At 34.1% G+C, this 72,089-nt stretch overlaps 2 protein-coding genes across 4 annotated transcripts in view; both read right to left on the bottom strand.

Annotated features, from left to right (window-relative positions):
• Lum (lumican) overlaps nucleotides 1-4,033 on the bottom strand; it is an 8,536-nt gene extending 4,503 nt beyond the window's left edge. Inside the window, exons 1-2 of the mRNA XM_026397156.2 lie at nucleotides 3,747-4,033; nucleotides 511-1,393 (exon numbers count right to left, since the gene is read on the bottom strand). Coding sequence (XP_026252941.2) covers nucleotides 511-1,372 — 862 coding nt within the window. The 5' untranslated portion in view covers nucleotides 1,373-1,393; nucleotides 3,747-4,033. The remainder of the gene's footprint in view (nucleotides 1-510; nucleotides 1,394-3,746) is intronic.
• Nucleotides 4,034-35,940: 31,907 nt separating this feature from the next.
• Dcn (decorin) lies at nucleotides 35,941-71,284 on the bottom strand. Of its 3 annotated transcripts, none has more exons than XM_026396880.2 (8): nucleotides 71,096-71,284; nucleotides 66,991-67,237; nucleotides 54,481-54,593; nucleotides 48,960-49,173; nucleotides 48,060-48,173; nucleotides 43,847-43,940; nucleotides 40,241-40,379; nucleotides 35,941-36,667 (listed from the first exon to the last, which is right to left on the bottom strand). In XM_026396880.2, the coding sequence occupies exons 2-8, from the start codon at nucleotides 67,202-67,204 to the stop codon at nucleotides 36,473-36,475; spliced, it is 1,083 nt and encodes a 360-aa protein (XP_026252665.2). In that variant the 5' UTR covers nucleotides 67,205-67,237; nucleotides 71,096-71,284; the 3' UTR covers nucleotides 35,941-36,472. The 3 variants fall into 3 exon arrangements, with proteins under 3 accessions (XP_026252665.2, XP_026252681.2, XP_026252674.2); XM_026396896.2 differs by having other exon boundaries at nucleotides 71,015-71,102; XM_026396889.2 differs by lacking the exon at nucleotides 71,096-71,284 and adding an exon at nucleotides 67,986-68,185.
• Between the last annotated feature and the right edge of the window lie 805 nt (nucleotides 71,285-72,089).

Genomic DNA, 72,089 nt, shown 5'->3' with positions numbered 1-72,089 from the left:
GTTAACAGAGTAACATGCTGAGTCTCAAGTAAAGGTGCCAAGGAAGACCATGAAAGCACATGACCTGTGGTGCAGGTCATGGGAGAGAGGGTTAAAAGTCTCCGCTAACTAGATCTCTTCTGAACTTATATGTTCCTCCCTGAGCTGGATCTTGCCAGAAAATAAGTATAGGAAACAGATTTAAGTCATAAAGGAATTAAATGACAACAGATAAATATTGAGAGATAATATAGCAAGATAATTAACATAGAATATTAAATTTGATAAAATTTCATGTTAAATTCTTTTGTCTTAACTATTCTTCATATGCACATTCCAAAGCAAGTCTAGAAAGAATTGGATACTCAACTGAGCTAGAGATCTTATATTTTTTTAATTAGAGGGATCTTTTGTTGATATTTTAATTCATTTCTATTAAGTATAGTCAGAAGCAATTTTTTTTGCCCAGCTTAGGCTTTGAAAAACTTCAGATTATACAAAAATCAAACATTGGCACAACTTTCTACTTACTTTCAAGTTCATTGACCTCCAGGTAATAGTTTTCAAGATTTTCATTAACTGTGGGTATGCTCTTAAGTTTATTATAAGAGAGATCCAGCTCCACCAGAGATGATATATTAAAAGAATTTCCAGGTACCCCACTATCAGCCAGCTCATTGTGAGATAAACGTAGATACTGCAGCCCATTAAAACGCTTGAAATACTCATCGGGGATGTTGTTGATCTTGTTGTTGTCTAGGTAGAGGGTTAGAAGAGATCCTGGGAGACCAGAAGGCAGTTTGGTCATCTGATTGAAGCTCAAGTCGAGGTACTCAAGTGACTTGAGACCTTTTAAGGCTGCTGAGATGGCATCCTCTTTGAGCTGATTGTGTTGGAGGTGGATGAAGGTCAAGTTTACCAGTCCCTCAAAGGAGCCAAGTTTAGAGATCTTGTTATGAGTAAGCTGCAGATCCTCGAGTGATTTGGGGAGTGGGCCCACAGACTCTGTCAGATTGTTGTAGTTGATATGCAGCTTCTTCAGCTGTTTCAGTTTAGAGAACACTTTTCCTTTTATCTTGGAGTTTTCCAGAAGGTTGTGATCTAGAATAAGCCACTGCAGATCAGTTACGTTTTCAAAGGCCTTTTCATCGATATGGTCAATCTGGTTATTCCTAAGGTAAAGATACTTGATTCCAGGGGGCACCATGGGCACACTTTTCAGTTTCAGCTCATCGCAGTACATGGCGGTTGGGTAGCTTTCAGGGCAGTTACACTCTGGTGCACAATTTGGTGATGATTGCCCATAAATGGATAGAGGGAAATCATAATCATAGTACTGGCCACTGGCACCACTAATTAATGCCAAGACGAGAGTAAATGCACCTAGGTTCATTTTCAGCAAATGCCTTGAATCCTAAATAAGAGTGGAAACATAAATCATTATAATAATGCTATGCTTTCAAGAAAAGCAAATTCAATTTGCAATGTGCATTTTGTTGTATTAGTTGTCCAGTGCATCTAAAAATAGCGTCTTTACATTTTTTAATTTAAGTATATGATTAGAGGTGTACAGTTCCAACTTTGGGGCAAAGAACAGGTTTCAGATTAGATGGCATACACAGGCGCCCCCTTCTGGGCAACCCACACATAACTTTTCTAGTTTTTCTCTTTTGGTCCTCCCTTAATTAAATGACTTTCTTCAAGAGGTTGCTGGGTGATGCTCATTGACCACAATGTCAGAACACTGCTTCAGAACATTTCTCAAAACAAGAAGAAATGAAAATTAGAAGACAATTGTAAACTTCATACTGTACCCTATCATTCAACGTCATTAAAATGTCTCATTAAGAAGATCTTTACTGGGAACATGGACAATCTGTGGTTTTCCCTGGAGACAGCAATTCTTATTACATTTGAGACAGCAATTCTTATTACATTTGAGGTGGAAGGGGAAGGGGGTACATTCCTTTAAAAGTGTCTGGTTATTGTTGGTTCTGAAAGAGGGAAATAGAATTCTTGGTCTGGGTGTTTATTTACATTATTTCAAGTTTTGTTTAACATTCCATATTTTCAAATACATTTCAAAACTATTCTAAAACTAATATTTATAAAACAAATGTTTATTAGAGAAATGTTAAATATTCTAAGAATTCTTAAATCTAAAAAAACTTCCAACTGGTAGAAAAAAAAATTTTCCAACTTTTGAAATATAGTTCTTTTTCCCAATAACTCATAAGTTGTCTATCTTTATTCATGACAAAATTTAAGGTGGCATGATTTGATTATCTGGATTGTAGTAGCCTCACAGAGTAGAAATGAGAAAGAGGTGAGGATGAAGGAAAGTTTGTTTTTTTAATGCTGGCATCAGGGACCATGCAGGAAAGGATTAAATTAAAAATAAAAAAAAATTAAAATAATTTACAACTGTTATCTTCTCATATGAACATATTTCTAGGATGAGGCTCAGTAACAAGGAGGTCAACTGTGCAGAAAAGTGCAGGTTTAGCACTTTAGGAAAAGGAAAACTAGAATATAAGAGTTGGACTTCTATAGACTAAGGAAAACTGGTAGCTCTGGAGAGAAATCACTAATGTGAATAGAATCCACATTTCAATAGTACGGAATATCATATTTTCCCATGAGACGTATGAGACAAGATTTTGGATTAAGGTAGTTTGGAACAAGCAGGATTTGGAGGATGAAGAACTCTAAACATGTTTTCTTTAACTTGGAATCATAAGGAACTTATGTTAGCTGATAAAACATTTTTTAAAAAAGCTATTAGAAGCACTTAGGTCACTAATATCAGACGTAATCAGATTCTTGGTAAATTATTCCCTAAGATTATGATGGAGTCACTTAATTCAGTGGACAGGACTTGGCCATGATGATCACATAAGTAAAAAGAACATGCTGACATGTTCCTGGGCTTTGTAAGTTGCAGTAAGTTAATGCTACAAAGATAAGTCTAGTTTCATTAATAAGTTTCTACCTCATTTTTTGAGTATCCACCAGCACAGTCATGGTAAGTATAATGTGAGTTTGGAGTAGTAACTAAAAATGCTTCCAATTTTTTTTTGTCAGAGTAAAAACCAGGGCTCTGAATTCAAAGAGAGTTTGTAACCCATATAATGCCTCCACTATGAGAAAAATCACACTGTATTTTTTCCCACTTTTTTTCCAAAATACCTGTGGCTAGAGAGGAATTTTTTTTTTCAAAAAATAAATCATTTCCCAGAAATTCTTTAAAACATGTTCCTTAAAGCATACATTCAACATTATCCAAATCTTTAAAATTCACAAAATAGGAAAAAAAGCAATCTGTAAATCCTTTAGCTCACATTTTATAACACAAACTATTGATGGTGATTTGTAACAAATTATAACTATGTCTGTATCACAAAACATTTTGAATGATGATTGAAGTGACCTTTCTATCCTCCAATATTAGGTTCCCACAATACTAACATACACAACTCATTAGCCTGAAGAGCAAACACTTAATTTCCATTCTTTCACAGTGTCTAGTTTAGCTCTTCTCTCATTCTAACCTTGAAACATTTTGTCATTCCCCTTGCCAATCAATACAACCTAAACATTTAGAAAACACAATAAACAAAAGGAGAAAGTAAATGGTCAGAATGGTGGGTTTGCATTTGAATAGCCATTGGCAAATCTGTTCTGAATTTTTTTTTCCTGTTTCTGTTACAATAAACACTGTCCCAAACAGTAAGCATCCCCTGGGCTATAGTTAAAACAGCACTTACCTCGATTTCTTGACACTGCTTCCTTTAATTCTTAAAGCAGATGCACTGGGACAAGAATCCACCAATATATGCTGTAAACTCTGTCGGGAAGGAACTGGCTGCCAGATTCTTAGTGATACCAGAGCTGAGGAGGGTGGGGGGGGGGACCAGCAGAGTCACTGCAGTCTCTGAATGGAGTTATGTCATTGTGGGGCTCTTGTGGTGTGGCATGTTAACACTCTGCTCTCTAACGAAGTGCAGGTGGACATGCTGAGCAACCACAGCCCAGCTCATTCCCTATGGAATGAGGGAGAGATACTTGCTTAACTAGCTCAAATACCATTGCTTTTAACCAGGACTTGAGTCCTGCTCCAGATGAGGCAACTCAGTGAGAAAGTGTCTCTTAGAATCTTTATTTCTGTGGCTGTGGCAACAATTAAGTGTGATTTGTTTGGCCAACTATTATGTTCATCTGAAGTTCTCATATATCATAAACAGAGCAAATAATTTTGAGAAAATGCAAATCAGCATCAGATAAACTAATATCTTCTTGTTCATCACTCTGGGAATCTATATTGATTTACTTGGACTAAATTAAACTTTTGTTAAGATGATAACACATTAATTTCTAATGTTTGCAAAAAATGCTTCATAACCACTCTAATACAAATGACAAATAACAACATTTTCATTTAACTTCTTATGCAAAGGGAATTCTTTTTATGTTATTCAGATCTGGAACTAATCAACAATGTCTTGCCTGTTTCTTATTTTGTGGATTTCCTTTAGGAATTCACCCAAAACCTTACTTGCAGAGAATATTCTGCTGCTTAATGCCAAAAAAGAATTTAAAGAACAGGGGAAAAAGTATAATAAAATATCAAAAGGCAAGAATCTTTCATTCTGTCACTATATGCTAGCGATGTTTTCCTGAAATCAAAAAGTTATTTAAAGATGTAATTTCCCAAGTCCTGGTTTGATAGGTCTTTCATTGTCAGTTCCTGATGCATGCTTTCAGTAAAGAAGAGGTCTTCTGAAGTTCTTATCTAGTTCATTTTTTATTATATCAATTGTATTTATAGGATTTTCCCTTCAAAATATTCACTTTCTCATGTTCATAACAGAACTTACAACAAGGTATGTTAATATTGGTTTCCACATTGTAAGTTTCTTTTTTTCATTTTAAAATAACAAGAACATTTTTTAAGCTATAAGACCTATGAAAAGTTAAACTCGGTGACCACTATTGCATTTATCCCAAAAAAGAAAAAAGAAAGAAAGAAAATCCGAATAAATGCCTTATATTTGTAAGAGAGCACTTGAAAAACAAAATAATCTTTTTAGTAACTCATGGAATTGTAACATGATTTACAAGCACAAAATTGAACTTATTTTAAGGAAATTATTGAAGATATAAGTTTTATAATAAAGGAAATAAATTTAAAAGGAATTAGGTGGGGAAAGATACTCTAATCATACAACTAAGTGGTCTTGCTATAAGAGGCTTGATAGAACAACTACAAACATTAACTTTGAATGTATTGAATTCTATAATCTTAATAAATTCCAGCTCCTTATGCTTTAGGAGTTTTCTTTATAAAACAGTAAATATTTTGTGATGTATGTAATATATTTTTAATGCATTAAACTCGATTTAGACCACTGTGAAACTGATACTTTAATTATGTACTTTGTAAATAATTCAGTACTATGAAGCTGATAAATTGATTAATTTAGCACATTTTAAAGCATATTTCCTAGGTTTATCAGAAAGAAATAAAATTAATTTCATGGCATATTTATTATGTTCTATCCTTTTTCCTAGTTTTTTTCACATATGTCATATTTAAATTTCATACTTTAAAATTTCTTATAATACATTTTATTTTATATTTTCAGAAGTAGAAACATTCAGAGAGCCTAAGCAATTTGCTGAAAGTCACCTAACAAGTGAGTAGAGGAATTTGGAAGACCAAAACCATTGAGAAAAGGGTGACCAAAATGGAGCAGAGCCAAGGTAGTTAATTGTATAATTTAAAATATTTTATAGGTATTCTTTATGTTGAAAAATGCATAAATATTAAATTAAATGGGCAATAAATTTTAAGAAAAGCCAAATGTTAGGATGAGAGAGGAGGGGAGGAGTAAGGAGGATAGGAAGGGCAGCAGAACAGAATTGACAATATGATTTATGTATGTACATTCCATGTATGTATTATATGTCAAAATTCATTCTGCTGTCATGTATGACTAAAAATAAAGAAAGAAAGAAAGATTTAAAAAAAAAATTCAGAAGAAGAAAAAAAAAAAGAAAAGAAAAGCCAAATGTTAGCTAAGTGGTAACTTCCCTGTGCATCCCACACACAGGCCAGGGAACAACCACATCCACACTTCCCAAATTTTGGGTGATGTGTGAATTTTCCATCCTGGCAAATAGAAATTCACTTTTTTTTTTTTTTTTTTTTTTCCGAGAGCAGGTGTTAGAGGTGAATATGTTTCATGGGAACACAGAATAAAGTGATTGGGCTGTCGCCCCAGTCTGGCTACCAGATTCCTTGTTACTTCAGACCATCAAGGACACTGAGGAACATCATAACTATTTAACCCACCTCATTCTAACCCAATCCTGCACTTTCAGAGCCCTCATACCACTTCTGCTCAGGTTTTCCCTTTGCCACTGCCATTCTGCTGGAGATGGGCTTGTCCCAGGCTGGTTGGTAAATGGAAAAGGTGGTCCTAAAACAGGAAAGTAGTAAAGAACCCAGGCTGTGTGGAACAATATACCAAGTTCTAAATGTTCTCAAGCAACTAATGAATGGTTAAAAAAATGTATAATCTTGACACTTGGAGTCTACATCTTTACAGTTTTTATGATGACATGTACATAAATGCTTCTGGTATCAAAGTACCCCTTATTTATTGGGCCTTCGCTATAGTGTTTAGCAAGACATAAGTGACCAATACTTCTATATATATTCTGTATGAAATGAACCTCAGAGATCATCCATTGGTGAGTACTATTAAACAAATTCCCCAAAGTTCTGTTGCCATTATGTGTTTTCCATATGTAAAGAGTTAATATGCTTGCAGTGCTCCATCTGAACAAACTGAGATGTTCTTTCTCTTTTTGATGGATGGATGGCATTGCTTCCCTTACAATGTGTATATAGAGATGCGTGAGTGTATATACAGACATCACTTATCTGAGAGCATGGAGTATTATGAAATACCATGATAAGTCCTTGTTAGAGAAAAAAGTGCTATTTTATTATTTTCTACATTGGGGTTTTAAACTGAAACTTTTCCTTATTACAGATTTCATAAAAGCATTTGTTTTAGTGTGTTTGGTAAATACAGGGTAAAAAATATAAAAATTTTGAGTATATTTGGAAATTTCTTTTGGGGGGAAAAGAAGAAGTTAATGTTCTAGCACAGAGGTCACTGTGTGTGTGAGAGATACTTTTGAGTGTGTGTGTGAGATATATTTTTGTTTTTACATCTATTAATATACAATGCTTATGGTTTTACACCCATTTTTTATATAATAGGAAGTTGTGGATGCTTTTCTATTTCATTAAATATTCATCTTTAATGTTATTGTTGTTATGTGCTACATGAAATTATGCTACATAGGTAGTACCATAATGTAGTTGTTAGTTTTCAATATTGAACACTGTTTTATAATTTGTAAAGCATTAACAAGATCATGGAATTTTATTCTTTAAATTAGTTGTGTATGTTCTATCTACACCACTTATTTCAGTAGATTTATTTTAAATGAAAATACCCTAAGTGGTTTATTTTCAAATTAGATAATAAAAGAATTAATTTTGATTTGTTCTTTCCTCAAATTAATATGACTGTTCTTAACTTGAGCATTTTATCAACCATGAAAGTGTCTTTCATCTGCATAGTGTTTATCCTCATATACCTATGTGGATTTAAACTCATTCTATGATTACCTCCATTTGTCTTGATATTGGACAAGGATAGCTTTAGAATTTTTATTAATAAAGTGTCTTTTGTTTTTACTAATACATTTGTGTTATAATGGTAAGGTGATATAAATACAATATACTACAACATTAAACAGCACCCCCTGATATAAGTTAAATGTGCAATGATCCCTCACCCACCTGGCTATTTAATTCCATTTTCTAGAAGGTATTTCTGTTCAGACTTCATTACTTAAGAAACTTTAGACATATGACATATACACCACAGAATTTGATTTCCTTGAATTTTCAGCATATAAGGTAGCATGGACAACACAGCCTTCAGATACCTTCATGGAGGTAGATGCATGATCACTAGTCTGTTTTGGGGAGAAATAATCTCTCCTTGAATTCTCTTCCTCACTTCTGCATCTTGAATTTTTCACATACAATTCATATATTACATATTTCGCTATTTCAATACATATAACTCTACATCATATTTTACATATTTACAGAGTATGTGACCATGTGGGTATCTCATAACCAATCTATGCTCTCATTCAATGGTAACTGTTACAGTGGTTTCAAGGACTTGGAGTTTTCAAAATTATTTCATTTCTATGGCATATAGTACTATAATGAACACATTGTGTACAGCAATGCAATATAGCTTTAAGGGAATCCTAAAGGTGAGAAGACTTTCTGGAGAATGATGTATACTTATTTTAATATTTTGTAATGATTCCTTACTCATTTATAGAATGTTCTGATTATTACCGATCAGTGGTACATGAGACACAGTGTACCATTTGATACTATAGAACATTCATTCAAGAAAATTGAACATGGCTATGTTTAGAATTTTTGAGATCCGATTTTATTTCCTAAATAATTTCTGGTAAAATAAACAATTCATTTTATTTTTGCTTAACATATAAAAATTATAGGAGTTCAGTTTGATATTTCAACATTTGCCTACAGAAAGAAACGATCAAATCAATAATTAACATTTCCCTCTTCCCATCATTTCTTTATGTTTGGAGGCTTTCAGTCACTCTTCTCTGGAGTTTATATAATAAGTAATAGATTATTATAAAGTGTGGTCATCCCACTGTGCTGTAGAATTCTTATTCTTTTTATCTGACTGTGTTTTGGTACTCATTTTCCAACATCCCTCCATAGTCACAGTGGAATATTATTAACTATGAAGAATGAAATCATACCACTTACAGAAAAATGGATGGAACTGGAAGACATGTTTTCTGTGAAACAGTTCAGGTAGAATGACAAGTTCTGCATGTTCTCTCTCAGACATGAAAGCCAACCTCCCTTCGTCACTAGAGAACTTTAGGTTTATCAGACTTTGTAGGATCTGAGAGTGTATAGTGTGTGAGCTCCTTGTTACCATTTTCTTCCTCCTTTTCCTTACACTTCAATGTTCTGCCCCACCCTGTGGCCAGACTGTTGCTACTTCAGGGCAGTTACCATCTGTCTTCTCTGACTGAACGGCTCATTCCACATTCTTGTACTACTCAAATCTTTATATATATAATTTTAATATTCATTAAAAATTATTCCTATTTTGAGAACTCTGAGGATATATTTTGGGGTTTATCTTTCATTAGTCACTATACTCAATATTAAAAGAAATGTTGCATTTAAATAATTGCTTAAGATAACAATAATAAATACATTTCATGTTAGCATAAATGATATTTTTGTGAAAATATCTAAACTTTAAAAAAAAAGCCTAGTGAAGAGTGGAATATATCAGAATTTTCTAATATATTTGCAGATCTACTGTATGTATGGATCAATAGAAGTGAGTCAGATTCTTATATCTACTTTCTTATTCAATTCGTTGTGATGTTACATTGTCTGATGCAAATGAAGAAAATCTCACCCTATAAAAATATTTAATTGGGAAAACAAATATATGAATAATTTTTTAGGCAATTAAAATACTCTTCTTCAATCAGGCATCTAAACTCAAAATGAGGTAGTTTTTTAAAGGTTATTTAAAATATGGAATCTAAATCATACTGATGATCAAACCAAATCAAGTCACATCCACTCTGATTTCTAAAATCCTAATTTTTGCTTGAAAGCTCAGATTTTGTCAAATATGGTCTGCTATTTTCTTTGAAGTCAAAGATGCACTTTGATTTCTGAGAATATATTTATCAAATACCTTAATCTGATAAATTGTAGGTTGTATGCCAGTCACATTTTTAATTTAAAAATTATGTCTCATAAAAAATATTGCTTGTTCTTGCAGAGTTACCATAGATATTTTCAAGTAAGGAGAATTTTTTGCAGATGTGTCATTAGCTGTCTACATATTTTGGATATACCTTTACTTTGATGAATTCACTTTGATGAATATCATTGGTAAGTGGCTGACTGATTTCTTGTTTTGACTTTGCATCCAGTAGTGCAACCATAGTCTCTTCCGTTTTCGTAAATACTTCTCAATGGCTTTTTTATTTCTAGTTTGAACTTTTTTTTTTTCCAGAACATTGTTTCTTACTCTAAACATCTCTAATTTTCAGATAAATGTTTATAGACATTTGTTTCATAATGAAAAAGTGTAATTGGATTTGAATGTGATCACACTGATTTTGGAGAAGCTGACATCTTTATAATATTAGGTTTCAATACCCAAAGAGAGATTGCCTTAGTATTTCTGTATGTGTGTTTGTATATGTGTGTGTGTGTGTGTGTGTTTATCTGAATCTGAATAATAAATTTACATTCGAAAATTCCACATTATGAGAGAATCATGGGAGAGTATAGATCCTTCGAGTATCAGAGAATTTAAAATCTCTTCAATCTTTTCTTCAGATGCAGTTTATTCCAGATTACCTTGGTTTCAATCAATTAATGGAGGAAATCTAGAAAACATAATTCTATGAGCAATGCCAACAGAGTTTTCAATTTCCTTGTATAAGATAAGCAAGAAAGAATAAAACTTCCTTTTATTCTAAAAGAAAGCAGGTAAATCACAAGACATACACTCATGACATTTATCATTTTTTTCCTCGAGTTAAAAGTTCAAGCCTAGAAATTTCTCTAAGATGGATCTACAGCTCTAGTAACAGATAAACTCCACTCTGAAGCACATCCTCCAGATGGCATGGTTTATATAAGCCTATTATTATATATATAATGATTGCACATAGCCCACGATATAATTTAAGTGAAACAGGAAGAGATGCACTGTATCATTTCAAATATGAAAATTAAAAAACAAAACACATAAAGTGGATACTACATTTACTAAAAATAGAAAGTAATAACATCTCTTCTTCTGTGTATTCCCTTCTTCTGTGCCCCAATAATCAGTGTGTGTAAGTGTCTTTAGTGAATACATTGTAGCAGTTGAAAGCATGCCATGATTTATGTACTCTTTGATCTTGGGCAATTTATTTAGCTTCAATGTGTTCATCTATAAAATGGGTATGATCATAGTGTCATAGTAATGAAATCATGATCATAGTAATAAAAAATTAACTTTGTAAGCTTAAAGGAGTCAATGCAGGTAAATTATTAGAAAAATTCTTGCACAGCGGGAGCATTCAGCATCAGCTGCTATTATTGTCACAGAGGTCCTCCACTTTCAGCATGATCGAGGAGGGACAGGGAAGGCAGTGCATAGCACACAAACAGCAAGCTCTCTGAGATGTGATCTTTGTTTCTTTCTCTTCTGTTGTCTGCTATGCAACTCTCTCTTTCTATATATATAAAATACTTCTCATTTTCCATATTTGCAAACTAAGGTTAATTACCTCTCTCATGGAAATGTTTAACAGCAAAATGAGGTGATACTTCAAAGTACTTAAGAAATTGATGGTGTCTAGTAATTTATTTTTGTAAGACAAAACATAAAATAGGTTAATATTCCTAAATTCACATTTACTAATTATATTAAGATATCTTAAAAGGTGCAAAACCAAATAAAATGATAAATTTATTAGAAGCGTTAAAAAATAAAATAAGAAAGAAACAATGAAAAGAGACTACTGACAGTTTCTAACCTCCAGTATTTTGACTCACAATTTTTTTTTTCATATTCCGATGATGTGAATGTGATATGCATCCAGGGAACCATAATTCTCAGTAAGTCACACAGTGAAGGGTACATAATTAATTCTGTGTTGCTAGACTATCACGTTTCAGTGTCTTCATTTGTTTTCTGTTGTCATAATGAAATATCTGATGCTTATTACTTTATAAAGAAAAGACGTTTATTGAGCTCACAGTGTTGGAGGTTGAAAATCCAAGATTTGTCAGCCCTATATTTAGGGTCTGATTAAGGCCCTCTTGGCTAGGTCACACCATGTGGAAAAGTAGACATGTGAGTAAGAGGCCAAGAACATGGGGAGGCTTTCCTCCACACTAAAGTACTTTCTTGAAAACAGGGTCCTATGTATTCGTGTATCCTTTCTCAGGACAGAGACCCCAGTGATCTAATAACCTTCTCTAGGGTTTCATCTCTCTCAACATTGTCACCACAGGGGCCAAGCTTTGTGCATTAATGCTTTATACGTTAAGTGTATCAGATACTTTCCCCCCACAGTAGAGCTGGGGATTGAAACCAGGGCCTCATATATCCTAGCCCAGTGCTATGCCACTGAATAGCACTCCAACTCCCTACCTGCATTTTAGATATTTATGATATTTTGATATTCTCAAAATTTATATTTTCAATTTATGGTGGATTTATTGGGATATATCCCATCATATGTTGCTTAGCATCTGCACAAGTTTGGCAAAGCTGAAAAGGCCTATTTCTTGGCAAACTTGTATTTAAACTAAATAGGAAAAAATGAGGTCGTAGGGGAAAGAGGGATTGAGGAAGAGGCTTCAGGATTTTGGAAGAAGGCTCTGATGGTAAAACCTCTTTGGTTGAATGACAAGAGCATCTGGCAGTACATGGAATGATGACCAGTTCATGTAGGTCACATTGGAACACTATTCACTTTGAACATTTATTTAAGTGTTTTGAAATGACAGTGACTTCTTATATCATGACAAAAAGAGGCAGGAAGTCCAGTTGGTGCACAACAGCATTAGTACAGGTAAGAATTGACAACAGTGGCTTGAATCAGAGAAGTGACATTGGAGATGGACCATATGCAATGGCAGTATAATCAAGGAAAATGAATTAACTGCATAAAATTATCCCTTTCACCTCTGTATTTAGGGTCAAGTAAAGAACTTAAAAGATGCTTTGCTCAGAAAAAAAATATATATAATAAAAAATTAATAGTGCTATTCCCCCAATTGCAATTTGGATTATAATCAATTCAAAGCAATGAAATAAATTAAAGATACTCTTTAAAATGCTCAGTTGCCTCTTGGATTAACTCCATCATGTATTTATCAGTCCATATATGAATATAAAAACACTTGGCCAACATTTTGTACTAGAATACAACCCTTGACCTCGAGAATTACAAAGTCTAGGTGAAAAAGACACAAATAAATCTTCAGCTGTGGTCCTAGGTGGCAACTTCTTCCACAGGAAGAAGAATATGATATGCTGAGACTGGAGAGAAGCAGTATCAACCTCACCCAGGGGTTTTGGAAAAGGGTACCCAAGAAGGGAAGATCAAGAAAAGCTTCAAAGTGAAGGATGAGGGGGAGTTAGCCAAGTGAGAAGTCCAGCCAATTCCAGGAAGAGGAAAAGCTTAACACCCACAGGAATGAGGGAGCTTGACTGATTACCTTACTTTGGGGGCTTGACTGATTACCTTAACTGGATTCATGAATAGAAGTTCTGTAGCAATACTCAAAGTTAGAAATAAATACTTTTTTTTCACCAGATTAACTATGATGACTCAGAATACATCATTTTCCGAGGAGCTAAATTAGTTTAAATCTGTGGATAAATAATGTATACATTTAAAAATATTTTTAACCCTCTATTTATAAATGAACACTTTCTTAGGAGTTTAATAGGATATCCTGATAAAATGTAAAGTTTTGAAGATTTAAATAATTCAAGCATTTTTTTTTAGTACCAAAGTCATGTAGGATATTTGGAAAATGACATAATATTGACTCATGATAAAATACTTTCCACTAAAAACAATTCAACTTGTAAGAGCAAATGGCAAAAGTACTCATTATTTTAGTGTTAAAAGTTTTGGTCTTGAAATTTAAAACATATCTGCCATTCCAAATATCCTTCCTCTATTATATTTGCAAGGAAATTATTGAGCTTGAAGATTAGTTAGTTAATATACTTTTAGATGAAACACATTTTCAGTGTTATATGGTTTACTCTAAGTTTCAGAAGGGAGTTTCAGAAAATAGCTCTGGGGTTTTGAAATACAAGTCTTAGTTAACTTATTCTGAAACCACAAAGATGTTTAAATGTCAATTATTTCAATATGGGAAACCATAGAATGTTTCTAAATTTCCCTTCTGCAAAATATATATTTTTGTATACTCATCCAACCCAGGCAAAATTTCTTCCTTTGCACACAATGGAATTACCTTGATGTCAATAAAAGTTTTTCCAAAGTTTCCAAGGAGAAAATTGGGTGAATACATTATGCTAATCTTGGCAATGATTTGTTTATTTAAATATTTCCTTATTTTTTAAAAAAGAGTCATGTTGTTTTGCTTTCTCTAGTTAGGGTTGGCAGTATGTCAAATTTTGAAATAGGGAGTCTTTTTTTAAAGTTGGCTGTTGATTGAAATCCTCCAAGTAACTTTAGAAAATATAGATTCCCAAGAGATTTCCTCTGAAGATCCTGATTGAGTATGCATGGCTGAGGAATCTACATTTTTAACAAGCTTTCAAAGTAAATAGGACAATCAGGGGAGTAGGGTAAGTTATACTTTACCCATGCCTCTATTTTTTCATCTCTGAGAAGTAGTAGAACTCACCATCCTAAGTCTGAAAGTGTTAAGTTAGCAAGTCATTTAATAGCTCCCTAGTTTCCACTATTGAAATAATCTCTTAGGGACCTTATATTTTAGATCCCTGATTTCTTTTAGTCTCCTACACTAATCAAGGTTCTTTTATAAATTCTGTGACTTTTCTGTTCTTTTCTAGAAATATTGTCTCTACTTAATATATTTGTATAAAATATTTTAAATACACTGAGGAAATTCAAATTTAAAAAAACTGAAGCTATGCACAGGGGTTACAAAGATAAGTTCAGCACAGCCTGTGTCATTTTACCTGATTGCTCACAAAAAATGCAAATTTAAAGAATGATATTAAAAGACCTAGTGCGTCTTTAATATTATTTGTACAACTCGGGAAAGATGAAGGTAGTCAAGTTATTTGTTTGATGTTGACTGAAAATTAGCATACCATATTCAGATGTATGAAAAATTGGCATTTTTCCACTTTTTATATTTTCTTCCTTTCATCAACACTGGATGGTAGGAAGTTTGAAATTAGTAACTGGCATTTTGTTTATTTCTATTTAAACGGATACGGATACTTTCAATTTGTAAAATGACTTTAACCTTCTCAAGTTTAATAATCCCACCATTGTCTTCTTTAGATGGAATTTAGATGAGAGGAAGCTAGTGAATCCTCCCACCGGAAGTGAAATGGGCAAAGGAGTGGCCTTAGGGAGCTGCATTATAGTTTTCTTTTGATCCTCTGGATGTCTTCACTGAGTGATTTATGCAACTAGAACTTGTGGCTCATGAACTTGTAGTCAGTCATGGGTCTTAGGTCATTGATGTACCTGTCAATGACCCCTGATCAAATTTTTGCTAGGTCACTGATTCTGCAATTACAGAACCAAGGATAGAGTACCTGGAGTATAGTAAGGGAAGGGGACAAGAAACCCAGGCAGATTCCTAGTTTAGTTTCTTATTACTCCTATAATAAAAATTACCATAAATTTATAGACTTACAAAACAACAAATATATTTAAAAATACATTATGTTTTAACCCTGGAACCCTATATTTTAAAGTTAGTTACAGGGAGTTAAAATCAAGGTGTCAGCAGGATTGCACGCCTTCATAGGTCCTGAGATAGAACCCATTTATCTGTTCAGGTCTGGAGACAGCCCACCTTCCTTAGCACTTACAACCACCATCTTCAAAGACAGCCATGGTAATATGGTTTAGATATGTGTCCCCCAATAGCTGTTATGTAAGACAATGCAAGAACATTTAGAGGTGAAATGAATGGGTTATGAGAACCTTACAATCAGTGAATGATCCCCTGTGAGAGAGATTAACTTATTGGTAATTATAGGCAGGTAGGGTGTGGCTACAGGTAGCTGGGGGCATGGCTTTGGGGTGTATATATTTTTTCCTTCTGAGCAAAGCTATCTTTCTCTGCTTCCTGGTGCCATGTTTCCAGTTGCTTTCCTTAGCCGCACTCTTCTGCCATGATGTTCAGCCTCACCTCCAGCCCCAAGGAATGGAGCCAGTTGTTCATGGATTGAGACCACTAAAACTCTGAGTCCAAAAATAAACTTTTCCTCCTCTAAGTTTGTTCTTGTCAGTTGTTTTGTTCACAGCAGTGAAAAAGCTGACATGGGCTTCCCTTCCATCCTGTCACTCTGGCACTGACTCGACTTCTTCCATTTTTTAAAGACCCTGTGATTCCAATGGACCCACCCAGATAACACAGGATAAACTCCCTCTCTTAAGGAAGTGACTGCCAAGTTCAATTCCATCAGCTGCCTTAATTCTTCATTACCATATGAGGTAACATGCTCACAAGTTTTGGGAATTAAAATGTGGACGTCTCAGGGCTGGGGATGTATCTCAGCACCACATACAAACAAAGATGTTGTGTCCACTGAAAACTAAAAAAATAAATAAATAAATAAAAAATTCTCTCTCTCTCTCACTCTCTCTTAAAAAAAAATGTGGATATCTCTGAAAATCCATTATTCTGCCTATGCTAGTTTCCAAAACATTTTTGTGCAATCCTAGATCCACCAAAATAAATTCTACAAAGATGTTTAATTAGAAGAAACTCTGCTTCTAGGACCTTGACTTCTCATATGTTTGATAACTTTAAAAAAAATCATTTGTAGCCATATCAGATAGTATCTTCTACCTCACACTCCAATATTAGAAAATGTGGATTTTTGTTTTTATGCTGATATTTTATTTTTAAAATCCTGTTTTAAAAAAGGTGAATTAAGATGTGATCTTTAGTAGAATAATTCAACTGTTAACATCTCCACATTGTTAATTTAATATGTATTCCTTTGTAAGCCAGGGAAAATAAAATTGTAATGGATTTATTCAGGGTCTGGTTCATGTCCTTTCCGGGAAAAGACTTTGGAATAACCTAAGAAGTACACTGGGAAATTTCTTGTGGGTCTGTGGATTGCTGTTCCCAGAAGTGATGCTGCACAGTAGACACAGCATCCAAAGAGGGAGGCAAAAGTGCCCATTAGTCTGGATTTATTTGTGATCGCCTTGATCATGACTCAGGGTGAAATCTTGAAATGAATCATCATCTCATGTTGTCACCTTGGAAAAAAAGAAAAAAGAAAAGTATCTAAGCAGAAAAACACACTGTAGTTGCAGTAGAAATGGATCATAGCCATTGAACACTTCTCAAAATGCCCAATTGCTGCGCCCCTCCCCTGACTCAGGCAATGGCAAGGCCCTACTGAGGTGGATGGCACAAGGCGTCCATCCTCTGGAGGAGCGCAGTATGTTTCTGGGAATGGGCTGATTTGTTTTTGTATTCCTTTAATAAGTATAGTTGCGATTTCTCATATGACCATTAAGTATGAAGGAAAAATCATGACTTTCCCAATTAATGCAACTACTTCTAAAGCATAGATCTGTTTGCTCTAAATGCAATGATTCAGCTGTGGAGTGTAAATTGTTAATGTCTAAATAAAAACTCCCTGTATTCCTGTCAAGGAAGTTTTTGAGAAATTAAATTAAAATCTAGAGAAGAAAAATTAATGTTAAGAAGACAGATTAGTGCTTAGTACTGGGCAACTTGTTCTTGTTCCTGTGCACAATGGTTTGTGCTCTTACTTTTGTTTGATTAAAAGTAATAGCAAGTCAACCCCTTGCCATAACCATGGCACCGGTTCCAGTCAGTAAGTCAAGAAAGAAAGTCAAGGTATAGGCCAATAGTTTGGGATATTTCTAACTATTATTAAAAGTTAACTAAGCAGAAACAGCTCAAAGCAAAACTCGAACTGAAAGTACAAATACTTGCTTATGCATAAGCCAAGATACACTCTTCTATTCTAATTGTAGCTACTTCATATTTTGTTTCTTTGAATAATGATTCCTATTTTGTAACCACAAAGTGCTGTAAGCCTGCCAAAATGAAAAGTATATATGATCAACTTCACAAGTAAAATTGGGATCAACACCTTCACTTTGGTGTCTGTGTTGTTTCTCCACCCCTCTTTCGCGGACTCCTCACCATCCGTTAGACTCCTGAGACCCCCTGTTGGAGCTGGTCTCCGACAACCAATGTTAGTTTGGCTATGAACATAAAAGGGATCCATGTTAATCTCAATCCTTCTTCCCTTTCTTGCCTTTTTCTCAAACATATTTCTCTTGAGTACAGTGGTCCCCTGCACCAGTGGGGGATGAAGAGGACAAGAAAGTACAAAAGCAGGCCATGTCTTATTTAATTCACTACCTCAACATTATTGGCCTTTACATATGATTCCTGGTTACATCCACTATGGTCTGAAGAATGCTGCTAGAACATACAATTTTGGAAGTCCTTAGGAACCATTTTTTTAAAAGGCAATTTAAATACTCCTCACATATAGTTAATATATGGCTTATTTTGAACCCCATTCCTCCCTTCCTTAATTATATTTGTCATTTTCTTCCTGTGAATATTTTTTTTAAAAAATGGAAAGGAAAGAGTATACAGGAAAGGAGAGGGGTCACACATTAATGAAATCCCAAGGTCTCATTTTCCTACCAACACATGCATCTTTCTGAACTAGTTGAATAAACAATATTGAGAACATTACTTTGTATTTGTAGACTGTGACACTAAAAGCTCTGGATTTAATCTGGGCTATCCTAAACACACTTCCTCCTCTAAGCAGAGTTCCATAAATACCTTATTTTAATCCTTTATTCCTTAAAAGAGTCTTTCATGTTAGTGAAAGAGAGCCAGAGAACTTCACCAACTTACTGTTTTCACCAAAGATAATAATAATCATTAACATTTTCTCAGTGATTTATAATATAGAGAGACCTTTCACATGCATTATTTCACTGGATTCTTATGAAAACCTCACAAAATAAAACGGAAAGATGTAGCAAATCAAACCTCAGAAACAGGACTGCTGCCTCCAAATTCCATGATTTTTTGGTTCTATCATGCTTAAGTTGATGGTTTTTCCTCTTATGTGTCCCCTTGCCTTTGAGTACTGGTCATCTTGGGTACTTTCTCCACCACACCCAACTCCATTCAGATTCTTCTACCATACTTAGTACGTACAAGCCCTTGAGTGTCTCAGCATGCTGGCTACCTATCTCAGTTACTCTGCTGTTTCTGAGATAGTATCAATCACTGATTCTCTTGTTATTTAGCTTTCTGCCTACTTTTATTGTACATGTATGTGTGCACTTGTGTCTGTTATCAGAATGCACCATACCTACCTGCTTCAATGTAATTGTGTGCAGGGTGAGACCTCCAACATCAGTCATAATATTCTTTCCCAGGGTAGAAGTTCAAATACTCCTTGAGTGAACAAACACATACATGAAGACCATGGATGAATGTAGTCATGGATCAAAATATTCTATGCACCAAAAGGCTCTGAAATTTATTAGGAATCCCTTAAAATCATTTTAAGAATTAAACCATAGCGGAGGCATTTAGTAATGATGCAGGGTCTTTGAAGAATTTGGGAGTAAGAATTCCCCCACACTTCTCAAGCTGTATCATATAAATATTTATATTGTAGCCCTTTGCATCACAGTATCCTTAAAACTTATACTTCGTCACCAATTTGTATTTAAAAAACAGTCATGCTCTAATTCTCAAAGATTTAAGAATTTCTCTTTGCCAATGTAACATATATCATTAAAAGGAAAGTTACGTGTAAATGGTAAGAATACAGGACTAGAATACAGGTGGCAATGTTAGTTTTTCACTAATTTTCTGTTTGGTTTTGATTTTTCCAGGGTGGTCATTTAACTTCTTTGATTTTTGTGATCTTTATAATTTTAATGAAGTAAATAAAATTTAAACAGGTAAAGCACAATAGCAAAAATAGTTGCAAGGGTAGAAAATGCCTGTTGAAATATGGTAGTGTTTTGGACCTATGGAAATAAAAAATTGAATATATGTATTTTATTTTATAATGATGTACATTTAAGAAAGATTTTTATTACCATTATGTAACAAAATATTAATTTATTTCATCTGATAATTTCAATATCTAGATATCAAAATATTAAACAGCTTATCATTAGGGCCATATTTAATACTGCATAGTAGCAACATTAAACAATTCTAAATGAGTAATAAGAGCCCAGATAAGTAACTAAATAGATTATTTACGTAATGAAATATGAGTTGTTCCTGTATTATGTAATGAAGTAGAAACATTTCTATTCAAGGAATATAAATCATTAAATATGCGATATAAAATTTTAATAATTTATATTTGCATTTTATAACAACGTGCTTAGATAGGACTACTCACCTAACAATGGAGCAAAATGAAAGTAACATTTTTGAAATAAACATTTTCTTGAACTTCAAGTTTAGCATCATAATTTTATACAAACTTGATGCCAATCTAATAGGTATATCAACAAGATATTTTTAAAGGCAGATGCAAGATAAACTTCATGACCCCTTTTCGTGATAATGATTTCATTATCTCATTTTATTTCTACATTCCTATGCCAATAAGAAATAAAGTGAAAAATTCACCCATGAAACTAATTGGGACAATCTGGATGAATTTTCAAAAGCCTTATTTAGTTTTCATCCTTTGACAGCTATGATAGTTTTATGAAATAAAATTACATGTTCTGATACCAATTTGGGAAAATATAAAGTAAAAAATATAAATTGTATACTCTATAAATGCCACCACATTTTCTATTGTGTGATAAATATTATGATGTAAGCCATCAACCACTTTTCCCCTTGTTTTTATACCTATGTCTATGTTTTAAAGGCAATAATCTAGTTACTCAGAACTCATTACCTCATCTTGAAAAAATACTATTTTTAAATAGACCTATAGTCCAAGGACCAAAGAAAGCTTTTCAGACAGGAAGTCGAGGGTAAACACAAGCAAACCTCAGACAAGACCTGGTCTAGTTTGCAAAAAGGAATCGTTGAGGTGGCTGTTTTTAAACGTCATTAACTCTCATTTTCCATCTGACCAGAAATGCCACAGTTCCTGAGGGCTATTCCCTGTGGTATCTGCCTAAGTCACCAACCCTCACACAACTTGGGAGTTGCCAGAGTGGCTTTCCTTCATGTTGCTGGCTGAACACAATGTGGTACTTGACCACAAGTGCAGTTTTCTACAGAACCAAACCCGAGAATTTCATTTCATTTTCTAATTTGGTCCATCTGTTGAAATGGAGGGGTGCATGGATGGACGGATAGATGGATTCTCTTTCTCTCCCCCTTCCTTCCTTTTCCCAGTCTTTCCTTATCTTTCCCTCCTCCCTCCCTCTATCCCTCCCTCCCCTCTATTTCCCTCTTTCCTTTCACCACTCTTTGGACTCCGGTAGCAACATGGAATTAATCTTGATGAAAGGACAAATTTTCATTAGCAAAAGTGCTAACCAAGTGCTAACCGCACACGGACTCCATGGTGCAAGTATGTGTGGATATTTACAGGAAGTCAAGACCACGCTAAATGTACTGGTACTGTAACCTTGAACTTGTTCCCCCTCAAGTATCCAGATCCCTCCCTCCATTTCCTCTCTTGGAACCCAAGTGATAAAATGTTCCTTTAACCCTACTTTAGCCCCCATCACTCCAAAATAAGGGTAAGGAGCTAAATAAAAGCAGATGGTTTGCACGGTTTTTAATAATTCCAAATCTTCTGAATAATTATGACGGTGAGTATGGTGATTTATCAAATAGTTTCCTTTGTTCAATCATTCATTTACTTTATCATTCATTCATTTAATAAAGTAACAAATTTGGAATGCCCAGGGGTGTGTCTAGAATCACTCTATGTTGTGGGAATGCAACTAACAAGACAGAAAGTGTCTCTGCTTTTAAGGAGCTTATGCATTTGGGAGAAGAAAGTTAATAAATCAGTAAGTTGGCAATATGATCTCCGAAACTAATAATTGCTATGAGAAATAAAATATAATAGGATAAAACATTGGAAAGTGACAAGTATCTATGTTGTTTTATAAATGGCTGCCAAGGAAATGACAGGTGTCTCTGACAGAGAAAGCAGTAAGTACAAATGTCCTGAGGTATGTCAAGCTTGGCATGGTGGTAGGATGACTTAAGTGCAAACTTTTGGACACAGAAATGATCCCCTACAGCCACAGCATTTACATTGTCTAAATATCATGGGAAGCCCTTGAGTGTTGGTTCATAGCATGGAGTGATATGATCCATTTTTATAAAAGAACTGAGGCTGCTGGGTGAATAAGTGGGGTTGTAAGAGGGGTGTGGAAAAAAATTGCTTATTTCAGAGCCCAGGTGAGAGATCATGGTGTTGGATCGGGTGGTAGAGGCTGAGATGTATCATAAAGACACACAATGAGGATATGTTCTGGGTGTTATGTCAATAGCATTAACTGAGGGATTATCAAAAATGCTTCCTAGATTTTGGATGAATGAATAAATGGTGTGCATTATATAGATAAGTGGGAACTTATGCTCATTTCTACAACTCCAAAACAATTAAAATCTTACTATAATCTCTTATGCAAACAAAGCTAATAATGTTAACAGTGATTAGAAGAAAATAGAGTTTAAAACCAGGAATATTCATTAGTTTTTAAAAATGCATAAGAAAAGATAAATTCATTCCTTCTGTTTAACATTCAGGAGGCTTATTAGCAATATTATTATTCTATTCCTTGTCAATGTCAAAAGATGTGTTCCCCTCATATTGATATTTTCCCCTTCTTTCAGTTAGTTAACAAATATTTAATGATTGTCTACTATAATCCAGGTCCTGGGAAAAATAGAATAAAGAAGCACATAGATATTGTCAAAAGTTTTTTTCTATTAAATATCATCTATTTTTTCCATGTTCTTTTGAACTTTATTGCTGTGAAGAAGATGAAACAGTTGTAATTATTTTTCTTTCATACAAAGTCTCCTAGTGTTATTTTTTCCACATGATACTTGTGTGGAAAAAGTATTATTTTTAAATAATAAATGTTACTTATTATGGGGAGGGGGGATAGTAGAGGATAGGAAAGGCAGCAGAACACATCAGACACTAGTTTGGCAATATATAAAACAGTGGATGGGTACCCGATGTGATTCTGCAATCTGTATAAGGGGTAAAAATGGGAGTTCATAACCCACTTGAATCAAATGTATGAAATATGATATGTCAAGAGCTATGCAATGTTTTGAACAACCAATAATAAAAATTAAAAAAATGTTACTTATTATTAATTTAATAATAAAAATTATTAAACAATATGAAATAGTTTAAAAAGCATAATTCATTATTTTAATAATTATTATCATAAAAAAATATTTTTTTAAAAAAATTACTTTCATGTTTGACCTTCAAGTACTTTACCAGGTTTTATTATTATTATTATTATTTTTTTGCTTTTTCTTTGGCTTGTGTTCAGGTTGCAGATTCAAAATTTCAACTCAAAGAATGTTTCCGCCATTTTGCCTTTGATTGATGTATTCTGCACTTTTTGGAATACTTCGTTTCTAAAGAACACCAATTAGCCATAGCATGGATTCCTCTTCACTTTCATTTGTCATCTTATTGAATTAATCATCTCTTTCTTTTTTACTTTTGGTTGCCTTAGAAGTTAACCAAAAACAACAACAACAAAAAAAATCGATGTTTTGAAATTCTCTTCTCATATTCATTTTCATTTAAACAACCTCGTTTCCCTCTTTCTCACTATTTCATACAATACATATTCACTACTAATTTAAAACAGAAGGTAAGACTTTCAAAATTTATGCACCCTGAAAAATGCTTTTTAACACAATGCTTTCTTTTCACAATTTCAGTCTTTATTTTCTGTTACAGAATTTTTTTTTTTTTCTGTACAAAGTTTAATGCTGTTTTTGAAATGTTATCTCATCTCTACATGAGTTCTGTGCAGGTTGGCATTTTGCCCATTAACAAAATTTTGACATTCTTTTTGGCTTTCTTTCAGCTTTTAAAGAACAATTGTTTTAGATATTAAGGAGGAGAACAAAGTAGTGTGCAATGTTTGGGTTTTTTTTTTTTTTTGTATTATTTTCCTGAATATGTATGTGCTGACTAATGAGGAAGTTTTTGTCTTGGCCAACACAGTAAAAGGGATGTTTAAGAAATAGCTCCATTATACACAATTTTTTTGTCTTCTAGGAAATATAAAAAAAAGAAGTTTATAGAAGTTGTTCTAGGATGAATTGCCTTCCTATATCAAGTTTGACATCATTACATATGGAATACTATCTTTTATCCAATTTTCTATGTACTGTTGGAAACTCTGATCCTAAAGTTAGTACCAAAAATGTTAACTGGAAACACAGGAGGAAATTTTAAAATTTTGCTATCCCACAAGTTGATTTTAGCTAAATTAGTTATTTTTAGCCACATTAATTTAATTTAATTAACTTAGTTTTGGTTTCCTCACTCTAACAAAAGAATTATATTTTAGTAGTAAGATAATTCAGTGGGAAGTATGGATGAAAGACTGTTACATTCTTTCCATGTCTCTTCCCAATTGCAAGAAAATTTGGTTCCATGGCCTCTCCAGCCCTTTTCTGTATCTGAGATGTTTAGGGGAATATGCTGGGGACAATGGCAGGGCATTAATCAATAATTAACTTACTATCTTGCTGAAAACAGGTCGATTCTGGGAAGGATCCTCCCTCAAATTCATACTACCTCTTTCATATTGTATATATAGCTGCACTTCATCTAGGACTTTGCCTTCTCATTAGGGATTTCTTTTTGTAGCCTTCCTCTGGCAAAAGTAGATGTCCTGATTAAAACTCATCAATATAATGTGAGGCAAAGTGAGGAATGTCTTTCAGAGGCTTAGGAGTATATGAGATAGGGGTTTTATTATTTTGTAACTCTCATCTGCCAGCTGAATTCAAAGAAAGTCAAGACTCTCAGGAAAGTAGAGCCAAAAGTTAGAAAACTTCTGGGTCCCTGTCTTATTACAAGAAGGAACTTGTGTATCAACCAGGAATATCTATATTGAAATGTTGTATGACCAGGGAATTTGCTTTTATTATGTTCAGTTAAAGCAAGAAATCTTCCTCCCCCCCCCCAAAGCAGCCATTATCATCTTAACTAAAACTTGTATATGTTTGGTGTCTCATTTAGAAGGTGGAGAAGGTCAAATCTAATGTTACCAACTTTACAGTGGCTCTCAAAAATATCTCAGAACAGGATGCAATGAGAAGTTCACTGCCCTTCAATTGTCCAACCATTTTGAGTTGCCATTTCTTTAATGAACACACACACACACACACACACACACACACACACACACAATGGATTGAATGCCTCATCCTACATGAGTGCTAGAATTTTATGAAATCCCCTCACTGTGTGTATCTAAGAATACATATGAAAGGGAATTTTAAGGACTACTTCCATTTGTGTTGTTTCTTTCAACATGAACTTCTTCACAAGCTCTCTTTGGTCTTTTGGTAAAAATTATTCAATACTAGTTGAAGAATTAAGTCTACCTTATACACGAGATGGATTCTTTTCTTAAGTCTGCAAAGTACAGAGAATGCTTAGATTTAGTACAAAAGATATCATAACATGTGTGTTAGAGTCCATTATCATAAGAACTATCTTAGATAAGTCAACATAAGAAGAGGAAAGGTTTACTTTCACTCACAGATTTGGAGATTTTGGCTAATGGGTTTGGAAGCCCATTGCTTTGAGTCTGTATTAGCACAGTAAATTCTGGTTTGAGTACACAGTGGCAGAGGAAACTAATTCAACTCATGGCTGGGTGTATAAAGGGAATAAAAGGAAGAAGCAGGGAACCATGTCCTTCAAGGTCATGCATGCAATGACTGGAAAATCTTCCTGTTACAGTGCAGGCCTTCATGCATGGTTCCCCCGATATACTTAGACCACCATCACATTCTCCCTCAGCTGTTAAACATGACCAGCATAAGCCATAGTATCTCATGGCACTATTGACATTTCTAGCAAAATCCCTTTAAAATACTTATTTATTGTCTTTTTCTTAGCCTAATTACAATGGTATTCATGAAGTAGCAATGAGATTCCACATGTGAATACATTAATAAACCCTGTAGCATACAGGGTAGCAATGGTAGTAGTACTGTTATTATTGATGCTGAAAAACCAAGAGAACAGATATTTTCAAAAGCCAAAACCAGACCAGCTCCATCCATATTGTCTCAAAGGACAGGATTTCATTCTTTTTATGGCTGAATAGTATTCCATGGCTTATATGTAAACAAATAGAATTTGAGATCATAAATAGTATAAGCCAGGCATAGAAAGGCAAGTACCATATGATTTCACTCAAATGTGGGTTATAAAATGGTTACTGACACAGAAATTGGAAGAATGGTGGTTATCAGAGGCTGGGGCTAGCAGATGGAAGAATGATGGCAAGAGGCTGATGGATGAGCATGAAGTTATAGGTAGACCAGAGAAAAAGTTCTGGTGTGCTATCGCACAACAAGTGTCTATAGATAACAATGATGTACTAAATATTTGAAAAAGCTGAAAGAAATAATTTTGGATGTTTTTTACCATAAGGAAGCACTATTTGAGGAAACAGACATGCTTTACCTGATAAACTTTGCAAAATGGATTCATGTACCAAACTGCACATTAGTCCATTAATATGTACAGTTTTCATGTTTCTGTGTATTAGCTAAAAATATATATTAAAATGGACCAAATGTTAAGAGATATTTGCAGCCTACCAAAATACTGTTTTCTGCATTTGTACCTGATTTCCAGCTTTTTCCAAATAAGGTCAAAGGCACACTTTATGCAAAGGGATTTAGAAGAAGAAACTAGCATCTGGAGAAATGGGAGAAACTGTAGATTCTGTAAGGGTGACAATAGCTTTTAAGCTTGGATTAAATCAGACAGCCTACTCAAACAGAGTTTTCGGCATTAACTTTCCTTCCAGAAAGCGATTAACTCTTTTTAACATTCTTTGGAAAATATAACTCTTGTGTATTTATTAATGGGAGTCAGTGAAGCTAGAAAGGAATGTCTTTAAAAAATCCACCTAGCAATCTGGATAGTGTGAGAAGAGTCTTGGGCAAAATAACAGCATCCAGAAACATCTGGCCCCCTAAGCTTTGTTTATCATTTCCTGGACCTCAGTAAAAGCTTTGTCCTGTGATTTGTAGGTGGCCTGGTGTTTGTTAAAGTGCTCCAGATGTTTTTTCCTAAGTCAGGACAGCAGCAGGAAATTTGTTTGGCATTATGATTTTTAATCATGAACCTGTACTTCATACTTTCGTCTTTCATTTCCTCTCAGAGCCTTCTTAGATATTGTCGTTTATTTGTTGTAAAACTTATGAAATAAAATCTCACTTTCACATTCCAAAGTTATCTACTAGGAGGAATAAAATATACATATTTCATTTTTAGTTTCCCCAGACCTAACATAATTCTTGTCATATTCTAAGTTCTCAACAAATATATATGAATGAATAAAATAAATAAGTGGTCAATCAATGAAGATTTTATTTTCTGTCATATAAGCTTGCTACGATTGTAACAGCTTAACCCCATCTTCCACTACAATGCATACGTGCCTGGTTTTGTGAAAAGAAGAGAAAAAGTAAATAATTTTACTCACTTTTTTTTTTTTTTTTACATTTTTCTCAAATCAGTGTCAGCTTCAGTGGTCATGTGGGCTCTTCATGAACTAATGATTAATGGAGGTTATTAAAGAATTTTCTGGAGTTGTTCTGTGTTAGGAATTCATGGAGAACGGCCTTCGCTGTAGAATTACTATGTGTGTCCAAGGTTCTTTAGTTGGTACAGTGCCTGAGGTCTACTGGGACCACATGCAGTTTCAGGACTATACTTTCTTTATTGTTCAGGACTGTTTATTTATAACTGTCAAACCACTAGCATGTTATCAAGCCACAGTCAAGGCAGGCACCAATGTGAACTTTTGAGTGAAGTAGAAATTACAGTATTTTTATACAAGTTTAAACTCGTAAGAGAAAACAAAGGAATGTTTGAAAAAGCAATAAAATCCTCTCTCAAGAGGTTTTTCTTTCTTGGTGTCGTCCAAGCGAGATCTGTTTTGGAAATGCTGACAGAATCACAGCAAAGGCATCCAGAGGAAAATATATACTGCGTTTATTTATCTTAGAAACCACGAGAACATTGCAAAAGACCAGAATTGGCCCTGTAAAATGTGTTACTAACATGTACAGTATGACTGCTTAGTTTGGATAAGGTTGAGTCCGTTCTTTGCTGATAAAGACGGACCACAACCTCTATTCTGGCATCTTCAGAATTTGTGTCTGTAGCAACATCCCAAATCTAAGTTGACCCTGAGAGCTCCACAGGGAAATTGCATGTGTATCTCAAAAGAAAACACATTTGGAACCAAATTTTCAATTTCCCGTCTTTTCAACTCAACCCCCTCAGTCTTCCATCTTATTACGCTGATTTCATCCTTCCAGAGGCTCAGGCCAAAATTCTCGGAGTCATCTCTGCCTCTATTCTTTCTCTGTCATACCCATTATGATAACTCAGCCATCCCTCTCCTATCTTTAAAACAGATCTGTGTTCTGATCCCTTCTCAACACTCTGTACTGCTCACCCAGGTCAAAGCTACCATATCTCCCTGCTTGTGTATTTCAGTAGCAACATGAACATTGTTTTTTGGCCTATTCCTGTCCCTCTGCAGTTTAGCAGGCAGAGCTTCCTTTCAAAGACAATCCATTCAAGTCATTCCTCTGTTGAATCTTCTTCCAAAGCTTTCCATCTTGCTCAATGTGAAAGCCCATCTTTACAACTGGCTGAGAAGTCCTACAGGATTCAGTTCCCTTAACTTCTCTGACGTGGGGTCATATCTTTCTTTATTCACTGTGCTTTGCTCACATTTTCCTCTGTTTTTATTAGAACAGGACATGCATTGTCTTAACTTAGACTCCCTTTTCTTAACTTGCTTCCATCTGACCATCATATCTCTGCTGAAATGTCATTGTGATTACAAGACTCTTTTCCTTATATTATATAAAAGTGACATGCTTTACCCTCTTGCTTTTATGATTCCTCAGTCCTCCTTTACTTCTTTCCACTTTCGTTGCTATGCCTAACAAGTCCTCCTCCCGTTATGATGTGCTCTGCAAGAGGGTAAGACGTCATCCATTGCTGCGACTCAGGCTAGTGCAGTGTCAGATACACAGAAGATCATGAATAAATATCATTGAATACATAAAGTAATAAGTGCTGTCAGACATATCAAACCAGGACAGATGAGATGTATTATTTTAATATTTTTATAGTATTTTCAATTGATTTCTGTTATGATGCTTGCACCTGATGATCTGGAAACATTAACTTGGCCTTCACTATTCCTAGTAGAATAACTGACCTAGAGAGAAAGTCCTCTGACCACCAAAGTCTAACACCTGATTTGAGTGTCATTTACTTAGGAGGCATCTCAACCTGTTTTTTTTTTTTTTTTCTGTTTTTCTGTTGATCCTGGGGAACACATGGTCTTTCTTCTTTTTCTAGATTATTTAACCCAGGGATGTAGTGCACACTTGTAATCACAGGAGCTCAGGAGGCTGAGGCAGGAAGATCACAAATTCAAAGCCAGTGTCAGCAACTTAATGAGACCCTGTCTCTAAACAAAATATTAAAAAGGCCTGGTAATGTAGCTCAGGGTTTAAGTATCTCTGAGTTAAATCACCTGTAGCCTATACCTAATGTGTGTGTGTGTGTGTGTGTGTGTGTGTGTGTGTGTGTGTGTAATTTAACCTCATCAAAGCTTGTTTTACTTTACAGGATATTTATAGCTGTATGTGATTTTAATGAGTGTTTTCCCTCTCATGATTTCACTTTGTTTTCCATTTGTGGACTGCCATGGACCTGTGACTTGAAGTATTTGTGACAGATGGTGTGATTTAAGACATACCCAGAGCCAATAAAATAAATTCTATACAGAAAATTAAATTTTAAAAGGGTGGGAAGTAAAATGTGGGCAGCAAAGAGAGAAATCATTGTGACATTAACTCAGCGAACTATAATCCCTGTGGTGCAGATCAGCATCTGAAGGACAAGGAGGTCTTGTAAAGAGCTCTGTGTATGTGGAAGCAGTCTTGCACCAGACCTGGGTAGAAAGGGAAATGACTGCATAAGACAATTACACTTACTTGAGGGATTAGGCGTTTCTTCTTTGCTTTAAGATAAGATGATGATATCGTACATCTGCCTCAGCAATAAAACCATGGAATAAAGGAGTTCTCTGGCACAATATTATGAAGAAGGGAGAAGGAAAAATTTTGAAAAAAAGGATAATTGTGATGAGTCAGTAAAACAAAGGGACTAGAAAGAAAGCAGAGACCCAGGAAATGCCTGATTTATGTGATAAAGAATGAGACAGAGTAACATACATTGCCAGATCAAGGTCACTGATGAAGAATGCATTAAAAGAACATAAATACGGTGTTCCGGAATATTTGGGTCACTTGAATATTCTAAGATGACAGCACCTAAGAAAGTGGTAAAGTCTGGGTGTACCATACATGTATCAAGGACCAAAAAGAGTCAAAGGTAAATTCAGTTTCTAACCTTTGATGTAAATCACACAGTCACATTAAAGATTTAATTCAAATAAAAAAGAAGTAAATAATAAATTTATAAAGAATAAAGAAAGTGGGTGTTATTGTTACTTTGTGTCTCTCCCTAAAAGATGTTCAAAGTCTAACCCCCAGTGAATGTGAATTTATTAGAAATTGTGTCTTTGCAGATATAATCAAGGTAGGATGATCTCATACTGAATTAGAGTGAGCCCTTGTCCACGTTGTTGCTTAGGAAAGGAGAAGAGACACAGAAATATAAGAAAAGAAGGTCACAGGAAGATAGAACCAGAGGTTGGAGTTCTTCTGCCATAAGCCCAGGAAACCACCCAGACCTAAAAGAGACCTCCAGAATGTAAAGAAAACATATCTATTCTTTGAAGCAATCCCTTGGTAGTATTTTTTGACAGCAGCCCTGGGTATCTCATATAGCAGGGGTTTCTCACAATGGCCAATGAACAGGAGATGAGAAAGACATAGTGCAACAAGAAAAGACTGTGGCCTTGTTCCTCAAGACATGCAGCAAGAAGGAACAACATTTCTGAGCTTATTTGAAATGCAGAATCTCAGACCTGAGTCTGCACCTGAGGCATAGAATTGCCCTTGAGATGACTGACCCCCAAACTACTTGCCTGGGCAATACCAACAGCAATAGAAGCAAATGTATTTTAACCCTTTCCATGTGCAGGAGTCTGACCTAAGAGTTGTACATTATGTTAACTCACTTAATTCATGTTTCAACCTATAAGAGGTGCACTGTTATTATTATTACTATTTTATAGACAGGAAAATAAGGCAGAGAAAGGCTAAATATAGAATGAGGTGTGTTTATCTTTATTTTCAAAGGAAAGATACATAAGAAACAGGAAATTGTGTTGCTATGGAAAAGAGGGTCACTGAAGAATCAGGCTTCTATGTCTTCTCGGAGTGGCATAAAAAGAGAAATAGCTTTACTAATGGAAAAGACGTATTTAGTGATCTGCCCTACAGATAGATGACAATCCAACATGATCTTTCCCTTCTTCTGTTTCTACCCATCTTTCCCCTAGTTGCCTAGTTGTTCTTAACCTTTTAAATCCCAGGATTTTATTTCCACCTAGGACAATAGGACATGATTTAAACAGCAGAGTCACTGAAGGTTTTCCCCCTTAGAACTCCTACAAGAGATGGGCTGTGTCATGGAGAGCACGTCATTCATTGCTACAACAGATAGAAAGGCTTGTCACACAAGGTTCTGCTCTAATAATGAAAGAAAAAGAAATATAAATATATGTATATATGCACACACATGCAACACATACATATGAATATATATATATGAAACAGGAAATTGTGTTGCTATGTAAAAGAGGGTCACTGAAGAATCAGGCCTCTATGTCTTCTTGGTGTGGTTTAAAAATAGAAATAGCTTTACTAATGGAAAAGCTGTAATGAATGATCTGCCCTGCAGATGACAATCCAACATGATCTTTCCCTTCTTCTGTTTCTACCCTTCTTTTATATTCCAATGATGATCATGGCTCTCAAATGCCTTCTTATGGAGGACACTTTTTTAACTGTAGACGTGAATATAGAATATTTCAGGAGAGAGAAGAGAGAACATAAGAGATATTTCCTTCTCCCTCTTCAAATTCAGAGAAAGAAAGAAAATGGTGACTTCCTCTGATGTTCTCTTTAGCTGTGTATTTATCAAATGGAAATGTAAACTACAGTCTGTACTTGAGAAGAAGGTAAAGAAACTGAGAAAATCCTGTGAAGATGTCCAGGCATTCCCCTGCGTCTTTCAAGTCTCCTCCTTTCCACCATATCTCCCTGTTGAATTCTCATGGCACCTACATAAACACCCCTAAACTGTTGGCTTCATCTCTGAAGTATTCCCTGTCCCTATCACTCATTCTACCACCCTTCGCAAAAGCCATCACCCCTCTCCTGAGCCATTGCGGTAAATTGAACATATTTCTAAGATATAATTACCCTGCTCTGTTTTAATTATCATTTTTTTCTGTTAAATAATTATTATCTTAAATCAAGATGGAATCTTATTCATTTTATATCCCCAGGGTCTATCACAGTCCTGGTAAATATTTTTGCTTGGACGAAAGTACATTCTATACCGTGCAAGTAATATTTAAATTCAATTGATAGTGAATAGAATTGCCCTTTCAATATGATATCAATTAGTTTCATGTGGTTATTTAAATTCAAATTCATTAAAATTAAACTAATTTAAAATAAGTTTCTCAACTTCTTTAACTCATTTCTAGTTCTCAACAGCCATGAGTGCTTTAGTTTATACCATACTGTATACTGTTGATAAGGAACTTTTCCAACATCAAATAATATTCTAAAATATTTTGAATCTTTTTGTGAGCAAATTCATCATTTTTCAAATGTAACGGTGCTCATTCAGGCTGGTGGGTTACTCATTATTACAAAGAAGATGGACAATACTATAGATATTCTGTAATATATAACTGTCAGACAGGAATGCATTCTTTTATCAAGTACCAACACAGTGAACTGATGAAAAGTTTGCTTTTCTTGCTTGTATTATGGGCCATAGGCAAATTATTTGAGCTGAGACCCAATTTTCTCATCTGAAAAAAAAGGATATTAAACATCCCCATATAGCCCATAGGGTTACTGTAAATACTAATAAAATTTTGTATGTCAACAGTTAATACATAGTATCTGCCGCAGTTGCAGTCTGACTGGGCGAAATAACCCGGGGGGCGAGTGACAAGGAACTTGTGAAGGTTGATACAGCGGGAGCCTCTTTATTATGGGACAGAGAGGTATATATACCCAACTAATTACACACAGCTTAACTTAATTAACATGAACTAGATACAGCAGTCAACCAATAAGGAATCCTCATCATCTTAATGATTACACACAGCTTAACTTAATTGACATAATCTAGACACAGCAGTCAGTCATTAAGGAATCTCTATCATCTTAATGGCTCACTGGCGTTACTTCTCAAACCACTCCTCTTGGCAAAGTGCCAGGCGCCATCTTGACTTGTCTGTGGCTCTCAACAAGTATCAACAGTATAAATGTTATTATTTATATGGCACCTGCATTTCAAAACTCTTCTTTAGTCATAGTCATTTTAAAAACAGCCCAATGTTTCATAAAGAAAAACAAGATTCAGCTAAACATTTGACAACTTTTTATCAAATTAAAAAAAAAAACCTGATTTGTACCTCAGATCACTGCAGAAAAGTCTGTAAGAGCCTATAATGGGAGTTCATTAATAACCCCATGCCCCCTCCCTTCCTCTCCAACCCTCCATGTAATGATGCAAGTGTAGTCTTATCTGTGGCTTGAAGAACTCATTGGGCCATCTTAGTTACTGGTTCTTCTCCATATGTCTGACCAGATCCATTTTTCTCCTTTTTCTCCCTCATCTTACCCCCCTAATTTCTTTTCTCTCTCTCTTTTTTTTGAGAGAGAGAGAGAGAGAGAGAGAGAGAGAGAATTTTTTAAAATATTTATTTGTCAGTTTTCGGTGGACACACATCTTTATTTTATATTATGCGGTGCGTAGGATAGAACCCAGCGCCCTGAGCATGACAGGAGAGCACGTTACCACTTGAGCCACATCCCCAGCCCTAACCCCCTGATTTCTCGATGTTCATCTCTTTATTGGATTTGATTAGTGGAAGCACCAAGCAGGTGGTCTGTAGTGAAACAAAGTACTAAGGTACCCTGCCTTAGTATTACACAAGTGGCAGATGTTGCATGCTGTGCAGAATCAAGGCTGTCTGGACTTAGAGATCTTCCATCTTCACTTGGTTCCAGGTCGTCTCCTTTGATATCCGTTCTGCTATATGGATGGGAACAGCTTCCCATCATAGCCAATCTCTGGATACCTCACCATCCCTTGTTTGTATAGTAAACTCTGTCTACACTCTAGAATATTTCCTTCATTAAATTTTCTTAATTGTAACCCTCCAAATTTAATTATGTTTTCCAACACATTCCAACTTGTGCAAGATTATAGCACTAGAGCCAGCTCCAGGTATTTGTGGAAAAGTTATTCAGTTTCTCACCTCAGTTTACCTCTTTGCAAAATAGCATTTGTAATATTTGCTCTATGAAGTTGTGGTGATGGTATATAATAATTAGGAAAAAAACTCAGGGATACTCCTATAAATCTTCAGATAGTATGATTTTTCTTTTCAGAGTGGGGAAATAAGAGATGGGATTCATGTTATAGAACCATGAGAAAAACCAGTCAGACAATGAAAAGAAGGACAAAGTTTGAAGGAATGGCAGAAAAATTTGGCTAGAGTTCTGATCTATACTATACTTGAAGGCTCATCTGAAGGCACGACTATTTTGCATTCCCATTTATATTTTAAATCAGTTTGGGTTTCTTTATGGGATCTGCAATGACAAAAAATCTAGCTTTGTATAAGAATCTGTGTTCACAAATTTGCTTGTTAGATGTTGGTAATATAGATGTATTTCTTGATAATTACTCCTAGTAAATCAATCCATCCTCTGGACTTATTTAATGGGCTGCTTTGATAGATGTTTCCAGATCCTACTGAAAAGAGTTTCTAAATTCAGTGGTTAACTGAAGGCAATGAATATTTCTACCATATCTAGTAACTGTAGAAATGTTCAGGCAAACAGCATGATTATACACTTGAGAGTTTAAAAGTTGAGTTAGTTAATTAATAACTGGAAATATTACTTCTATAGGCTAGTCAGAAAAATTCTGCTCTATATTTTATAGGCTCAATACTGAGTATAGATAATATAAGGTACTGTTATGGTTTAGATGTGAGGTGGCTCCCAAAAACTCTTGTGTGAGACAATGCAAGAAGGTTTGGAGGAGAAATGATTGGGTTATTGGTTAGTCTAATTGGTGAGTTAATCCCTGATGAGATTAAATAAAGTGGTAGGGTGTGGCTGAAGGAGGTGGAAATTGAGGCATGGCTTTGGTGTATATATTTCTATCTGGTAAACAGAGTCTTTCTCTCTCTCTGCATCAGCATCTTGATCACCATGATGTGAACTGCTTCCCACTCCCACACACTCCGCCATGATTTTCAGCCTTAACATGGGCCCCAAGAAATGGAGTCAGCCTTCTATGGACTAAGATGTCTGAAATTATGATTTCCTCAAATAAACTCTTCCTCCTCTATATAATTCTGGTTGGGTCCGTTAGTCACAACAGTGAAAAAGCTGACTTGTAAACAGGTGCCATATCCAAATATCAAAAATGGATAGAAGAAGTGACCAAGAACTTAAAAATCTGTGCTGTTGTTGGTAACTCTATTCAGAAAATTGAGTCTAGGAGATGTTTACAATTAAGCTTTTATACAATATCAATTTTTGAATGCATTTTAAATTTATTTTCTTTAAAATAATGACATTAGCAAAACTTTGACACAGCCTGTATTGAATTTCCATATTCAAATTAGGCTTTACCATTAATAACTCAGATTAATACAGAATTAGCATTTGGCTTTTGACTTTAGGTCAACAGAGCCAACTGCCCTATGAATTACAGAAGACTGGTACTCTGATTCCTTCTAAAAATTAAAAGAACACATTTTATTAAATTCTTGACATATATAGTTACTCCAAATTTTATACTTGGCGAAATAAAAATACCTATAGTAGCTTAGTTAACATCAACAGAAAACTTCAAAAAATGATTCTGAAAATGTCAGGCAAATTATTTTTATTGTAGGCAATTATTTAAACTGCATATTTGGCTTTATGCATAATAAGTCATGTGGGAAAACATCCACAATACAGTTAAGTTTCCAATATCTAGCTTTCTTTCTTTTTTCTTTTTAGCAATGGCATGAACAGAATCTTGCCAGGTTATGAAAATTAGGGTTTTCTTGGGAGTTACTTGAAATTTCCGAGCTGAATGGCAGAGCGCACATAGACACACCGGAAGGTGGATGGCTGTATCTCCCAGTACTGGACTGGGTTGCTGAAAAGACTCACTCCCGAATAAGAAGCCTTCTTGGTATTGTATCCTGGTGGACAGAAGTCATTTGCTCCAACTGCAGAGATGTTGTTATTATGAAGGTAGACAACCTGCAACATGAAACAGGAGAGAATGATTGCTTTCTTCTAAATATTTTGAGGCCCTTCATGTAAATATTCATTTTTTAATTTGTTCTGATTAGTTATACATGACAATACAATGCACTTTGATCCATCATACATAGATGGAGTATAATTTCTCATTCTTCTGATTGTACATGATCTGGCGTCCCACCTGTTATATAATTATATACGTACATAGGGTAATAATGTCTGATTCATTTCACTATCATTCCTACCCCCAAACCTCCTCCCCTCTCTTCACTTCCCTCTACCTAATGTAACTCTATTTTTCCCTAGGCCCTACCCTGATTTATTGTGAATTAGTATTCACATATCAGAGAAAACATTTGGCCTTTGGTTTTTTGGGATTGGCTTATTTCACTTAACATGATATTCTGCAGCTCCATCCATTTACTGGCAGATACCATAACTTCAAGAGCAAGTCTAAAGGAAGAGAGAAAATCTTTACCACATGCACCTTACTTAGAGCATTAAACTCCAGGATATGTAAAAAACTCAAATACCTTAACACCAAAAATCAAATAACCCAATAAATGAATGGGTTAATGAACTGAACAGACACTTCACAGAATAAGTATATGAAAAATTTTCAACATCTTTAGCAATTAAAGAAATGTAATGAAAACTTCTCTTTAAGATTTCATCCCAGTTGAAATGGCAATTATCAATAATACAAACAACAACACAAGCTGGCAAGAATGTGGGGAAAAAGTTACACTCATACATTGCTGGTGGGACTGCAAATCAGTGCAATCATTATGGAAAACATTATGGAGATTTCTCAAAAAACGTGGAATGGAACAACCATTTGACCCAGTTATCCCGCTCCTTGGTTTATACCCAAAGGACTTAAAATCAATGTATTACAGTAATGCAGCCACATCAATGTTTATAGCAGCTCAACTCACAATACTAAACTATGAAACCAGACTAGGTGCCCTTCAACAAGTGAATGGATAAAGAAAATGTGGTATACATATATATGGAATATTACTAAGCCTTAAAGAAGAATATTCATTTTTAATATTCTCATCCTTCAGTTTGAATAACTTAGCAGTGCACAAATCAAACTTCTCCTTTCTCCCTTCATTTTCAAACTGCCTTTGCCTTCTTCATCTTCTGCTTCTCAGTAAATAACATGCCAACCTTCCAGATGCTCAGTTTGTAATCCTTGTCATTATGCATGAGCCTCCCTTTCTCTTATCCTTTCTACCCTCATGACAATCCTGCTAGCTCAGCCTCCAAAATGTACACACCAGCCAGATCTCCCATGTCTACTCCCACAACATTCTCTGAACTGCCATTGTCTATTTCTGGACTATTAAAGTTGTCATAGTCATTCTTTCTCTTTATCTTCTAAATTTTATGGTTTAATTTACCTCCCAGATAAATTATTTTAAAAACTTTATTACACATTATTTAATCTTCGTTGCCTCCACACTCCAGTGGTTTCCCTTCCCATGTTAAAAAATCCAAAGTTCTCACAATAGCCTACAAATACTACATGATCTGACTTCATCTCCCTTCACTGATCAACCAATCATAATTGTCAACTTGCTGTTCTACTACCAGGAACTATGGTTCCTCTGTAGGTTATCACACACAGGCTTCCTCCACTTGGAATAAGCTACAAGACATCTGTAGGCACTTAGCTCATGTGATCAATCTTTTCTTATCAGAGAGAGCTTCACTCTATTCCATTCATGATTTTTCTCTATGATTCACAATAAATAATAGATGCATCATGTTTGGAAGTTTAGCACATATGCATCTGTGCATATGAAAAAAAATATGATACAGTGATCAGCTGTTTTCTAGTCTACTGCATTCCTTAAATGTTCCTAATGAACTTAAAACTTAGGAAGTTCATAATGTGTCCTGCCTGACACTTGAAAAATAGGAATCAAGAATGTGAAAATGATCATGCAAGGATATAAAAATATGAGCAAGCAAAAACTCAACAGCAACAAAGAAATAATAGAAACAATATCTAGTCTTATTAAGTCTTTGAAGCATTTTTTTTTTACTTAATACTGCCTATTTCTTGTTCCAGCATCACCAAAGACCCTGTTGGGAAAAAAATCAACCATCAAGAAATATTTTAGGTGCTGGTGCTATAGCTCAGTTGGTAGAGTGCTTGCCTAGCATGCACAAGGCCCTGGGTTTGATCCCCAGTACCAAAAAAAAAAAAAAAAAAAAAAAGAGAAATAATTTATTTTAAGTCTCATCTTCCTATGTATAAGACATGTTATATAAATTGAGTCAGTATAAATTGGTCTATGTCAATTTAAGTTGGAGTTTTGTCACAAATCAATAATAAGTGACTTGTAATTTATTTAAATTGTTTATATTTGAATAAAAGATTAATCTTGAACCCCAAGCAAAATTTAGATATTAGGTTTTGAAAAGGACAACTGTATAAAATGACTTGACAATAAAAAAGTGTCAAGATAGTGTTTCTGATTCACCATGACAGACCTAAGTACCTATGTAAACTTCTGAAAGAAACTCAATTTAAAAAGCTGAAAAATTAGATAAAACAAGGATATATATAAATTTTACAAGCAATATTGAATTTTTAATTGAATGTTTGAATACCTTATTTTTTTCAAAGTAATGATGAAAGTTATATATGTATAAAATTATTATCACTACTTAAACTGATAAGCTTTACTTTAATTTGTAGATTTGCAGAATGGAAAACACTATCATTAAAGTGGACCACTGACCCTTATCTTTTTATTCTTATTAAGCACTATAATTTGGTAATTTCTATATAGTTAATTCAGCTATACTACTAGCTAAACATTTTTTGTTGAGCTATATCATATCTGCTGAAGATAAAAGCTAAAACTACTATTTTTAGTTCATGTCAACGTATCAGTGATTATATCATCCTGTGCAACAATGTGTATTTGTTACACTGATCAGTGCCTGGAAATGACGCTGCTTCATAATAAGCTGTATCTTCACAGCGAGCATTGTAGTGTGTTTAAAAGAATAGCACTAATTTAAAAATAGTAATTTCGATGTTTTTTTTCTTTGACAAAATGAAAATGAATATTTATGTGGAAATATTAAATATGTGTTTCTTAGAAACAGGTTGAATTTTGTATCTCCTCCCAAATTCATATGTTGGAAATCTAATCCTAGATGGTGGTATTAGGAGGTAAGGCCTTAGGAAGGTCATTGGGACATGGGGGAGGAGCCTTCATGAATAGTATTAGTGCCCTTATAAGAAGAGGCCATAGAGCTGGCTAGTTGTCTTTCTGTCACTTGAGGACAGAATGCTATGTTGGCATTCTCCAACCTGGAACAGGGCCCTCACTAGCACCCTGATCTCAGACTTCCAGCCTCTAGAACAGTGAGAAATGAGTGTTTGCTGTTTAAGCCACCCAGTTTATGGTGACTTGGTACAGCAGCTTAGCTGACTGTAACATTGTAGAAACCATGTCTAACCAGATCCTCCTGCCTCCCAGCATCCAGGAGGGAGGGTCTGCTCTCTGCATCCCTCACAGTGAGTATTTGCTTAGGCATCACCTGGATGTATTTGTGCTCCGCAAGCCCACCAGGGACCCTGAGAAGCTTGTTGTTGTTCAGGTGAAGCTCCCTGAGGTGAGGAGTGTTGGCCAGAGAGCCATTTTCCACAGAAGAGATGCTGTTGAAACTCAGTCCCAACCTGCAAAGCAAAGCAGAAATGAACACATACCCCAACACAGGTGTCTTTTGTACAGGCATTGTAGGATTAGGCAAGTAAATAGAAAAGGGAATTTTTTGGTTTTGTTGTTGTATTATTCCCATTGTTTACAATGCTTTATCTGATCTCTCTGAACTTACACAAAGCCCATTATTCTTAATAGCTCAATGTTACCTTTTTTGAGACTCCTCTAATGGAACAGGATTAGACAGGCACCTCTCTTGAATGCTCTGTAGCATCCTGTGGTCAACTGCTTGTATTACATAACAGACTGTGTTCTGTGTTCTAAAGGCCTGTGGACGTGTATACCTCTCCTTTAGAATAGTAACTACCTTATGGTAATTAACGTAGTGCTTGTCATGCTCAAAAATAGCTACAAAATGGATTTCCATGTGTAATGAACACATTAAATTCATTTGAGAGAGAACCAACAGAAATGGCACAACCAATTTGTTTTTTTGAAAATGGAGCTACAGTGCATTTATCATATAAATTTATTCACCGATGATAAAGGGTGACAAATTCTAAAAAGTTGACAACCTACTTTCTAGAAAATTTCAGTTTTCTAGATCAAAAATATTCCTCATCGACCATCTAATAGTTTCAAATTCTGCTTTGCTGCCAGCATTCTTGCTTCTGACCCAGGTCTCTGACTCAGATCTCCCTCTCTTGCCCCTTTTGACATTCCTAATACAAGTTCCTTCAAATTTAATTCACTCAAAGTTTTGGTTCCTAGTTTAAAAAAAAAATTAAATGCATAATATGTGGGAGTTCTGCAATGTCCCTTCACAGATTTTCAAGGCCAGGAGAGGTTGACTTAGAGACATGAATATTTTGTCTAACACTCTGGGAATGAAAAGCAAAGTGATGTCAATCAAAGGGCAGACAGAAGATACCAGGTATGAGACAGCAAAATAAAGAAACACACACACACACACACACACACACACACACACAAGAGACACACACACACAGAGAGAGACAGACAGATAGACACTCCAAGGAGGGTGAGGGACAGTATATCAGATTCCCTAAGTGTAAAGGAAGAGATCTGGGCATTGTCCACAGATGGTTTCTCCTACGCTCCAGCTAGTTCTGATTTGAGCTCCTTCAGAATTCAGATGCTGGTTTAGTTAACAAAATTTCCCAGTTTTAATCACAGATTGATATTTGAAATAAGGGTTAAGACTGCTTTTAGGCTATTATTAATAGCAGTACTGTATTGTTTTAGCTATTGATTATTAAGCTGGCATCTTGGCTCAGAAAAGTTTGTTTTACACTCAGTCTTGAAACATTCCTGTCTTCTTTTTTGACCTTTCCTTTTCTATTCCAGAATTGTGTCTATTGTATCTTACAATACTCCAAGTCCCAATATTAAATTCGAGAATAGAGCATTCCTCATAAAGTTATTCAGGGAAGATTTTCATAACACAAATCATTACTTAACCATTTATTTATCTATTCAATCAACATTTTTTTTATAGTACTGGGAATAGAGCTCAGAACCTCACACATGCTGGATGAGTGCTCTACCATCGAGCCAGATCCCCAATCTTCAAAAAAAGTACTTTTGAGAACACAGTATATGCATGATTTTACTGTAGAAATGATGAGGTGAAATAGTTCAAAAATGATTTTTACCATCGAGGAATAGTTCATTTAGTAAAGGTGATGATGGTGTATTCATGCATGTATATAACTACCTATCTATCTATCTATATAAATAAATAAATACGTAAATAAATAAATAAATAAATAAATAAATTCATGCTTCTGATGAAGGGCATGCACTGACTTCTCCAAATTCATTCTTTACTACAAATGGTAACCTTTACCCTAAAATAATGTTCTGTGGTCAGTGTTTTTTTTTTTTTTCATTTCACCATTTTCATTTTCAACATCAAAATACTTTTCTTGTTCTAACATAAGTAAGCAATAAACAACATAATTATTTCATGGTTTAATCAAAAGATTTTGGATTTGATTCTGAAAAAAATATGTTCAATGAATTCAAAAAATTATATTTGTTTGGCCAATAAGGCAATGATTGGAATTCAAAATTCATTTGAAGAGAAATACAAATTTCTGTTGACATTTTCAATATTTATTAGCTCTTTTGTATTTTGTATTTGATACAAAGCACATGAAATCAGTGTTCAAGTGGAGAATCTTAAAATCTCCTTACCACTTTTAGTAAAAAATGAATTTATTCTTTTTTTTCTAAAAAAAGCACACTTATAATGATTAATTTACTATATATTGAACTTTAAAATATTGTTTTCCCTACTACTGTTACTGCTACTACTACTACCACCACCAACAATAATTATAAAATCCAATAATAATGATCTTGATAAATAATGAAGTTTATCTGAATATACATTTCTGTAGTTAGGAGGACCTGATCTACAAATACAGATAGGTGATGTGTAATACTACTGTGAAGAATGTTTTCTACATTAGTGAATAGCATTCAAACAGGTCTAAATGAAGCTTTTCTTTTTATTTGAGACATTGGGGTTAATATATGTTAGCTCTATTCACATGCATGTGCTTATCTTCAGCCCACTCCACTAGGTGTTATCCACAGAAATAGGAAAAGCCACCTTAAACATCTATTTGGACTTGGATATTTATCAAAGATAAAATGATGCATGTTATGTATTTTTATCTCCCATGAAATTTATATGTAAAGAGAGGAATGAGTTGATTTGGCATAAAACCATGGTGGGAATATACTCTTGAAGGACATTCAGCAATGTATGCATATCAAGAACAGAGTATTCCCAGAGCTTGCCAGCACTCTCCTCTTTTTATAATTAGCCAGAGTGAAAATGTAGAGAGACTGAAGTTAGGAAGCAGACACTAGTGATGGTTTACAAAGAAAGAAACAAAGTTAAGGAAGGCTAAAAAATACCACCCAAAATAATAAAAAATAATTTCTAGTTGGCCTACATTTAATGTGCAGATGCATTTTATTATAAACTTTGGAGAATAGGAGGTTAGAGAATTTCAGTATAAGCTCTCTAGCAGTGATATGTGGGATGTTCAACATTTCTAGATTTTGGTAATGTTCATTTTACAGAATTTTTGTATTTGGGATACTTACAATTTTGTTAACTTTCTGCTTAATACCAAGTTAGAATATATTGAGTAAACACATTTAAATAAAATCTGTTAATAAAATACCTGGTATGTAATACCTAAAACTATACAGTATTCACAAAAATGCAAGGCCAAGGTTGGTGTTTATAGTAGGTATTCTATTTCATTGATTTTTTTTCTCAAGAAATAATCCTACAGACCAAAGTTTGAATTTGTTGGAAACAACAATAAAGTGTAGCAAATATTAAATAAAAACCAATCATCGTGTTTCTATCTTCTAGAATGCAGGCACTGATTATGCCTAGTCATTGTTCTGATATGGAGTAATGAAAGAAGACTATTACTTAGCCAAGTTATTCAGTCCCTTCAGGCTAGCTGCATCCACTTTGGTGATTTTGTTGTTATCAAGATGTAATTCGGTGAGGGAAGGAGGAAGGCCTGGAATATAGAAACGTGAAATGTTAACTTAGCAAATAAACCTAAGTACAGAATGTAGAAAGACTCAATGAGAGTTTATGCTATTAAACATACAATGAGGTTTGAAGAATTAGTTCTGCTTTTCATATTTTTCCTTCATCCCATTTATAATGATGCATGCTTTTGAAAGTAGTAGAAAACCTTCCTACTTTTCTCCTAGATGGACTCAACAAAATCATAAAATGTTCTAGTCACATGATAATTGTACTAGCAATGGCAAAAGTGCAATCAAATGTTGAAACTCACTTTTTTTTCTACCTTTTTAAATGGGCTAACACTGCCACCGATAAAAGAAATACATCATAAAATAAAAAGATGAGCGTTTGAATATAACAAAGGGATGATTTATTTATTGGTTAAGTATATATGTACATTTAACTAAGCATTTCATTAATGAGAATCATTAATAACCCACAATGATAAGCTATGGTGGTCTTACACTTACCAACCTTTCCATAAAAATCACCAAATGTCTCTGAAATCTGGTTGTGTAGAAGAAGCTAAAGCTTACTTGAATGTATTAAATCAAGACTATTTCTTTATATGAGAAGAAAGCATAGGCCTATAACCAAGTCATCTGCCATATGTAGAGCACCTGGAGAAATAATTTAAGATCCAATATGCCCACTAAGTCTTGGAATAGTACTTCCGGAATGGCTATAATGTCCAAAGACTGAGTAGTATATATATATAAAAGTTCAAATATTTTATTTTCATTTCCTCATGCCATCTGAGGATATATTGTGTTTTTATACAGCTTTTTAAATAGCACATTGTTCCACTTAAAAGAATAGCAAGAACTTAAAAAAAATAGCAAATCTGTTACATGAACAAATAAAATCTGACTTGCAAAATGTCTTGCATATTTGCCTATAAAGATATCAGTTTGGAAAATCACAGGTTACATTTGATGTGAAACTTTCATTACATCCCACTGAATTATGTCAATATTTTCTATTTAATGCAATAATTTTTTTTCTGTATTTGACCAAAAAATGAATATATGAATATGCTTCTCTAAGGAAATATGTATTTTTTTGGAAAATGCTAAGGAAATAAGTGTGTCTGCTATGGCACTTGTCCTAACTCAATTTCATTATTCCCTCACTGTATAAATTATTGATAATTAATTCCTTGTCATAAGTGAGGAAACAGAGATTCAAAATTACAGATTTTGTAGGCCATCTGTATCTTAGGTAAAGAGTAGAATATGATCCTAGATAGCCAAAGGAAGTTAAAATAGCCTGTTGTCAACTAGAGGAAATGAAAAAACAATTGCATTTTTCTTATGAATAGAATCTAGGGAATTGTAGCCATTTTGACAATAAAGGATTTAAACCACTTAATTCTCCTTAGAATAATGCACTTATATTTTTACATTATCCTCTGAGAAAAGCAATTTATATATATATATATATATATATATATATATATATATATATCAAAGCAACTGAATACACATTCTTTCCTTTTTATCACCAGGAAAAGATTTCTTTAAAGTTCACTGCCTCTTAGTGTCTTCCCTTTTTAGTGTTGGTTTCCTCAAAATAAAGTTAGAACCAGGAAGAAGTTTGTCTATGGAAAAACCTTTGCAACAGGACAGAGAAAGGCAAATTTATACACACTCTTCTTACCCTTAGCCACTATAGCATGTGACTGAGAAAACATATTCTCCAGTTACTTTTATTAATTCTTTTCCTCTTCCTTGTTTTATGAGATAAAATAAATGAAGATTACTCAGGTATGGGTACTATATGTATATAAATATTACTTTAGGTAATAATCCTAGAAGGTAGGTTTTATTAATACCTTCATTTTATAGTTAGAAAAACTGATGTGTTTAGAGAAAGGAATAATCAATGCAAAATTAAAGAATTGCTAAGTGGCTGAGGTCTCTCTCACTGTGTTGTTTTAATTCAATTTAGATTTTATAATTACTACACTATCCCACCTTTACATTTCAATAAGTAGTGGGAAAAACTATAATCAGGACACGGATAATACACAGACAAGCATAAGAGGCCCAGTCTAACAGTAGATTCTTATTTTAGATAGACATAAATATGCAGAACATAAATATGGTGGATGGCAAGAGAATAAAGTAGTTAATCACACGAACTCTAATACAGCCCAGAGAATCTCACTGTGATACTTCCTCCTAACTCTATGACATCGTTCACAATTTATTTCACTTCTTTAAGACTCATTTTGTCCTCATTTACAGAACAAGAATGATACCACCATATAGGGATGTTTTTTTGATTCCATGAAAAGTGTTTGGCATGATACTAGCAGCGAGTGCTTAATACAATGTAGTTACTACAACTTCTATATTATTATAAAATAGTAAATAAAAGCAAGCCAGAAATTATAAGAAAAAGAGTAAAGCAGGAGAGAAAGAAAATTTAAGACAGTAAAAGAAAACATATCATTGATGAAAGGTGTCACTTAGGGATATTTTATAGGAGGTATCAGGAGGGATTGCAAAGTCAAAGAAAATGCTTAATAAAATTTATATAGCAACATGAAGTGATGGGGAAATTCCAGCTGCTTCATCTCCTATGAGTATGCCTTTAGGTCAGATATATTAATCTGCATCTATATATTTTTACGTGCGTGCGTGTGTGTGTGTGTGTGTGTGTGTGTGTGTATGTGTATATTTGTTTCTGTCTGGTGTGTGTACACAGTGTCCTTGAGTATCTGTAGGGGTTTAGGGGATTTTTTTCTAGACCCTACTATGAACCAAAATTTGTTGGAATTCAAGGCCTTCATATAAAATGACATAGAATTTTTATATATACTACATGAATCCTCTTGTTCTTAAATCATTTCTAGATTACTTATAAAAACAATGTAAATGATGCATAAATAGTGGCTATATTGTATTGTTTAGGGAGTAAAAAAGCACATATTTTAGATGAAAATTTTTTAAAAAAATTGTTTTGATCCATAGATGGTTGAACCTATGGATATGGAGCCACTGGTGATTTTTTTTTAAAGTCATTTGTTAGATGCAGCAAGTTACTCAGCAAGAACATGGCTTGTAAACTTTAAATTGAAATAGCTATCTGTTCATCCATCTATCCATCCCAGCAGTTACTTGTAAGGGCACCCAAAACATGCTCTGTATGAGATGACTGTAGATAGGACAAGTGGTAGTAACAAAGCTTCTATGGTGTATGTACTCTCAGAAATTAAAGTTTCTCTGAAAATGCAATAAAGTAAAATTGGTGTTTTCTGCAGATAAGTACCTATATCTTGTACCTAGATCAAGAAAAAGGCAGGATGAGCTTACTCTGACTGTGGGGTGATTGCTGTTTATTTTTTGGTTGCTAAACGTAGATAGCATCTCCTATTTACCATCCTGTCACCAATATTCTGTACATTGTCTAAGGCAAGTGGAGGTTGAAAACATTTTTTGAATAATAGGAGACAACATTAGTCCCTACTTATCTAAATGACAGATTTTTTTCTGATTATCTATTTAATTTTAAAACAACCCATTCTGGTATATATTAATATTGTTCTCACTTTATGGATGAAGTAATTAAGGGTCCTTGAGTCAATGACAACATGAACTCAAGCAAACAGATTCTGAAATCCACACTTTTTACAACCAATGCTATTAAAATAATAGTGGTGATTCCCTTCAGATATTAAGGACTGGAAAATCCTACAAGGGAAAGAATTCCTAAGGAATTGGAGACACAAATTAAAAATTGTCTCAGTTCCAGAGGTACTTCTATGTATCATTTTTTAAAAACAAAGTACCAAAGCATTCAGTTTATTTTTAAAATAGCTCCACTATCTCCTTGTTCTATCACAATTACAAATATAAATTCATTGTGTATTGTTTCATTGTAGAAGGGACATTTTAAGGAATCTCTCCATCCTTACAATGAGCCTGGATAGTCTCAGAGTCACCCAGGCTCCACAGGACCAGTTCTAGGGATAGAGGATTTAACATAAATAAGGTTGGTTACTTGAGTCACAATTTAAGTGTCCACATCCACTTTTTTAAAAAAATGTCAAATTCCTTGGACTTAGGTGTTTCGGAATGTGTGGGAGGGTTTCTGTCACCTTGTGGGATGGAGGTTATGTTGGTGTCTGCGATGCGGATGTAGGAGAGCTTCTTCATCCCCTGGAAGGCTCCATTTTCAATTCCTGAGCTCTTCAGCGGGTTGGTGCCCAGTTCTACAAGTGTGAAAAGTGCAGGATTTTAGAGAGAATTTCAGGATATTATAAGTCAGCATAGTATCTCTTTCTGTCAGGCTTCTAGAAAGAAATTTGGGTTAATAACAATGGGAAAACAAAAGGGAAATAAAAGAGCATGTTCTTCAAAAGAATAGCAAAGTGGAATAAAACATTCCATTATGAAAACAGGCAAAAATCAAATGATAAAAACCAAAGACATATGAAACAAAAAAAAGAATTGCAACCAAGTATCTAATTTTTTTTTCTTTTTTTTTTTCAGAAAATGCTGACATTAGAAAAAAGTGTTTATAGATCATACATTATGCTATTACTTTTCTAAGATATTTTAAAGTGTTGCTAAAAATATCTGAATCTATTTTTTTTGCAAAATGGTTATATAATTATATATATTTTGACCATCCTTCCAGCAAAATGTTATAACATAATATTTAAAGCAAATGATTTATGAATGTTCAGGATATGGCAAATCCCTACACAAAAATGTTTCTAATTAAGCACTACTTAAGTCCATCCTGCACATTGAGCACACAGCAAGGTAACTTCAGTCTTAGATCTCCTCTACATCCTCAGATCCTCAAAACCAAGAAAGAAAAAAATGTTGTAAAGTACAAATTCAGTCCAATTTCCCCTGGCCCTGCTACTCTACACCATGTAGGTTTCAGGCACACAGGCTCCAGCTGGTTCACCTTCCTGCAGCTAAAGAATACTTGATATCTCTAAGGACCACCTCGTGCCTTGGTCTTCAAGTTTTAAGAATATCTGTACCTATGACAATCATCTCGTTCAATCCATTGAACACCGCTTTTCTCACTTTGGTGATCTCATTCTCATGGACACGAAGCTCCTGAAGGGATTTGGGCATTTTTTCTGGCAATTCCTTCAGTTGATTCTTGGACAGATAAAGTCTTTCCAACTTCACCAAAGGTGTAAATGCTCCAGGGCTTATTTTGCTAATTTTATTGTTGACAAGGATCAATGCCTATAGACAGAAAACAGAAACATTTTCTTAAGTTCCAAACTACCTTATATATAAGTACACACACACACACACACACACACACACACACACACACACACACATATTTAACAAGTATGTAGTCTCTTCATTCCATTAAGGGTACTTGAGGAGGATATCTGGAAAATTGCAAGAAATCTGAAAAATCAGCAAATATGATCACTTTATCTGTGTCTCTGTATGTCTATATAGATATGTATGTACATATACAATCTTTAAACAATAAATACTCCCCAAGATTGTACTTCCTAGTAACAGACATTCATGTCCCAGTCAGGTCTTCATCCTAAAGGTCCATTGTCATTGACTGTATCACAGAATCTGCTGCAGAGGGTGGTGCCATTTTACACTATCATCAACAATTGAAGAGACTGAAATTTTATTGTAGCCTCACAAAATTTGATCTCTTTTTAAAAAACTTTTGCCAAATTAACATTAATTATGTTGTAGATCATTGCTTTGTTTTGTCTTTTCTTGAAAAATTAAACTTTATTTTGTTTACTTGCCAGGTATTATTTATTTTTTCCTTAGGGAAGACATTTTCAGATCACAAAAGCTTCTTAATTTTTACAAATTGTAATATATTTTAATAATTGGTTTAGAACATTAATATGTAGCCAATATAACATGAAGAAGCAATTTTTTTCTTTTTTGTCTCTCTCTCTCTCTCTCTCTCTCTCTCTTTTCTTTTTACAATTAAAAGGCTTTATAAAACAATGTATTTGGTGATTTTTGTATCTGAGTTCTCCTAATGCAAAAACTTATTTTTAATTAATTAGTGCTATATTTATAGTAATTTCTAAACATGGTTGTGGACACTTTATTCTGTCCCAATATTTGTTCTAACAGAGCCACACTGTGTTTATTGCTTTAAGTCACATTGTGTGCTCTTATTAAGGAACTTGAGATAATTTTATGAAGGTCTAGGAAACATGAATTTTCAAATGCAGTACTCATGTTTTTGCATTAATGAGAATCCAGGGGTGGGGGAAAGTAACTGAGGTAATAGAATGGTAAAATTTCAATCACAGGGCTGGATTGTAGCTCAGAGGTACATCACTTGCATAACACATGTGAAGCACTGGGTTCGATTCTCAGCATCACATAAAAATAAATAAATAAACAAAATGAAGCTATTGTGTCCATAAAACTAAAAAGTATATACATAAAAAATTTCAGTCCCAGAAATGCAAGAATCTATTCTGAAAGCAGTGGCTTTCAGAAGTATATCATCATGTTATTCACATTATTTTATGAATTAAAACTTATTATGAGTAACATAGTCTTTTAATTAATCCAAAGATACATTGGTTGATTAATACAAAATTCTAAAAGTTTCCAATGTATATTACAGAAAGTTAAAAGCATTCATGGGGGTTAAGTAATATAAAATTGAAATTAATAGGCAAATGCTATGGAATTAGTACAAGTCAAAGCAGAGGAGCCGAGTGAGCAAAACTTATATTTATCAGACACACAGAATGGCAGAAGCTCAATGAGCAATACAAAGCATGAGAAATACAAAGCACATCTTTGACTACCATCCATAGAGAAAAATTCGGAAGGTTGATACAATCAAATGTATGCAATATGGTCTTAAAATCTGGTTTCTATTATGTTAAATGTTAAAGTCTGACTTTTAATATCATCCTTGTGCAGGGCTTACACTGTACTAGATATTGTAAGGTTACTATCATATTTATTGGCAATTTTTAATGAACATGCTCAAGAGAAGAATAATCCTGGTATTCTAAACTCAAGTTCTGTTTCTTAATTGCTAAGAATAGTTACAAAGATTAAATATTTTCATATATCTATGTTATTAAGAAGAGCAGCTAGTATATAGAAACTGCTGACAAGATTTTGTTTGTTGGCAATTTTTGTTGATTTTTAATTTAAAAAACACCTTCTTAACCAGATGTATTAAATTTTAATTCAAAAGAAATACTTTGTTAGTATTGCCACACTTTATCTCCATTATTTTAAAGAAAGATGATATAGTTTTCTACTCTAAGTATAAAACTACTAATATGCAACAAGTATTACTCATATTAAGCCACAGCATTGCAAATGGATATAATTATTGGAGAATAAAGAATTTTTTTCCAGTTGAATCCTTTCTATTTTAAACCTTGCTTATTTTTCATTGCTCTCCTTCCCTCCCATTCAAGTGTACCTTTCCTAGCTGAAATTATGATGTTTGTTTGGATAATAACAAGGATGGTAAAGATCAGGAATGAAAAAGTAAGAGAAAAATAGCTGTTTGACATCCTCTGAAAGGTTAGAAGCTCTAATAAGCTCTCTGTCTCTTCCAATGTGCACTTTGAAGTAGAAAGAAGGGGATTGCCAAGGTAATGATTGCCTGAAAGCACACTTCGAAGGAGACTTAGGGAAAGAAAGAACACATTGTTACCAATACTGGATTTAAAGAAACGTCACAGAAATTTAGATATCCCTTATTGAACAGCTTTAAAAAACTATTTGGCATATATTTAAATATGAAGTTAAGATTAGAGTAAGAGAATTTTTCTTCCTTAAAAAAAAAGTAGCTTTAGGTTAACCTTAGCAAATAAAGATTTTTACATACTTTAGTTCACTGAAATTAATGATATTCATTCTTTATTATCACCTCTTTAAACGTATTCCAAATAATCACTGACAACCTTGCTAGTTTCGGCATGCCCTCACTCCCAGTGAAATCTTAAGGTGAAGGCAGAGAGCAGGTGAGCAGCTCGGGACCCACCTACTACCTGTGGAAACAGAACCCAGCAGCCCAGCGATGGAATCTCTTGTTCAGGCCTAGTCCTACACTATCTCAGAGCCCACATCCATACCTCTATTTTATCATCTACTGCTTTTTGTCTTCTGTCTTTGCTTTTCTCTTATAGAAAAAAAAATGTCCTCTTTTCTCTACCTTTCCAATTTCTGCTCATCTTCTAAATCCCCATTATCCCATATCCTCCTAATACTCTACCTGATATTCTGATATAATGATGATGACTTATTTTTCTGTTACTTTGTGCTATTAATACTCAATACTTATAACGGCTTATAGTATTGAACATAATAAATTGACCATGTCTATTTTATTATGTGCTATTTTTAAAAAAATTACATGTACAATCTTAAAAGTTTTATGGAAAAAAAAATGTACTTCCTTTAAAAATCGGGTATATGTTCTCCTGATGGGTAAATGGTACTCTTTTCCCTCCAGGGCTTTTAGAACATCCATAGCTAAATTTTATGTTAATTTCATTAAGTATATAGTTGCCATTTTTACTATTTTATATTTCATTATCCCCTGTATCTATATTTCTTATTTCTAATACATAGCAATCAAATGACGTATTGTATATTTATATTTTATTATAAGTTGACTATTTTTACTACATAGCCTTTCTATAATGACAAGAAGAAATAGATGTGAAATTAGAGTTCACCAAGTTTATGATTTTAAGCTTAAGAATGTATTTCTATAGCATTAATTATAAAAAAATGAACTCTTTGTCTCCATATACAGATATCATATAACAATTTTCCAAAAATTCTAACAATTTTCATTGCATTTCTTTTTTAAATTTTTTTTAAAAAAATTTTGGTACCAGATATTGAACCTAGGGGTGCTTAGCCACGGATTCATATCTTCAGCCCTTTTTTAAATTTTTAAATATGAGACAGGATCATACTAAGTTACTTATGAACTTTCGAAGGTACTAAGCCTGGCTTTGAACTTGTGATCCTCCTGCCTCCTCCTCCAGAGTCACTAGCATTACAGGCATGTGCTGCAGCACACAGCTTCATTGCATTTCTAATGTTGAACAAAAATCTGCTTCCCTGGAATTTCCAGTCACTAGGATAATTCTGTCATTTTGTAGTATAGCAGCAAGTAAATATAATTCCTCTTCTCCAACACAGCCTTTCAAAGTTCACTGGTGGCCCTTTTAAATTCAGTTTAGAGATCCATATCCATCAATTGTGCCCATGTGATGTCCAGTCTCCTCATTCCCATAAGACCTGCCTTCCCTGGATGCTCTTAATTGCCATTCTTTGCCAAGAAAAAAACTACTGCTCCAGGAATAGCCAAACAGTGGAACACACATAGTGAGATTTCCACAGTATATCTTTTGAACATTGATGTTTGGCTTATTTATACTAAATGTACACTGAGATGTTGAGCATACTCATTGCATAGGTAGGGAGCTGGACTAGATAACAAATTTCATAGTACTCTCTATAAAGAGACCATGGATTTACTCTTACACAAGGCTGCCTTAGAGGTGTATCCCTATTGTCCATTTACAGCATATTGTCTCCCATCTACAACTATATTCTTTGTTCTTTCCCGCCCTTCTCCGTGTCTTAGGACACTGATTTCACTATAGGGACGATACCAATCCAGTGCTCTCCACATATGGCCTCCAAATAAGTTCAGCCAATGGAGACATTGGCAGGAAATAAAAGAACAGGACTATAGCTACTCAGTTCTCTCATGGGGAACTAATACAAGTTCCTTGAAGTCTTGTGGAGCTGGGTGCTTCGCAAAGCCTTGTTGTTTCCCATACCTCTTTGCAAACCATTCTTTCTGTAAAGTCTCCTGCAGGAAGTCCTTTTGAGAATGCTGTTTTTGTTTTGTTTTGTTGTTTTTTGTTTTCTGAGGGGATCCTGAGCATTAGACTAGACATCATAATGGAATATAGATAAGTGAAAATCTTAATCAAAACACAGCTCAGGATGCAGCATGCATGATTCTGAATACAACCCTATCTATAGGTGAATGTATGTGTATATACACATATGATTATATTTACTAGAAAAAATACTAATGATTATTCCTTTTTCTGTTGGTCCAGTCTTTGAGAATTTACAAGGTTATTCTCACTTCTCTTAGAAAAATGAATGAATGAAAGGAAAAAAAGAAATAAAATACAAAAATCAATTTATATTGTATTTTGTTCTACTATTTAAGTACAGTCAAATTGAGAAAATACATATATTTACTCATGAAAACTTGTGAGGGGATTAAGATATAAAGTGATAGATCTAAATTAAATACTAAAAATGTATAAATATACAGAGGAACATTTGATGATTTTTTGTTGATTAATTAACATGATGCTCTACTCCCCCACCACTGCCAAGAAGAGAATTTAATAAACATGTGGTTGGGTGCTGATTTATTATCATAAATGGTTTTGCCCTTACATAGTTTTTGTTTGGAAAAAATACTTTGAGGCATACCACTTTATCACTAAAAAATCAAATTGCTCTTACATGAAGGTCCTTCAGGTTCTTAAAGTCGTCATTTTTGATTTCCGTTATTTTGTTGTTTTGCAGATCTAGCAGTGTCGTGTCAGGTGGAAGATCACTGGGCACTTTGTCTAGACCTAGCATAGGAATAAAAGGAGTGTGTAGTCAGTAAAAGGGGACACATAGCTACAGAATCACAAAAAAATAGATTTATACAGAAACCAATGTTGCCATGATAGTTTTACCAGCAAACTATTTTTCTTCTAAGAATTACATCATTTGTAGTTTAAAAGGTTTGTTTTATCCTCTAACCAAGTCAAAAATTTTATTTCCTAGTCATAAGCAGAACATGATATTCTCCCTGTGTATTTACTTTTATGCAAAGGGGAAATTTTGTATTTCCTTAGGGTGCGGCTCAAATCTTTCAGTGTACACTGTTTTTTACTACATTTGTTTGGTAGGAGTGAAGTATAAATCTATATATTTCTAAATAAACACCCTGTCAATAAGAACATACTTTAGTCATATCATCAACTGTAAAGCTTTTATTGATAATTTAACACTGTCATAGAGCTACGCTTTAACTTAAATTATATAAACATGTAATCAATGTGTGTTGACTACATGAAAAATGTTAATCCAACAACTTGAAAACTTTTCCACACTTTTGGAGATCAATTCTTTCAGTTTTAACTGTAATACCAGAACAATATTAGTTTTAGTTGAAATTTTATGATCAATCAATATTAGGCTAATTAGAATAAAATAAAATAAATTTGATAGTATAACTTCTCTAAAGGTAATGCTATAAAATTTTACTTTTGAACTTTACATTTAGGTCTAAATGAGTTATTTTTGTTAGTTTACAAATATAAATGTATTGAGTAAGCAATGTGTCCATGGTATTAAAAAATTTCACTAGTCACTAAAACAATTTTATTCAAAATGTATGCCACCTTGAGTAAAGGGAATGAAAGCTAATGGAAAATTATTAAATGAGGCCTTTGGTCTTCCTTTGGCTTTTTTCTTATCGTGTGGGATGCTAAATATAAATTTGACATTCTATTAACTCAATGTGGTTATTTCTATATTTTAAGATTGCATAACGTAAATCTCGAATACTTTTTAGTCTTTGACAGAAGCAATCTTCCATCATATCTGTAACTTGAAGTGCTGAAGAACATGTCTTCATTCATTCAACAGTATGTGGTTGAGTACCTCCTAGGAACCATCAACTTGCTAGCAGCTGAATATAAAGTAGGAATAAATCAGAAATTATCCATGTTGCATGGAAAACATAATTTAATCCAAACTTTTCAATTAAAAATCAAATTATAATGAGGCAGAATAACTCCTATGTTTGGAAAATTCCTTTCCAATTTTGAGTTTTAATTAGAATACATCCATAAACCATTATGGTAGACATACTTCAACTATCCTCATTGCTTTTCATGGAAATGACTTAAAATATATCTAAAGTCATGTATTTATGAGTTTTTTTTCCAAATAATTTTTGTTCACAATATCATTGTTCTGTTAGTGGAAAAAATAATCTTGTCCCTAATCCAGTGATCACTCTCTTCATAAATTGCAATATCAAAATTCATGTGATTCTGAACTTACATCAATATGCCATGTAAATACAGAACTCACTACAGAAACAGTTCCCATAGAAATAGCGAGAGTGAAGTGTTTTCCATCATAAACAGTGAACCACCAGAACAGCTACCTCGTAGGAGGATATTTAATGGCATTATGCACTCATAATCCCTGCCATTTTCAGAATGTCAATTTACTAATTACATGCAATTAGAGGTGGGAGACTTCTGCCAAATCTTTGATAATTAGTTGTTATCCAACCAAGAAACGATATAATTTCCTTTAATTTCAAATAAAGATATAAAGTTACTGCCCACATATTATTTCTTGGGCATTTTTAGGGAGTCAAAAATAAGTCTTAATTTTCATTATTTTTACTTTATCCACATCGTTGCACTTGAATTCTGGTTACACTTAACATTTGTTCAGATTCAAACTGCAAAGATAGTGTTAGATGTAGAGGAAGAGATTGATATATCCGAGTGACGGGCAATTTTTATTATGTTGTTATCTCAGAATGTTTTAATAAAAGAAATTGCTTGAGATTAATTATAATGCTTTATTTCTGAAGATTTAGCATTAAAAAATGCCTTCTTCAGCCTTGTGATTCTTACTGCTTAGTTCCTGTAGAGCTATTTTAATGTATGAATCACTAATAAATTCATGTCCTTTTGAGATAATTCATATATGAATGTTTTATTATTAATACTTTATATTTCTGAGGCTTTAATAATTATTCAAAAAAATACAATGTTATTTTATTTTCTTCCAAACAGCCCAATGTGACAGGTAAGGCAATATGATACATTCCTTTGTCCAGATGATTTTCAGACAAGATTTAATGACAAGAGAAAATTCATTTAGCTAAGAGTGACAAAGTGTGTTTAGAAGATTGCTCTCTTGGATTCCAACATGACATATACTTTCTCCTGTCAAATCTACATCCTCCAAAAGATATCACACCCAATATCATGTTATATTTTTAAAGACTCTAACAAGTGTTGCCTGGAATGTTCAAGAACTAAGGGCAGAATACCACAGGCAAAATACTACAGCTGAGTTTCTAGAATGTCACAAAGGGAAAAAGTCAGGTAGTCTATGCATCCCAAATGTTCCAGCATGCACAATGAGGTTTCTATTGGCCTATATCAAAATAAGAAAAACAACAAGGGGAATCTGGTTAGTTTTAATATAAAGTACCTCCCGCAATTTATGAGAGTATTTCTTGCTACTACTTCCTTTTTTTTTATACACACCTTCTTTAAAAAAAAACATTATGATAGTAGACATCAGGTTGTTGTTATTTTGTTAGGTTTGATTTTGACCCTATTAATCAATGAAATTTTCAACATTCACTAATATTTAGTTGTCCCAGAAATCAGAAAAGTTTTGAGCTAACACATCCTCTTTTTTTTTTTTTTTCCACAGGTAGAGAAAAAGAAACCCAGAAATGCCAGGTGGGTTAGTCAAGGTGCCTCATGGCTAAAGTAGCCCAAGAACCAAGATAGTTTGAGTTCTCACCCATGGAAAACTCCATCCAGGCATTTCTTCCTACTTCCATCTCACAGTGCTTTAAATCTTCCTCTTATTTCCTTCCCTACTCTATAAATACTCATCTCTACCACTTCAAATAACATGGATCCCCTGCTTCTAAATCTTATGATGTACTGTCCTGTATTTTAGGATCTTGTGCTTGTTCTTTGTTTCTGCATGTTTGGGGTTAACTAAGACAAATGATCATTTTTCATCAGATGTCTCTACCTGTAGGAAAAAAAGAGGATGAATTACCTCAAAAGTTTCCTGATGTCCTCTAGCTGTTTGTACACAGGTGTCTTTCTGATTAATTTTGAAATACAGTCATAGGTAGGAAGTTTGTGAACATGTCTTTGAGAACCTTTCCACCATATTTTGTTACTAAATCTCTCCACATCCTACTTTTATTGTAGTTATTTTTTTCAGAAGTATTGGGATATAACTGGTTATAATTATCATAACTTTGTTTCTAATTCTCAAGTAAATGATACCATCAAATATGTCATTCACATTATCTGCACCAAAAAATCCCAATAAGTAATTAGGCCTTCACTAGCTGTTTCTGGTTAATTTAATTCCATATGATGGTGTAAATGCTGTACTTTTCAAATCTAAAAAATATCAGTCTTTATTTATCCATCTGTATTCAAAATTATCTGGTTTAAAATGACCTCAACCACTAACTAGTGATGACCAGAACTCAAGTTTGCATCTCTAAACCTGTATATTTTCATCTGAAACCAACTGAGCCTAGGGTCACATTGGATAGAAATACATTTGAGCTAAATATTATTTTGATGATTAAAAGTTGCTCATTTGAACCAAAACTAATCTTCACCATGCAAAAAGCCATGTGGTATTCTATGGAACCCGTTATTTTACCTTATTTTTTTTAACCACTTAAATAAGCAGAGTTAACAAATACTGTCTTTAATTACATATAATTATATTAACTTCATATGATTTTCATAAAATCATTCCTACAGATATTGATGGATTTTACAGTAATTCACAAAACAATAGAGAAAATAAGATATTAAGCATTTTTAAAATGATATAACAGTTAGCCAGGTAGAATAAACTTCAAATAAGATGTTCTATAGTTTTAACAAAGTCCAGATAATATGACTGATTGCTTCTCATACAATCTTAAGTAGATGATGTTAGCTTAAAATTAATTTAAATATAATTTATTTAACTTCTTAAGCAGTTTGCAATGACCTTCATAGAGACAAGTAGTATCTATGGATCTTCTCTATTTAGTACTCTGTAGAGTAACTTATGCTCATGCTTCTCTTTAGAAACATGAAGATCTAAGCAAATGTGCAAAATAATAGTACTTTTCAAAGATTTCATTAATTATATTTCTTATCTTCATGTCCTTCTAATATAAAAACTCATCCCAAACCCCTTAAGAAGTGAAGTCCAATCCTCTTTCCTTTCCATTAAGACTAGGATGGACTTATGATGCCTCTGTGAACCTGTGGGATGCTGTAGAATGGTATTATGATATTTGAGGCTAGGTCAGAAAAGGTGGTACCCAGTTCATAGCTGCTACCTAGTTCACAGCTGCTATCTAGTTCCTCTGAGATGCTTGCTCTCGGGGCAGCCAGAAGCCTGAAGAAATATGTTTACTGCTAGACCACCATCTGGACAGATGAGTCACTCTGAAGACAACAAACAGATTGAACAGTCCCTTGTGACTAGCGCCAATGCTCATCATAAGTCTAAAGGACATCATCCAGGTGGCCAGCCTAAGGCAAGCATTCCCATGATTCTGGTCCTATCTAATGCTTGACTGCAAACAGTGAGAAACCTCAAGTGAGAACACCCTTATTAGCCCTTCCCAAATATCTTGTTCCTCAAATTGTAAGCAAAATAAAATGATTTTTTGAAGTTACCATGTTTGGGAATAAAATACTTCTGCAGCAATAGTAACAGGAATAAAGTGATTTCCTAAATTTAGTTTTCAACAAACTTTAATCTAATTTTCATTTTTCTATTACAACACAGTTTTTCCCCCCTAAGGTAACCTGAATTATTTTATTTGCTCTCACAAATTGTGTAAAATGAGTTTTGTCTTCTTTAAAATATGATTATTAAAGTAAATACAAGTATACTAAGTTGTTAACAGAAAATCATTTTTGAATAAAGACTAGTAAGAAATGTACTACCTTTTTTTTTTTCCCCTTCTGGTAGTCCCAGTGATGAAGAGCACTGCTCTGCTGGTAAATGTCAGCAATCTGGTAAACATCACGTTGGACAAAGGCCAGGTTACCCTAAAACATCATGCTTTATTTCCTGCCACGTGGCAGGAGTCCAAACTCTAGGATTTATACTTGTTGATTTCCGACAGTTTATTTTTTTTATAATTCTGTCTTCAATTTAATAATTAGGATAGTGGTGATACACTTGCCTCAGTTTTTGTCAAATCACCAAAATAACATTCAGGTTCTCCAGTCCCAACAAAAAATGTTTTCTACTTCAGGCAAACATGTTTTCCTTTTTCCCATATTAAAAAAAAAACAAATGGTAATCGGACTGTGATAGCAGTGAGTCCAGGCTTCAGAAACAGAAAATTTTCTCTTTTATTTCTATTGCCTTTCCAAACAAACTTAAGGAAGGGTTAAGTTTCCTGGCTTTACAGTCATCCTCAAAAGGAAGAAGCCAGGGTGCACTGTACTTGTATGCTCTCTAATACCCAATCAGCCATGTTCCCTCTGGTGTCCAGTTTGGTAGCATCAAGAGTACTACTATAGAGTATTCACCCAAGCACCAAGCCGTGCATCTGTTTATCGATTAATTGATTAATTCCTTATTGATTTTTAAGAGCCCATCAAGTATAAGACATTTTATTGTGCATAGAATGTTACAAATATAAATTATCACTACACTTCCCTTCTGCTGGAGAAAGCAGATCAATACAGAGGTGATTTAAAATATTGCATAATTCTATGCATGTATGTATAATCAATTGTGACAGGACAATCAAGGAGAATATAGATAGAATGAAAGCACAGAAGTAGACATGCAGGAGAAGTTGTCTCAAAGCAGTCTACAGAATAAATCCAGGGTAAATAAGTCGGGAGTATTACAATGCAGTTGCTATGGGGCTTTCTCCTTTTACTGAGACTGGATTGCAAACTGGTTTAAATTCTTTATCCTCATTTTTTTGAGGAAATATAGAATCCTCTTGTAATTATTTTGAAGGGAAAAAGTTAAGATGACAGGGTCTCATGGTTTTCCTCTTTCATCCAGGGAATTGCTGTTCCAGCTAACCTATTTCCATCCTGTCCCCTGGAGCCAGGATGTTCTTCCAAAAGAGAATGCAACCCAGCTGCTGTCTAATGAAATGCCTTGATCCCACACAGCTGCCTTGCTCTCCCTCCTGGGGCCAAGAGGGAAACCAGGGCTGCATCAGTTCTCAGGCGGGTCAAGAAGGCAAACACTTATCCAGTTGTTTTAGATTCCTCTCTTCCTCCTCACCATCTTTAACCCGAGTCAGGCATCTCAGCTCTCTGGGTAAGACCTGAGTGTAAATCTCGCTTTTTCTGAGGATTGTCCAGACTCACCCTCTGCCCAATGCTAATTTAGCAACCCAGTGGGCATACTCTGCACATCCTTCTTCCTATAGTGTGTTTTGAAGAAGCCCTTTTGATGCATCTGACAATCTGAATAAGGGACTCCCCCCTAACCCCTGCCACCCACATCCCTGCTGCTATAAAGCTAGAAACTATGAAGGCAACAGGAGCTTCTAGCATCCTGTCTGCACCCTGCAAAATAGCCCTGATTTATTCTTATGGATTGACTTCAGGGGAGAAGTCTAATGGTTTATTGTTTCCTTTATAAGATCTGCTTTGGGCAAACTAGTCTCCCCAGACCAGCAACCGTGACATAATATATCCCAAGTGGTAACCACGGACAAAGTTTTCACCAGCATGAGCAGAGTCAGTTTTAAAAAGAAACTATGCAATTTTAACAATTCTGTAGTTTCCCTGAGTTGTTTTTTTTTTTTAATGAAAATATCCTTTACATTAAGAGGAACATATTAGGTACCAGTAGGTAATTGTGTTGCTTTCACATGACCAAATTTAATGTGTTCTATCTTCTGGTGCCATTTCCAGAAGGTTAAGAATGTGAAGTTTGAATCACTTACTATCATAAAATAAATACATGCTTCATCCTCAATTCCAAACAGTTTTTGTTCAAAGGAATATTGGATTAAAGAGCACCAAACTTCTTGATAATTGTACATTTTTTAAAAAATTCTCATCTATTTATATTTGGAGATAACACATCCTTCCTTAGGAGACAGGAGAAAGACAGTACACTTTATATCTAGTTTGACAAACCATATATGAGAGACTTGTCAATTTCAAATAGAAAATAAAGGATGTGCCATAAGTAACCTCAGGTTGTTGGTTAATTTAGAAATGATGAACTATATGTAAAAGTTGCTATGATAAGCATTTTCACACGTATTTTCTAGTCTTACCATGGCAAAGCAGGATAGGAGCTCAGAGGTGTTTAATTGTATGACCCAAGCCCTTTCCAATATCAAATGATTTTTAAAACCTCCTCCAAATCTTTTGAAACTTAACTATAAAAAAAATTTAATCAGTGTTATTTTAAGTTTGAAAAATATACAAAAGATGAGATATATACTTATATTTGACTTTTCAGGCCTAATCTGTCTTTCATCAATGAGATTAAAAGTCATTACCAAATTCTGCTAACTGATAATACCTTGACAAAAGATGAATGGCTGACCCAAAGAACACACAAGAAATACTATCTTCCTTCATGATAACAAGGACAAGACTGATATTAAGACATTTTAAAAAGATTTGACAAGGAGTTACATTTATAGATTGTTGGACTTTCGGGTTGCCTCCATTTCTTGGTTGTATGAAGAGTGCTGCAATGATCATGAATGCACAGATGTCTTAGATTTGCTGATTTCATTTCCTTAGAATATAAACCCAGCTTGGAATTGTTGGATCCTATGTTAGTTCCTTTAATGTTTTCCATCATGACTGTAATAGTCTACATTACCATCAAGCGTGTACAAGCATCCTTATTTCTTTACATTCTTGCCAGCACTTGTTATCATTATTCTTTTCAATAATAGCAATTCATCCTGGGGTGAGGTAATATCTTCGGTTATTGTTTTTGTTTGTTTGCTTGTTTGGTACTGGGGATTGAACTCAGGGGCACTCAACCACTTTGCCACATGCCCAGCCCTATTCTATATTTTATTGGACAGGGTCTCAGAGTTGCTTAGTGCCTCACTTTTGCTAAGGCTGGCTTTGAACTCACTATCCTTCTGCTCAGCCTCTGGAGACACTGAGATAACAGGCATGTGCCACCCCACCCAGCCAGGTGAGGTAATATTTTGTAGTTTTGATTTGCATTTCCCTGATGATAGTGATGTTCAGCATGTTTTCATGTACCTTTTGGTCATCTGTCTTCTTTTAAGAAATATGTATTTAGACTTTTTAAAATAGAGGTTTTAAAATGAGGTTTTATTAAAACCTCAATTTTTAATATATTTTTTTTTATTTTGAGGTTTGAAGTTCCTGTTATATTCTGGATATCTACCCTCCCTCATCATGGTTACAGTTTGCAAATATTTTCTACTATTCTGCAGGATGTCTCTTTACTCTGTTGATTGGGTCTTGGCTCAAAAGCTTTTTAATTTGATGTAATCCTGTTAGAATAGTACTCATTGATGGATGAGTTGGTAAAGAAAATATGGTATGCATGCACACAATGGAATATTATTCAGCCATAAATAATGAAATCCTGTCCTTTGCAACAACATTAATAAAACTTGAGATCATTGTGCTAAGTGAAATAAGCCAGGCACAGAAAGACAAGCACAGCATGATCTCACTCCTGTGTGGAAACTTCTTAGAATCTGAGAGTAGAATGGTGGTTACCAGGGACTAGAAAGAGTGGGAATAGGAAGAAATGTTATCTATGGGTACTAAGTTACAGTCAGCAGCAGAAAGTTTTGGTGTGCTGCTGCCCTAGAGATAACAATAATATTCCACACATTTCAAAAACCTAGAAGAAAGGATTAGGATAGTTTTCACTAAAAAGAAATGATAAACACTAAGGTGACAGATATTGTAAACTAATTTAAACATGATACAATATACACATGTATCAAAGTATCACATAGTACCCCATTCATAGTAAAATTTTTGTGTATTTTTATGAAAATGAATGAGTATGTCCATAGGTTTCTGAAGTCACTAGTCCTATATCTACCTTTATTGTTTTTTTTTATAAATGCTATTAGTAAGAGTGAATTATTTTATGCCTGAAGAGGACAGATAAAGAGAGAAAATAAGGGTCTCATAAAATTCCCATTCAAGTTACACACTAAATTACAACAAACTATGCAAAACAACTTGGCAACCATCTGTGGAAATTCATGTGTACTTTCTCAGTCCCTCATGCTCTACAAAAGTATATTATGATAATATTAAGATGAGTTACAACTAGGGACTTGAAATAGCCCATGGACTAATTACTCAACTTAATTTCACAGTTTTCACTTTGAAAAAATTATCTAAATTGTTCACTCTTTAACTTTACCAGAAATACTTCTTAGTGGAAAAAATAGTTGAATATTATAATAGAAACATTTGCTTGTATTTATTTAGATAATAACCAAGCATTATTATCTTTCAACATCATAGCTTTTCTCTTTTCATTCAATGCTAGAGCAAGAATAATCCTTAAGATAATATTAGCTATTGATGAAGAAAATAACCAACATTTTCCATCATAAACTGCATTGGATTTTTTTCTTTATTGCAATAATTCAAGCTTCATGCTCAGATCAATAGGAAACATGAAACAAAATATACCACACTGTCTTTACTATGAATAAGGTCCAATTTTTCTTACTTTAAAAAAAAAACCTCATCTATTATCTTTTACTTGACATGATCATTATATAATCAAGACATGTATTGAGTTGCTTCTGTGAGGTGAGTATTTTACTTACATAATGGGATCTCCTAGACTGACTTTTACACATGAAAATGTAAAGGTTCTCAACAGCTTTCCAGGATCATAAAGTAAGTAACAGTTAGATAATAGTTGAAAATCTGAATAGCACTAACTGTTCTCTTTAAAGGCAAGGGGATTTCTCTTCTCTTCAAGTCCATTTTCTACTGTAGAAATACATCATTAAATTTTTTATGATATATTTCAATATTCATCTCTGAATTAATAAAAGTACCCTGGATGAACCCACTGCTCACTGAAACTCAGTTTTATTAATTAAATGTAGTTTCTTAAAATAAATCATTGTCAGAATCTTGGCTACTTCCTTAACCTATAAGATTCAGAAAATCTATGTGTAAGGGAGGAATGTTGTTTGCTTTGGGCACTTAGAGGAAAAAAACAAAACAAAACAAAAAAAGATAACATATAGAAAACTTTAGTGTCTAAATATAAAACAAGATAAACAAAACAGTAACAGCAACAACAAAACAACAAATTGCATTATGTGTCTTCCAAGTCAGTGTACTTGATGTTTCCTAAGACAAAGATTTTCTATTTAGTTTTGACCTATTAGTAGGTTTGTGCCTTTTAAAAGTAGAGAATTGGAAAACTGGTGCAATGCTTTTATCAGATTCCAGATTTATAAACTATTTCTCATGGAAGCAAAGTGAACCTATATTCAAAAATAATGCTTATGGAAAGTGACTGGCTCACTCTCAAAAATACCAACCATTCAGTTTTGATAATATATTTAGTGGGAGTAATAATGAGTCCCTTTAACCTTATTCTCAGAGGTAAAGTGAATTTTAACTGCATCACACTTCTTGGGAACTTTGCCATTTTAGTAACTTCAAAAAAGAGGTTGCCACTAGTATATCTATCAAATGGTGTTACTTTGTTCATATTTTTTCAACCTCATTAATTTCTTGCCCAAGACAGTAATGCGAGTTATCTCTAGACACTTATAAAATTTTCTGGAAAATTTCATAGTAATCTAATATCCCCTGTAGTGACTATGAAATTCAAAAAGGAAGTTGCCACCACTAAAAGGTAAGACCCAAAGAACAAGGACCATATATGGCTTCCTCATCTTCCCCATAATCTGGAATAGAACTGAAACATGGTGGGCTCTTAGTATCTTAACTGCAGGAGTGAATGAATGAAGCCAGGGAATTTATCCTTTACCCTTTGGAAAACCATTATGTGTACAAGCATTTGGGTTGTGGATAGCTATATGATATATATATATATATATATACTGACATTGAAGAAACTTCTGCAAGTGTTTTTTTTTCAGCTCTTTCTGTTGAACATATCATATGTTTGTCTGAGTTCCTCTGTGTAGTTTATTTCCACTGTAGAAATTAATGGCAATTTTTTTCTGCAAAAAATATTCTTGGCAGGCATGTCTTGAATAAATAAAGAGCTTCTGAAAGAAGCGCCTTATACACTATGGGATTTCTTCCATAAGGAAATACACACGGCAAAATCATAATATGAGGATTCTTTTTCTCTTTTTTTCCAATAAGAAAATACATCAAAAGAAAGGAAGAATGTGAATCGGCTGCCATGTAAACTAAGTTTACTCTTCTTTGGCCCATCCATTGGGCCTCCAAACTTTCTGGAGGTTTATCTCTTAAGTATATTACTCTTGGAATTTCCAGACCAAGTGTTTCTGAAAACAAGATCAATCAAACTGTCTGGTGTTAAGCTAAAGATATATGCTCCACTATTACATTGGATATTTATACCATACTTTAATCATAAATATTTCCTTTGAAACTTTCTAAAGAATATAAACAGCCAGATTACGAAATACCATAGGTAGAAGCAACACTAAGACCCAGAGATTAAGGGAGCATTTTAGTACTTGGAAGATAAGTTCTTGTTGTAAAATGTACTTTGTCTTGCTTCTGATAACTCCATAGTTTATGATCAAGTCATGGTCCAACTCCGCTATGTGGGCTGAATCCAGTGTAGAGAGATTGTCCAGGTTTTCTTACTGTCTAAATTTTTATGACACCAAATCATAGAATTAAAATAAACCATCCTCTGGAATCATAAAATATAAGTTTTGTTCAAAATTTCATTTTACAAAAAAAAGGGGGCCATGAAGCTCAGAAAGACTTCTTAAGAAAGTGATTTAGTCAAGTTTGCAATGTGATGGAATCCTGATTTTTAAGAAGGGAGGAAAGACAAAGTGTCCCTAACCTGAAAACTACTTTTCTACCCTATGCTGCTTCCTTTACTCCTCATTAGGTGGCAGTGTCTCTCGTCTTTGGAATTGCAGATACCAACCGAAAATCCTCAACTCTGAGAGAAGCCAGACCCATGAAAGAGACAAATTAGGTAGGCAACGAGAGCCTGCACCCCACTCACCCAAATCAGAACACTGCACAACTCGAAGGTGGCACTGACAACGGAAAGGACACACAGGTCCCAGGGGCTCCATTTCTCCAAATTCAGGAACACGATCTTCTGGGCCTATCCCAGAAGCCTCATCTTCTAGCATAAAGTCAAATAAGCCCCTCTGTTGAAAAGGTCCAGCCCAGGAAACTTGTGCAAGCAGGAGGAAGATGAGGGTCGCCTTCATGATTTATCTCAGTTATTTTCACAACCTAGGAACCTAGGAAACAAATGAAAGGTATAGGAAGACCAAAGTCCATGAGTTGTTTTTTATATAATGTCCCATACTAAAGTGAAGATGGAGAAAGTATAAAAATAATATTTACTATGAGGAAGGAGAACATTAAAGATGTATTCAAGAGGTAATAAAAGTAATTATAGCTTCACTTGCACAGCGAATTACTTATGAAGACTTTGAATAGGTTGTGAATCTATTTGAATCTGCTGTCTGAATTAAGATGACATACTATACTTTCATATAATTTGCAAAGTTTTAATGATTATAAGTCATTCTGGTTTTTGATACTCTCAACACAAACCATGACATAGTTAAAATTCTTTCAATACAGATGAAAGATCACCAATTCTTATCTCAGATGAAGCTCTGGAAACCATCCTCATCTCTCCATACTACTGTGTTTATCTTGGTCTAGGCCTTCTCATCATCCCCTGAACTATTGCAAGAGCTTGCTCATTTCTACCCTGAACATTTTCTCTACCCCAGGCCATCTTCCACTCTTCTACCCAAGCCATCCTCTGAAAATTAACCTCATTAATTTCTATTGCAACTCCTTTGTTGGCTTCCGATGGCTTGCCAATAATGTCCTCATTCCCTGTGCCATATGTGAGACCACTCATAATTTGGTGCCATCTGATATTTCTAGGCATATTTCTCTCTGTTTTCTCTCTCCTACTAGATCCTATCTCTACTCTTACACTCAAAGTCACTCGCCATTTACAGTACTTACCTTGCGGAGAGGTGGAAAGGTTAAGTTAAATAATGGCTTTCCTTCTGTGTCCCCTGACTTATACAGGCAGGATGCTCCTCTCTGCCTCTTCTGTGCTCCCAAAGCACATCACTCTTACCTCTTTTAAAGAACTTATCACATTATATTGTAATTTGTTTTGCATGCTTGGTCTGTCCCCCTCTCTAGACCATGTAGTCCTTCAGGGCGTGTCTTAGTATCCCTTGTTCTGTACCCAGCCTTGCACAATGTTTTGCACACAAATGACTCAGTTGACCATCAGTTTATTAACAACATAATTTATTCAATATTTTTCCAAGTCACCAATCATTTTGTTTTAAGACACAATCTAGTGTTTTCTTCAAATCCAAATTTCTAGAATAAAAAAATGTATACATATATCAAATGGAAAGAGCTTCAATGTGGTATAAGAAAAATTCACATTTAAAAAATAAATCTGTTGGTTAAAATCCCAAATTGATTATTTTAAAAAAGTCAATAAATACATATGGAAAACCTAATTGATTGTTATATAATTTATATATTATCTACTTTTTACTAGTGGTAACTTTTACTAGTAGATAATTTATATATTATCTATTTTTACATTTTACTAACCTTTTGTAAAGTCAAATAAAGAAAAAAAGCTCAGTTTTGACAAATGCATATAATATTTACCTATTCATTAAACAAAGTCTTATAAATATATACATCCATATTGTTAAATGGGCCGATGTGACCTAAATAACTCAATGATAAATCTGAATAAGTCAGAATAGGAAAAAGTGGTTGATTGCATAGAGAACAAATAATCCATTTTTGAGAAGATGTGTTTTAAAATGCCATTGAAACTCTTCTAAATTCCCAGAACATATTGCAGATATTATGTTTAGTCTCAACATCATTGCTTTGAATTGTACATGTATAAGAACTAATATTAAGGCAGAACATTCATAATTAGAATTAAAGAATTGTTTTGAGCCACATTAGCCAATGGAAACATATGAAAATAAAGGGAAAAAAATCTTTGTATGTGTCTTTTGGAAGTTTTTCCAGATCCACTAGAGAAGAAACAAAATGTTTTTCAATTGCTCACACCTTTGCTCTTAGTTTATATTCAGTATTGGAGTATGTCTAAAGAAATACACACAATACTGGCTTATGGTTTTTCTTTTTAAAAATAAATGTTATTATTCACACTGCCAATTGAAATTCAGTGTCAGAGGTTCTCCTGAGCCCATTCCCACTCAGTTGTTGAGTTTCTCTTTAAGGGGAGACTGTTGTTTTGGCAGGACATTTTCTTGCATTGATCTGAAGGAGAGGTCCTCTATCTGTTTCACATTAAAATGCAATGTTTACGGTTTACCACAAGTTTGCTAGCCTTGCATATTTAATGTCTTATAATTTTAGAAAAAAAATGAAGCAAAGTAATTGCAGATTTAATAAATAGCAAAGAGAGTCAATGCAGATGTCATTTTGTAATCCTTTCCTCAGAGTAGAAAATGCCTGGCTGTTTTACTAACGACCCAAAAAAGGAAATGTTGAGCATTAGCTCAGAGCAATAGTATCATCATTTGGAATTGTTTACTCTTTTTAAAAATGGTGCAAATTCTCTGTGCAATATTCTTTTTGATAGAAACTGAGTAAGACAGTTCATAGATTCAATGACTTATTTTTACATCACTTTCATGGGCTTTGTGTATATGAATGCATTTTAACTACAAATATCCTAAGAAAGACTAACATGTCCAGCAACTTTATGTAAATCCTTTCATGAAATAACTTCTTCTACTTTAGTGTCATATGTACCTGAAAACACAGCATCTTAAAATGATTAATGTAGGCTCCTGACAGTCTTGATTTCTTCAGTTATTTCCTTCCTTTCTTAATAAATCACATGCAAAAAATGAACAGCAAATAGAACTTGCCCATAGAAAGCAAGGAGACTGTTACTGAAATGACATACTTTTTACATTTCATTGCAACTATATTAAGTATTCTTAAAATGTATGTAGGGTCATTATTCCACTAATGTTAGTTGTCATGGCTTATAAATGCTTTATCAAAAATAATAAAATGACCTCAGCACATTGAATTCACTGTATCGTTCAGACCAACATTTATGAAATGTCATTTATACCTTTAGTATGACTTTTAAAATTAAAATGTATCCCTTAAATGGTAAGGGCAGATATTAAGTGCAAATCAAAATTAAAATCCCCAGTGCTGGGTGACTTCAAAACTTCATTAATAATACAAGTAATTTAAAATAAATAATAGCAGCATTTATCCATAAATAGGACTACTATAAAAAGTATTTGGCTTTTTTTTTTTCTGTTAAAAACAGCAGGAGGAAGAAAAAGCCACAAGCATTTACATCACTGAGAGCCCACTTAACCAGTGGTCATCAGGTTACCCTGTTTTAAAGTTAGAAAGAAAATTACCCACACCCTCATTTTACAGTGCATGTACCTTATAATAAATTCCATTTGCTTTAAAATACTGAAAAGGACACTCCTTTACAGTAAAGGAATTGTGCAATTGCAAAAATATCTTAGGTCTTTAACATAATAAGTATTTGCAATGTTTATTTTTTACCTCTGGTAATAATTTCTATTCATTTCTGGGGGTTATAGAAATATACATTAGCTCTCTACCGCTAATCACTAGAGTTCACTTCTCTGAGGTTTTAAAAGTTTGTAAAATATACAAGAATTCAGGATGGGAATAAATCCTTAAATGTATAATCTAACCACAAATACTATGCTAGTTTAGAATACTTTTCTGTTAACACTTCATAAAGAGCTAAACATTTCATCAGTACAAATACAAAAACATCAATATAGATAGTCGTGGTGTTCGGTTACAGTTTTTTCATAAGCATCTTTGCAAGAACAGAAGAGAAAAAATTAAAACAATGCATTCAACCATTTTACCAAATATTTAACTTCTGCTTTCAAGCAATACTTGTTTAAAAGGTTGCATAAGATTACTAAAAGTTTAGCATGTTTTTTTTTTTTTCTTTTTCTCACCAAATATTTCCTTTTGCTCTCGACTTGACCGAAGTTTTATTAGTCTGTAGCAGAGTTCAGGACAATTATTGAAAACCGTACCTTTTAATCCGGGTACTTGCCACAGGAGCCCTCAAAGCTGAGATGCAATTACACTAAATATTCAGCCCAAGCAAAAGAGTTTGCAGGTGTGGAAAGGAGGAGGGGGTAGGTGCTGCTCAGTGACTGTCACTAGGTTGAAAACCTCCTGCTTCTACTCCATAGCACAGTTAAAAAATAAGGTTTCCCTCAATGAACACAATCCGGCTGACACCCACATTAGATCATATGGTAATGATATGTCTCTTGTATTGTAGCCAGAAACTTTATCGGTCTTTTTTTCCTCCGCATTTGCTTTATTCTTTTTGCATCTGCTTAAGATTCTAAACTGCTTTTGTAGTTTAGTGGAGCAACTTGACTTGAAATTTGTCTTATTGTCGATTCTTTCCCTAAAATATTGTAACTAAAGGGTTTGTCTCCCCACCCCCAACACCATCCCCCCTCTGCAAACTTTCTAGCTTTGTTTATCAAGAACATTCTTTATACTTCCAAAATGACAAGTTTTCTTGCTTTTAAGATGCACAAGTCCAGAAAGTGGAATGAAATTAATCCTGGAGTTGTTTTAAATGTGGTTTGCAAAGATGACTGAGTAGGCTTATTCAAAATTCCTCATTCAGGTTTTTACTTACCTTACAAGGTATGTGCAAATTCAAGTACTATGCTGTGGACCTTTCTGTGCATTTTGAATGTGTTTCTATAGTACCCTGGAAGAAAGCCAGGGATTTATATAAAAAGTATGTCATTTATTATTTTCATTACTCACAATTTAAAAAATTGTTTTGTTTTCTGCCGGTTGTTGTTGTTGTGCTGTTATAAAATAAAACACCTAGATACTAGAAAGTGGTTACAATATAGTTTAATCCTCATTTTGAAAAAAAACTGCTTTTCTTAGGCTATATTTATATGTAATCCAGAACTTTGAAGAGGCAAATAGATTCTTTGGCTCTTTCCAAATTTCAATAAGTGGAAAAAAAGAAAGTACAAATACGAGGAAAGA

Source organism: Urocitellus parryii, chromosome 5 (assembly GCF_045843805.1).
Source record: "Urocitellus parryii isolate mUroPar1 chromosome 5, mUroPar1.hap1, whole genome shotgun sequence".
Classification (NCBI taxonomy): Eukaryota; Metazoa; Chordata; class Mammalia; order Rodentia; family Sciuridae; genus Urocitellus; species Urocitellus parryii.
This window is presented reverse-complemented; position numbering and strand designations above follow the sequence as displayed.

Excerpts from the sequence above, each read along its gene's own strand:
- Dcn (XM_026396880.2), bottom strand. The coding sequence starts at position 67,204 with ATGAAGGCGACCCTCATCTTCCTCCTGCTTGCACAAGTTTCCTGGGCT. Across the intron at positions 48,174-48,959 it reads GAACGAGATGATTGTCATAG|AACTGGGCACCAACCCGCTG; the intron begins GTACAGATATTC and ends TCACACTTGTAG. Across the intron at positions 43,941-48,059 it reads CATAACCTCCATCCCACAAG|GCCTTCCTCCTTCCCTCACC; the intron begins GTGACAGAAACC and ends TCTATATTCCAG.